This window comes from Cryptomeria japonica, chromosome 7 (genome assembly GCF_030272615.1).
Source record: "Cryptomeria japonica chromosome 7, Sugi_1.0, whole genome shotgun sequence".
Lineage (NCBI taxonomy): Eukaryota > Viridiplantae > Streptophyta > Pinopsida > Cupressales > Cupressaceae > Cryptomeria > Cryptomeria japonica.
The window spans coordinates 556,415,537-556,487,625 of NC_081411.1; the positions used below are offsets into that span (position 1 = coordinate 556,415,537).

Genomic DNA, 72,089 nt, shown 5'->3' on the forward strand with positions numbered 1-72,089 from the left:
ACTTCTACATGTTTAGGAGGGACGACTCTAACAATGTCATAATGGGCTCACTACATCAAATGTGGGCACATTATACTTGAATTGATTCATAGAAGCTATTTGTTGTTGTAAGGAAGACACTGTTTGGGCTAGACTATTGATTGTAGCTTCGGTAGAAGGATTGAAATTAGATATGTTGGATTGAGAGGGAGGAGTAACATTGTTGAATCAAGGAAGAGATTGAGAATAAGGAGGTGAGACACTATGATAAGTAGGTAATGGAGAAGGTTGTGTAATACATGGAAGACTCATAGAAGGAATGAAGGAATTGTGATTAAAGGAGTTGCCCCCTTGACTGACATTTATAGGTGGTGAATTTGATTAGGTAACAAAGGGAACACTCATGGTAGGAGGAATGAAAGAAGTATTGCCCCCATGACTAACATTTGTAGGTGACATTTTGTGTAGAGGTAGCCATGATGTTTGATGTGAAGGTAGGAACACTAGTCATGGAAGTTGTCAAAAGAATGAAATGATTAACTTGACTAGGAGGTTGTGTATAACCTAGGTTTTTAGCACAACTCTTCATAGACATGATTTTAGAATCAACAATATGAGCAATACCACACAAGATATCAACACCATGTTTATCACTTTGAATCATTCTTTTTAATCCTTCAATCAATGGGAGAGCTTCACTTTCCAGGTATTCTTGACCCATCCATTGTTGAAGATTGTCAAATTGATTGTCCATCTTTGCCAATTGATCAACGGATACCCTAGTTAATGACTCCTCATCATGAGAATTATCAAGAGGGTAAATGAGAATATCTGTAGGATTGGAAGAACCACTAGTATCCTCATTGAAAAAACTAGCCAAATTAGGCTCTATTTCCTCGGTATTTAAACCTTGGGCAACCTTAATTCTACAACTTCTTCTAACGAGGATACTATAGGTAGGACTAATAGTAGTAAAACTCATGCACTAAGGGAGGGAAATTTGGAATTGGAATTTTAGAATGCAAAATGATTGAAAGAATAATGCAATCTCCTAGGAATTTGAAATTTGAAATTAGGGCTTTGTTAAGATAACCTCTTAATTTAAATTTGAAATTATCCCTTAGAAAATAGAAATGTAAATTTAAAATTAGGGCTGAAATGACCTCTTAATTTTAAAAATTTGAAAGTTGAAAGGAGGGAAGATTAAATTTAAAATTACGGTTGTCCAAATCTAACCTCTTAATTTTAAAATTTGAAATTTTGGAATGTTGAAATATTGAAGAAGTCAATTTAATTTTAAAAATTAGGGTATATGTAATTAACCACTTAATTTTAAAATTCAAATTTTAAATTGAAATGTTGAAATTCAGATTTGATTTCGACCTTAGGGCGACGTAAAATCAATAAAATTCCACAAATATCTGGAATTGAGCAATAAAATATAGTCAAAACAAGCTCCCGAAATTTGAGGAGAAAAAGTCAGGACCAAGTAGGTACCTATTTGGTCCGACCAACTTTTTACCAAATTTTCAGGGAAGCAAGATATTGTGATTTTAATGCGAATTTCGGAAGGGTATGGGAATTGGAGATGTCTAGATATGTGAAAATAAGCCTTCAAGGTCAAAATAGGACACACTTAGGATGTTCGAGAAGATGATTAATTGAAAGAATGAAACAAAAAAAGGGCACACTTAAGGGCCGACTTTTATGATATTTAGAAGTACAACAAGAGGCTTTAGATTTAATTGAGTCAGTTAAATGCTTAAAAGAAATTTTGAAATTGCACAAGATTAATTTAATTTTAAAAATTAGGGTTTGTTGCATAAACCACTTATTTTAAAAATTTAAATTTGAAAATTTGAATGTTGTAAGGTGGGAATTTGAATTTTGAAATTGAAGCAAGTACCCAAATCTGAAAATTAATTCAAGATCTACATAATCCACAAGTTGAATTTTAAAATAAAAAATTAGGGTTTTTTTATTTAACCACTTAATTTTTAATTTAAAAAATAAAAATAAAAAAATTAAACATGTAAATGAAAACTTGAATTGTAAAATTGAAGAGTTCTTATATCGGAAACAATCAATCCAATTTAGACAAATCACAAGCTCAATTTTGAATCTAAAAATTAGGGTTTTTGTGAATTTAACCTCTAAATTTTCGAAAATTGCAAGGAAATTAAACTTGTAATTGAAAATTTGAATTTTAAATTGCATACAATCAAATCTGAAAATAAAAATCAGAATTAAGGGTGTTCACATCGGGTTCACCAAAATGTAAAGCGAAAAATTGGGAGCTTAGCAAATTCACCACGAGGGAAAGGAGAATTCACTAAGCTCAATTTTCACTTGGGGAGGACTTTACATTCAAAAGAGGGGGATGAATCCACTAGATCCGATCCTAAATGATGTAAGGACTGAATACTAAGTAGATCGGTTGTGTTTGGAATGTGTTTGACTCTCTTTTGTAAGTTTACTAGTTAATTTAAGACTAAGTGCTAGAAATGAAGACAAATATGAGAAAAAGCGAGCTACAGATTTGAGATTTCGTCATGCACTGGATCTGAGAAGTTTGAGATGATTCAGAGCTGCTCTGTGAAATCTACCAAAAGTTGCAGGGACTGTGTGTCCAGACCGGGTCGCTCTCCTATTGGTCCTCTGAACTTTTTGCGCGTCGAAAAGGGTTTTTTCTATCTCTGCAAATAAAACTTAATTCCAGAAGTATAGCTATGCACCTGCTTCCTACACACAGACGGAAAGGAAAAATGTGTTGGTAATAAGGGCTTGCCTTTAGGTCAAACCCCAGTTTTGGAATTAACCAAGTGGTTGAAATAATGTAATTGAAATGACTGAAAGTAGAAATCCTCCTCTTTGAGGGGATATTGAATTGATTGAAAATGAAATGATTATACCTCCTTGTGAAGTTTTGCTTGCCTCCATATGGAATTATGATTTCATGAATTAGAATGATGATCTCCTCTTCAATGCTTGAATTCTTGACTCTATTGTTGCTCTAAAACTTGAAGGAAGACTAAAAATGCTCAATTACTCTGCTTGGGTGCTTGATTGAATTTCATGTATTGTGGATCTCATGATATGATGTGTTATCAAATGTGTAGGATTAATTGATTAATTTTTTGACATGAGCTGACATAGAGGGGATTTTCCCGCTTCAAATTTGAGTTAGGCCAAGGGCAAGGGTTCAAGATAGGTCCCCATTAAGAGGGACTAGGGCGCCACGCCCTGGTCCTGCCTTTATTCGGGGCAGGATTAAGGTGTAGGCAGGGTGCATCATTGAGTTGCATGAAGTTTTTGATATGTGTGAGCATAATCAGGTCTCCGATTAGGCCGACGGGCGTAAACACTAAGGCGAAGACCCAAATCAGTTGAAAATTGCAAGGGGTGCAATTTTTAGGACGTTACAATGTGGTTAAAAGATTCCTTAAGCTCTATAAGAACATTGATCTTCTTAACTCCAAGAGATCAAGGCTGTGGATTTTTGGCTTGATATTAATATGAAGTGCATATGGAGGGAGGTTGTTTACTTTACCACCAATCACACTAAAGGAAAAGGGGGTGCTGCTATTCTCCTCAATCATAAATGGGAGAAGGAGGTCTTTAGATGGGGATGTTTCCCATGTAACAGACTGGTATGGGTCATCCTGAAGGTATATGGATTGGAATCTAGTATTTGATCAGTTTATGCTCCCAATGACTATAGATAGAGAGAACATAACTGTGGAAATGGATGACTGAGTTGGAAGACATTCATTGGGTTCTAGCTGGAGATTTCAACATGGTAGAGAGTCCACGAGACAAATCGGGAGGTAGTAAGGTGGAATGGAAAGGTGAAGAACGCTTCCTTTGGAATAGATTGAAATGGAAATTTGGGCTAATTGATCCTCTCTCTAGAAGCAACAGAGATGAGTATAAAGTTTGGTTCACTTGGTGTAACTTCCAGAGAGGTAGTAAAAAGATTTATTGTTGGCTTCATAGAATTTATTTCAATAAGGATTTCTTCAGATCTATCATGACCCCAGAGGGATCTCCTGTGAGAGTCACCTCCTATACTCTCTCGGATCATCATCCCATTCATGCTCAACTCTCCTTTAGTAAGTCTCTTCCTAGCAAGCCCTATCTTAAGGACAACTTTTCACTTAATACTAGCCTGCTGGAAGAGAGAGAATTGATTCAGGCAGTCTATATCATCAATCAGTTTAACAAGACTATTGTCAAGCATGACAATCCCATTCAGGAATGGACACAGAAGGTGAATAGTTGGAGGAATTTGTTTCAGACAATGGGTAAAAAGTTGGCAAAGGATAATAGGAGAGAGGAAACCCTTGCTCATTGGAATTTACAACAAGTGGAGGTAAGTATCAAGAGTAATCCTTTACATGAGAGGGCTCATGAGGTAATATGTCTGGCTAAGGACTCCCTGCGGAGAATCCAGAACAAGAAGATTCAAGGGATTGGGACCAGGGCAAGAATTAACTGGCTCGAGAATGGAGACAAAGGGTCTTAATATATCTTCCAATTGCTTAAAGCCAAGGAAGCCAGAGTTGGTATGGAGTGTATTAATGTTGATGACTCAAATGTCTCTGATCAAGCATCCATCCTGAGAGCATTTTCCCTGTATTATAAAAACCTCTTCTCAACTGAAGAGAATCAGTTGAAGAAAGCCAATGCTAGAAGCTATATCAAAGGAATTATCTCGTGATTATCCCAAGGAAAGTTAGTGGAAAGGATGCAAAGTTGTTGGATAGAGAACTTTCCTTAGATGAGATCAAGGAAGCTATTAGGACTCTGAGCAATGGAAAAGCTCTAGGGTCTGATGGGCTGCCAACTGAGTTTTTTAAGGAATGCATTGATTGGATTGGAAGTGAATTGCTATAGGTATATCAAGATGCCATTCGCAGAGGTTCCTTAGGAGATGAAATCAATAAAGGGCTCATTAAGATGATCCCAAAATATGGAGATAAGACCCAAATTAAGAATCGGAGGCCCATAACCTTGTTGAATGTCTCGTATAAGGTACTTGCCAAAGTTCTTGCACGAAGATTAGAGAACATTCTCCCTAAAGTTATCAACCCCACTCAAATAGGCTTTGTTAAGGGCAGGTACATACTTGAGAATCTACTCACATGCTGGGAGGCCATGCATTGGGCCAAGCAATAAAATCAGGACACAACTCTCTTGCTCTCAGACTTTGAAAAAGCATATGATAGGATTGAATGGAGCTTTGTGCGACGTATGATGATGGAAAGCTTGGGGTTTCCGAATCACTTTTGCAATATTCTGAATATCTTGATGAGGGATGCCAAAGCTTGTGTTGAGATTAATGGGAGCAAGTTTGAATATTTTGACCTATCTAGATCCATCAGACATGTGTGCCCATTAGCACCAACCATTTTTGTTGTTGTTGTTGACACCTTGTACTATTTGATGAGACTCCAAGACTTCTAAAAAATTCTAGGGTATCTCCCTCCCTAAGGGAGAGGATCTCTCAAACATTCAATTTTGTAATGACACGGTTATACTTACCAAGATGGAACTGAATAACATGGATACATTGATGAACAAACTGGATCTTTTCTGTGAAGCCTCAGGTAGCAAGATCTCATTGCTTAAATTAGTTTTACTAGGGTGGGAGGCTCACTCGCCACCATGGTGCAGCAAGTTCTCCATCTCATGGGGAGGCCTCAACCATCTGGTAAGATATTTAGGAATCCCCTTTTCCATTGTACCTAATCTGAAAGCAATGTGGGATTAGATTAGGGTGAGGATTGATAAGAAACTAAGCAAATGGAACAAACGTTTTCTCTCATTGGTTGGGAGATTGTAGATATGCCAGAAAGTCCTATCCTCATATAATATTTACTATGCATCTGCTTGGCTCTTTAATAATTACCAATTCAACCACATCCATAAGCAAATCAAAGACTTTCTATGGTCTGATGGTAGAAGGGGGTAAGAAAAAGCATGCTGTCAAATGGCAATGGTGTACTTTAAGCAAGAATTTGGGAGGTCTTGGACTCAAGGACTTGAGATGGCATGGCATATCACTAGCTGCAAAGTGGATCTTCAGGTCATTGAAAGGAATTGAACCGTGTAAGGTTCTTATCAGGCACAATATTTCTCAAGCTACTTCCAAGAAAAGTTCAGCAGGACTTCCACTTTGTGATATTCTTGTAGGAAGTTTTGATATAAAACCTCCAGGTTCCATTATGTTCAAGTCTATTTGGAAGGCTTGGGAGGTCATGAGGAGACACATCTCCAACAATGGCATTACAGGAATGGATGGGGAGATTTGTGGATAACGTTCAATTTGGTGGAATCTGAAACACAATGGTAAACCCCTTGCCCTATTGCAAGGTTGCTCAACTAAGACCTGGGCTTCTAGAAGCATTAATTATTTTGTTGATATTCTCCACAATGGACAACTCTTGAGCTGGTGTGATATCATGGATAAATTCCACATCCCCCCTTCTCACCGTAAGACCTACTTTGTCCTTAGAGATGTCTGCTCCCCTGTCGACCTTTCCAAGCCTTGCCAAAGTGATAACTCCAAATTCCTTTCTTTTCAATGGCTTGATGGTTCCTCCTTGCCTAATGTTAAAGCCAAATCGGTGTATGTTGTCCTAGCTGATGACTATTATGTTCTCTCTCATGCTGAGCCTTGCTAGAATCTTAATCAAGGTCTTAATTTTTGGCAAAAGGTTTTTGTCAACCTTTGGAGCAGGCCCATTGAGCATAAAAAAATCTCCTTCTGTTGGTTGTTGTTGATCAATAAACTTCCTATTTGGAAGCCTGGTGGGGATATTACCATTTGTTCTTGCTACAAGGTGTCAAAAACTGTTTTGCACATCTTTTTTTATTGTCTCTTTGCCCGAGAGGTTTGGAACATTTTTGGCTTCTGCATTGGTTCTAATATCTTAGTTTCCGAGGTGATTACAGGTAATGTCCAAAGCCTTAAAAAAACGACAAATTTGTTTTGGTCTATTTTCTCTTCAGAAGTTTTATGGCTTATTTGGAAATTCAGGAATGCTAATATGTTTAATGGCAGAGATAGGTCCCTTATCGGGTCTCTGAGGAGACTCATTGTGTATAATATTGGTGTGTAGGTAACAGTGGCCTTGAGACTTGCACAAAAGAAGTTTGAGAATTTCCTAAAAGATGGTCATGCTAGAGTTTTTACTTGGGAGATCTCACACGGCTTCTCCTGGACAAGAACTACAAAGGAGAGATCGTTGTTCAAGGAAGGATTGGATAACTTCATGAGAGAGCTCCAAGCACAAAAGGATAGAAACAACTAGGCACCTATTATTCTAGTGGCAAGCCCAGTGGTGCACCCGTACGTGGACCGTATCCTTTAGAGCAAAGAGCTGAAATGGTGTGATGGACGATTAGGATGGACAACTTGGATGGAGATAGTGGGAGATTCCACCTCCCCGGATGGGGAAATCACTTTCCAGTAACCTTTTGGTCTATGATCAATGCTATATTGTTTTGACATTGTATAGTTTGGACTTCGGTATATGTTGTAGTTGCATCTTTTTGGTTGTGGGGTTTTGGGGAGTTGGATATTATGTGGGATGCTAGTGGCTATTTTTTGTGCTACTCGTAAACATTGTGCTCCTATGTAATAGACTCTCTTATAATTGATAGAAAAAAAATGTGTTATATGTAAGAACTAAAGCGTAAATATTGAAATGTGTTATAATAGAGTATAATCAATTGATAAACCAACAAGATTTGGTATAAATTGCAAAGTAATGCTCAACAATTATAAAGAATTTATAACATATTTAATTTATGAATAATCTTACATAGTGCAGTCCAAGAATAAAAATTCCAACACATACTTTTGATGCTTTCCTAGAATATCATTGCAGGTTGTAGCAGGTTTGAAAGCTCCAATAGTAGTAGAAATGAAGGTGTTAAGGATGTCTAAATCAAGGATATTAAATGTTCATTAACCCCATTTGTCTTTGAATTTCTTTTGCCTTGAAATCTCCAATACTTGTGCTCAAATAATTAGTTATTTCTCATCAGAAATCGCTTAGAATTTCCTGTTAGTAATGAATTAAATCTTGGACGCTTGAATCAACACTTATCAACCTAAAGATCAACTCAAATGAATCCACCATCTGATTAGCGTCCCATGACAAGCCAACAATTAGAAAAAAAAAATGCAATTATAATAATCTCAAACTACATGCATTTTTCTTCTTGAATCACTCATCCACCACATGGAAATTCAATTTAATCTAATGTAATTCAATTCAAGGCAACCATTTACAGAAGCAATATAATAAAAACAATTGGAAATTGACCGACTTTCAAACTTATCATGAAAAACTTGTATTATAAAACAAACAAATTAAAAGCAAAAGTAATAGTAATTATAGACAATCGTCAATTTTAATCAAGAAAGTTTTTATTGATGGATATTCTTCAATCCATTATGTGAGTATAATACATCTCTTTACATCATCAATATGCTGATAAGCAAACTGCAATACCATGACAAGTCACATGCCTCAAGATATTGCACAAATTATATCGTCCTATGAGTGTAATATCAAGAATGTTTTAGCTGCATAAATGATAACAAAGATATAACAAATATGTCAAAGAAATAACATGCTACATGATAATTTCATGATAATTTAATAGACATATGTGCAAAATATGGATTCATGACTCACCAAGAAAGAGAAAAATATTCACCACACACCATGCATATGAAATGCAAAGAATAAACCATGAAAGTAATAATATGCTTACAACCAAAGTACAATTTTCAATATGTAGTTGACTAACTTGCAGAACTATTTACTCAACCTAAGTTCAATAATGTTCACATTGTAAGGAGTGTATGTATAAAAAAGAATACAAAATCTTCGTTGTTCTAAACAAAGCATAAACAAACTATTTTGAGTGTACAATGAATTCATGCATTCAAATGCATTGAGAAGTCTTATTATAACTACAAGCTAAGTAAACTATTTTTTAAAGATATTGGACTTTTGTGCCCATACGCTTCAATAATAATGACCTATACCAAGCAATTAGTTTGCATCGAATTCTCTTCTTCTTGGTGTTGCATTTCAATGCAATTGTCATCCTGTTCCATGCGTATGTTTGCATTTCTTTCCCATCAACCATATGGTGTAGGAAGCAATAGTTTTAATTTTTTTAAACTTTAGTCCAACTCATACAATCAGTCGATGAATAGCACCAGGAAAAATATATTTTTTACATTAAGGGTCTTACACAAGTAGTTTAAGTAGTAAATAAGTTGTAAACTACTAATGTATGGTGAGAAAACTGAGAAATAAAATGAAAAGTAGTTATATTAAAAATATTTTAGTTATTTAATTTAATTCATTTGAGTTATTTAATTTAATTTAGTTTAACTTACGTTATTTTATTATTATTATAATTCTTAAACAAAATGGAATTGTAAATGTTTAATGTCTTTTGTTTTTTGAAGTGTATAAATGTTAAAAAGTTCTAGTAGATGAAGTTTGGATGGTTACATGCCATTTTTGGTGGGAGTTGATCCTCATTTTGATATTCTCATTATGTATACTTTCACTTTAATTATTAATATAAATACAAACTATTACCGATAAAAAAGAAAACTTAAAGAATTCTTAAATTTTAATTTAATTTAATTTAATATAATTTTGTTTAAGTTATTTAATTTGATATAAGTTATTTAATTTAATTCTTGAAAACAATTTTTAAATTTTTAATTAGATTTAATTTTATTATGTCATTTAATTTAATTTAAATTTTTATTCTTAAACAATTCTTAAATTTTATTTAATTTACTATGGAAATCGAGTTTAAATGATTTGCACTTAATTTAAATTGTTTAATTTAATTTTGGTTATTTAAATTAATCTCATTAACACTCCCAATAACATAATATAATTAAAGCAAATTAATTTAATTTGTTTAATTTAATTTAAGTTAATTTATTCAATTTTTTAAATTCTTAAGCAATTCTTAAATTTAAATTAACTTGAATTTTATTTAATTTATTATGGAAATTGAGTTTAAATTAATTTCATTGACACTCACAAGAATGTCAAATTAATTGCTTTTTGTTTTTATTTACTAACGTTTGGACATCCATATGTGAGTGTAATACACCTCTTAGTGTAATAAACACTAGCATACCTATATTTTAAAAAAATCTAAGTAGGACACACCAAGAGGTATCAAATTATGAAAATATTTAATATTCATACATAATAATAAATATTTTTAAATAATAATAATAAAATTATTACTACTGAGTTTTAAGTGAAATGGTTGAATAAATCATTTAGAGTATTTGAAAGAAATTATAGAATGTAATACACAACATAGATGAACAAAATCAGTATATCAATGGTTGTACATTAAATGATAATAATAGTAATATATAATTTTGTTGTTTTAAAGCAATTATGACTTTAAAAATTTGAAGCATGCATAGATAAAGTATAAGGTGTTGTCGAGAAACTAATATTATATTTGTTATGTGTATGTATTAAACAATTTAGACATTACAAAAATAGAAGATTTTCAAACAAAATTTGAATTATGTATTAATAAATAGATACATAAAACTATAAATGGTATTCAATTGCATTTTGTTTTGATAAATTTGAATAAATTGTAAAAAAAAAAATAGAATGACTTTGATCAAATTATTTGTCACAATATAAGTCATTAATAAAAGTAATAATTAGAGAAAATAGAAGATATTAGAACATAATTTCAATTGTTTTTTATATTAATAAGCAACAAAATAAGGTTGTTGTTCTTATAAACAATAGCCCAAAGGATGTAAAGTTAACAACAAAAACAACAACAACAACAACAACAACAAGAAGAAGAAGAAGAAGAAGAAGAAGAAGAAGATAGATACCATCAATTATCTTCTAAAAACTTTAATCTATTTTCTTCGACCTTTCACTTTGCAAGTTGTTTACTGATTTTCATTTTTTTGTAACGCTCATATGTGAATGTTGACATTATTCTAAGGCCTTCTAGAGATTTTACTTGAGACACTACCACAAACTTCAGTCATGTTCTTTCTATTGGTCCTATATCAATTGTGGCTTTTGATAGAGTCAACCCTTGAGATTTATGTATAGTCAATGCTCATGCGAATCTCAATGATTGTAGTGTCCCTCCCCGATTCATCTTATCTTTTGTACATCAAAGGATTGTATTGATCTAGCTCAGTCTATTTTATGGTGATTTGATTGTATCGTTATGTGCACTAACCCTATTCCATGATTGTAATGGATGATGATGGATCTATATTTGATGGTTTATGTGTTCATTATTCATGATGGATCATATTGCTTATGGGATGTGGATGACATTTTGATTATGCTAACCCCTCTATGATTATGATGGCTGAGTTGATGCAATGATGTTTGTGATTGTCTTTCAGTGTCTTCGTGATTAGAGACAATGCCTTATCACTCGTTGCATGCATGATAAGGTGTTGCGATTCTCTTTTCACTTACCTATTTATCATGATGTATACATGTTGTATATGTATCGTATTGTGTTTCAGTGGCGATTGCAGGATTGTAGGCTCCAGACATTGACTCCACCTAGTCTCATAGGTCTAAGCGTATCTTTATCCCAATGACAAGTTGTTGGAGATGTCATGAATTTCTTTCACTCACTTTAGGCTTAGCTATTCGCTTGGTCAGTTGTGTTGTGGCATAATTTGGTGGCTATAGTCTTCTGTCGATGTTTCCCTTTCGTCGGATTGCTTGAGTTATGTGAGTGTATGATTATTATTTGATTAATAAATAGGATAAGATAATTTATTAATGTTTGAATTAATTTACCCTAGTATGACTATTGCTTATTTATTTGGTTATTTTATTATGGATAATTATTTATTGATGAGGGTTGTATTTATTTAATTGAGATTACTTTAATTGATTTATTTTGATTTATTGTTTAATAGTTTATTTATTATTTATTTATGATTTATTTTTATTGATTTATTTATTGTTTTGATTTATTTAATTATTAATTTATTGATGAGATTAATTTATTTGATTTGATATAGTTGTAATGTTTATTTATTATCTTATTATTGATTTATTATTTAATTTGACTATTTAATTATTTATCATTGTTTAATAATCTAATTGCAAATATATTGTTACATTAGTATTATTTGTATAAACATATATAATATACAACTTACCTACCCTTGCATTTGATTGGTTATTTTCGAATGGGTAAGTGAATAATATTATTAAATAATATGTTCCTCAAAACTATACAAGGTAGGTATAATATATTGGTTCTCTGAATTTTCTGATTGGTTGGAACTTTTCTATAGTTTTGGGTTTAATTTTTATTTATTTGTCTTTCTGAGAATGTTGTCGGGTTGATCATCCAGCAAAATTCTTGAGTTGGATTTCGATTTGGATTGAAGATTGCTTGAAGTTTTAGCTCTTCTTCGAATCATCATTTGTTGGATTGCGCTTACCAGGTTGGCTTCTACATCTTTTGTATTTGTTTTCCGGAAAGAGCATTGCTTGCACTGTGCTTGATCAAAGATTGTTTGCTGGAATTTGTTTAAAGATTGTTTGGGGAAATTAGATTCAATTTTAAAGAATAAATTTTGGGTTTGGGAAAAGATTGCGGAAATAGGATTTTGCATTTGGTTGATTTCAAATTCTGAAAATATTGACTGTCGGGAAGTATTTTATTCCACATTCCTTGCATCTTGATGGAGTTAGATTTCCCTTTTTGTTATGCTTTCTACATCTTCCTTATCACAATGTTGATGTAGCTTGTTCATTTTTACTTCTCTGTGACTTGCAACTTGGACAAAAGATCATTTGGGAAGGTCTGAGAATGTTTTTGGGCCTTGGAAATCTCTTGAGATGTTTCTTTGAGGTTATTGTATAGTTGTTAGGTGTCCCCTTGTTGTTATGCATTCAGGGTGTCATTCTAGGCACTGTGGGAGAATGCATTTGCAGTTGTTTTCTGTTTGTGAGTCTTCAGCTCCTTGATTTTTTGTTTCTTCTTTGATTTTTTGACTTTTCGAACCTTCTGTGTTGTGCTTTTGGGTCGTTTTGAACTCCTATGCAGACTTGGGCAAGTGCCCTTTCATGATTTGTAAGTTTCACCTGAGTTTCTGCATCTTAACCAAAAACGCTGCTAAATGCACCCAAAACGCTAATGAATGAACCCAAAACGCTGAGGAATGTACCAAGAATGCTAGGGTACATACCAAAAATGCCATTCTGAGTTCCAGGGGCACTAAACAACATACCAGGAGTGCTAAACTGCTCCAGAGGTGCTGGGGATGTCAGTTTGGTTTGTGTGAGGGTTTTTCTGGGATTTGTGCATTCTCCAGAGGCTGTGTTGGGCTGTATTGAGCTTCACTAAGTTATCTTTTGTGTATTTTGATCTTTCATGATGTTTTTTGTGCTCCGGTAAGAGGGTTTGTGCCTTACCATTGAGGTGATTTCATATGTGTTATATTGCTCCAACAGGAGGGTGAATTCCTTGTTGTTGAGGATTGATATCATGGCTCCAGTGGGATGTGCTTTGCCTCACTATTGAGGATTTGAAATAGATTTGGATTTACTTATGGATTATGATCATGCTTTGGCTCTTTGATTGTTATGCATTTGTGAAGGCTCTTGCCTTGTATGTGGCCTTATGTATCCTATTATGTCCAGTTTGTTCTCAGATTTGTTATGAGCATTTTTATGTCTCTTGTGAGCCTTCTTTATATGTTTATGATGTTATTGGATGTTGTTTTTCCCTAAGGTCTTGGCATATGGTAGAGAGAGTGGGCTTTCATGTGATGATCGGGGTCATGTAAGATAGGTTGTTTAGCACCTAGACTGCCAGGGCACATTGAAAGTTTTCTTGATCTTAACAAGTGATAACATTATTAATCAAATTGATTGGGTTGGGATTCACTTAACAAGATAATAACACTAATTGGATTGAGGCCATTGAGATGGCAATCTAATCTCCCTTGTTCTCACATAGGTTGAGATGACTCCACATGTCTATCAGGGATTGATTTTACCCTTCTGTGTGAGAGTAGCTTGCATGTATATCAAGAGTATGAATTACTCTTCTATGTGAGGATAGCATGCATGCCTACTATGGGTGTATATTTACCTTCTTTGTGAGGATAGCATGTGATGACACTCCACTTCTACATATGACCATGGTTCTTATGCCTTGATTGTTGTCATGCCTCTGAGAGAGTTCTTTGATGTTTTTTAGCCATGTGGTGTGATTTGGTTATGGAAATGTATATCTTTGTTATGTTATGTTGAGTCCCTTGGTTAGTAGGTGTCATTCTAGGACTTGAGTGTGAGTTGGAACCCCATGTCATCTCCTAGCACGGGGGGTGGTTCCTTTGGTTCCACATGGTCAGGTGGTTTGATGCCTTCTTCCATTGGGATGTTCTTCATTGGATGTTGCGTGCGTGGATATGAATTTATACTATCTCATCATGTGGATGGATCTTGGAGCATAATATATGTAATTAGGATTGTTAACATGTGGTATGTAACTCAAAAATGATGTAATTGTAAAAAATACTATGCAATCAGTATCTTGAGAACATGTGTAATAGGACTTGTAGTAGATTAAATTCAGAATGAGATATATCGGATAAGATTTTTGTAAATGGATATCCATTGTGTATGTAATTTCTAGATTAGAAAAGAGTTAAAGGTTTAAGTGATATGACTGCAATGTCCTGTGTATATCTTGTGGATGGTAATGAATATGATAACGATCATGTATGCCTTGATTTGAAATATGTTATTCCTTAGTGTTAGTTATTCTTGGGATATGGAAATGAATGAGTAGTTGCAGATTTGTATGGAATCAATGATTCTTCATTATACAATTAACCTATGGAGATGATTTCTATGTACTAGAGATATTGTATCGTGATGACTTGTTAAATGTGGAAATAGATTATGTACTCTTGTATCTTGTAATATCATGCAAAATGTTGTTGTAGAGACTATGATCTTGGAATGTAATAAGATGATATTATATCATGTGGTCTATATTGTGGAATGTTCATTATGTATGGGAATGAGATAGACTTGTTATCTAAATGAAATCGCGTGATTAGGAAAGGTTAATACTTGCTATTATGATTCATGAATATGCATGTGATTGGTAATCTTGATGATATGCAATTCTTAAGGAAATGATCTAGATCTATCCTTAGAGATGGAATATGGATTCTGTGTCGACTTGAATTTCATCCCCAGAATGCTACCTGCAACAAGTTAGTTTCACAAAATACAAATGAAAATGCTACAGGAAATCCAAACTCAACCAATGAAACTACATGAAATACATATCAAATAAAAATACTATTATTACCTTCATGATTTATGTTTCATTGTGTCCCAACTCCACTGGTCCTGGTTGCAGATGGTGTGCTATCAGACAATGCACTGATAGCTTCCAAGATGACATATGAAGAATGGACTGATAACTGGTAGTTAACAAATGCTATGATATGCAATACTACATGATTATGCTAAATGATTATGTTATTTTGCTTCAAGATTAAAACTCACGGATGCATAAGTTTTACAAATTATTTGCTTGAAAATGCACTTGAAGTCTCTTGAAGTCTAACTTGAAGATTAACTATCTCAACCGAAGCTCTTGATTTTATAGACCTTGAGAGGATGAGATGATGTGGCTTAGATCAACGGTCATGATTAGATTTGCAGATTTAGATGGCTGTGAGTAAAGGTGAAGGTTGAGAAAAAAGGGGAAGGAGAAGACAAGTGTCACTCATCTCACCTTGACTGGGTTGCTGACTGAGAGAATCTAGGGATGGTTGGAGAAGATTTAGGCATGATAGGACAAGTGGACTCAAGTCCTTTCTAAGATGTAGGGGTGTTGGAGAGAATATAGAAGATGGTTATGAAATATGTGTACGTACTCAATATTCATTAAATTTGGTGGTTGAAGATAAATGATGAATTAATATTTAAGAAATATTAATTTCCTTAGCCACATGTTTGATGAGTTGGCAAATGGAAGATGAAGTGGAGATGGAGGGTGAGTTGGAAAAGAAAGATTAAATAATTTAGGAAATTATTTAATATTTGAGACTATAGGATAGGAGAATAACTATTAAATATTGGATATTTAATTGATTGGATGAGATAATTAAATATTATATATTTAATTAAATTGGTTAAAAGAATAATTAAATATTAGATATTTAATTATTTTAGAGGATTAGGATAGATGAATTAATTAATAAAATATTAATTAATAGAAAGACACGAAATGAATTAAATAAATTAATCTTTTCAAACTAACTATTTAATAGAAGTATAATTATTAAGAATATTAAATATTTATTTAATTGCTCATAGCCATTTTTATGTGTATATATGATTCATAATGTGCTAGATGTTTAATGTAATAATGGTAATTAGGAACATTTGGTTTGGTCTTGTAAAATGAACTTAGAGAATTGAAGATAAATGAAAATATCATAGTATGTTATTGAGATGTTGCTAGTAAGTAGAGACACTTAGATACCCTAGGGGATGAATGTAGGAAAGAAAATGTGTAATGGGATATTAGTTGTATGTTATCTTTATTCTACTTGCATTACATGATGCTTTGGTTATGTTCATGATGTTCTATGCATTCTCATGGATAGCAAATGATGAATTGGAGATGTATATGGTAGTTGTTCATAGTTGTGTATGTTGATATATAAACATTCTAATTTTTTTTTATCTCTATTTGTAGTTAGATTATGTTTATTTTTCTAGGTTATTTTGGCGGACATTTCAATGGTAACTGAAATGTCCTACCCCTTTGTATTGGTGTTATTAGAATTATATTTGGAAGATGATCTTCAAATGGTATTCATGTATAATTGTCAAGTTCAACAATGACATATGATGGTGGTTCAGATGGAGAACTTCCTGGTTTATAGACAATCTTTCGAATATATCCTAGAGCTCCATTTACAAGTCTTGCTTGTATCTAAAGATTTGAAGTTGATCACCCTTGAATTTTTAGTGATCAATATCTGTAGATCAAGTTCATCATTTGAAAATTCTTCTGCTTAATGTACACTTCCTACTTTTGTTGCAAGAGTATGTGCAATAGGATGTTTCAATGTATATGAATTTTTTTTGTTATGATTATGAGCATTTTTCATTTGTGGGGAACAAAATGACAGTACTATCAAACTCAACATTAGTTGTAGCATCTATGTTAATAGGGGTTCTTGTCATAAGTAATCTCCAGTCATCAATTTGTGGGTTTGCATCTCTTAGATTTGTCAAAAGTTGACGAAACCTTTGTTGTTGATTGTTTTGTCCATCTTGTCTGAATATTTTATCTAATGTAACCACAATTTTGAATTCCTGCCTCAATAACTTTGCCCATTTGTTGCTGGCATATGCTGGTCTATCATTGACTGGGGGCAATTGGCCCAAATCCAACCAAAATCATAGATATACCTAATAGAAGACTGACAATTTTTTAAAAAAATTATGTAATAAAATTATAATGATTGTATAGATATGAAATATAATAGATATAATATAGAATAGTTGTCTTGATTAGTCATAATGAAAGATCTACCTGCAAAGCGTATGTGTGCATTTTGTGAGAATTATTTTCGAAGTCGAGAAGCTATCTTTTATAACATGTTTTAACCAATGAAGCTCATTTCATCAATCAAAAAGTATTTGATATGTGTTATATCTTCTTGAAAGCTTTTACGTCTTGTTTCTTCTAGCTGAGAAAAGTCTCATATTGGGATTCTTAATTTTGAATGAACTGTAGAGGCTCCTAAATTGAATGTTTCCACTCATCTTGGTGCAAGTAATAGAAGGGGAGAACAACTTGGCATTGCCTCGTTTTCAAGGGCTTGACTAATGGCACCAATCAAATATGACTTTCCTGTTCCTATTTTTCCTTGTATTATCATGAATAATGGCTCTCCATTTTGATTTCTATGGTAGTGGTCCATAATTATGTCGATTGCCTTTCTTTGTTTACTTTTGAGGGTTGTGTAGTTGATGTGTTGCAATATATCATCATGTATGAGACATCCATGATCTTTCTTATTGCTTATGAAATTGTCTGCTTGAGTTGTGTACTCTTCACCTTGATATTCATAAGACCAATCTGTATGTCTATCAATGTCTCTTCTTCCCAACATATCTATTTCAAAAAATTGTATATTTTAACCTTGATGCAACGTAGATAAAATTTCCCATTCATTCTCTATGGTATTTATTTGCACAGGTTTACCTTTTTTTGCATTGACTACCTCCAATCTTCAACGAGCAAGTTGTATAACAGAAATTGTCCACCTTTATGAAAGATAATGTAGCTTTTATCATTGTCCAATAAGGTTTATCAAATTTACCTTGCTCCTCATCCTCAATTTGTGCAATATTTTTAACATTCTAGCTTGCATTAGAGATGAGTTTTCTTTTGTAATGGACTGAGTAGTTAGATTCTTCCCTTCTATATCAAACCAAGATCTCAATTGCTGTGACTCTAGAAGATCTGGATTCATAAGAAGTTAGGTTGTGCTAATTGTTTTCAAAGATTTTTCACCAAAATCACTAATCTGTGCAACCTTTATAGCGAGAATGGGGCAAGTTCGTTAATTGCACATTTCTTGGAGTTTTTGGCCTTCTCGATTGTAGAAACCACCCCACATTGTTAACTCCACCATACAAGTTGACATGTCTTTCATTTGAAGATTTCTTGTCTCAATTTATGTGGCATTCTTTCTAAATATTATGTTTGGTGGAACGATTGATAAAACAACACCAATAATATCAACCATAGAATTGCTTTTTCATATTCTCAACTTCACTTATTGGTGTAAAATGGAAAAACTGATTTGGTATTAAGCTATCTTCCTCCAAACACAACTCGATGAATTAATTTTCAAAAAAAAATTCTTAGTCATCTTTTAAATGGTTGAATTTTTTTGTGTCGGTTTGAGTCCCCTTTATGAGATTGTAAACACTCTCCCTGTGTCTATGCAATCATAAAATTATTTTGCAATAGCATTAAAACATGTTACCCTTATTTCACCACCATCGAAATCAACCAAGTCAAAACTAAAAACTTTTCCATCTCCTCTTGCATTGTTAAAATGGCAAAGTTGGCTCTTTGTAGTGACTCTTCCCTTGATCGTCCATTTGTTTTGGTATGGATTCAATGTTGCAATAGGAATGATTCTTGTAGAAACTTCATTTCTTTCAATAACCAAGGAATCATATGGATTGTTGGTAGGATTCATCTTCGTGTCATCATAATAAGGAGAAAAAAATATTCAATAGAAAAATTTGGCTTTGAGAAGAGATATTTAATCTCTTATAATATCAAAAACAAAAAAATGAAATGGCCAAAGAAATTCCATTTTGTAATACTTAAAGAAGAAAAAACAATGCAAATTGACAAAACTGGATTGATGTAGAAGATTTTATAAGTTTGTTCGGTTGGTAAAATCATGCCTACGTTTTAAAAACAACTGAAAATTTGATTGACCCTGGAGTCTAAAATTGATAAACTCAATAACTATTGAAATTCAAAAAGGAAAGTATCCAATAACATGATTATATACATATGGATACAGTATTCATTCCATATTCGAGAGTATTGTACCCAGTATCTGATAGGTTGTTACATGTATCCAAACAGGTGAAGGGAAGGATTTGGTGACTTTTTTGGGATCTTTAGTTTGAGTGTTTAATTCCAGTGGTAGCTAGCTTAAATATCTACAAAAATATATGACTAAAAAAAGAAATTTCATTAAAATCAGTAAAACCCACAAATTTCAATGATCATAAAAATATTTCCCTAATTGATTTCATAAAAAGTTTCCCTCACTTTTTAGTATCCTTCACTTCAATGTCTCATTTGTTGATTAATTAATTGCCACCTTTATTGTTTTTTCATGATTACATGCTTGCTTTTATTAGAAAAATAAAATACCTTTTTTATTCCAAATGCCTATATCCTTTTTAATGATATAAATTACTTTACGTCATATAATATATTACTTTTACACTAATTTTTTTAATTAAAGTAAATTATTTATATTTATTAAATTTATGTTTTTAAAAAAAATTTAATATTATAATACTTATATTATTTAAATAAACTAAATTCATTATGAAATATTAAATTGCAAACTTATAATATTTAAAATTAGTGCCTTATTAAAAAGCACATGCTATACTTAGAAATCAATAAAGGTAAGTGCTTTATCAAGAAAGCACATCTTAAAAGTAAGAATTGAATGTTTTATTTATATTTGATAAACTCAAAAAGTGAATGCATATGAATTCGTTTTTGTTCTTAAAAAGTAGAAATTCTAACTCAAAAATCAAATCGATTTTCTTATTAGTATGTGAACAAAGGTAAACCTTAGAATAAGTTTAGAATTTGATCTTGAACGTTACCAAACAATAAATAATAATTTGATCTCTTCGAAAAATGTCTCCAATTTTTGTTTTTAAACTCTTTGTTGGATCATGTTTAATTTTCTAAATTTACCTTAAAAAAATTACAATCTAATTTATGTATATTATACCTATTCATGACAAATGCTTGAAATAAAGACACATTTCATGGATTTTTTTTTAACGACTTAAAAAAACAAGAGAGAGGTAGATCTACATACCAGTTCAGATACAGATCTGTTGGAAGCACCAAATCAAGTTGCTCTCTATATCCAAAGAAACCTTCCAAACTCTTTATCTATTCACTGTTTTGCAAAAACTTCCTATTGTTGTCTGTATACTCTTAGTACACAGTGATGTCAAAAGAAGTTCGATTCCATTTTATGGAGATAGGGCTACTATTTTTTGATGATAAGACTAAAGTTTTCAATTTTACTTTATTTGTTTGAATTTTTGTTTCATGCAATAAAATAAAAGTCAAACTTTATTATTTTAGTTCATTCAATATAAAATAGATTTTTCTATTTATTATTAGTTTTTTATTTAACAAATTTATTTTGTTTTCTTTTGAAAAGAGATGATACTTTTTTTAAAAGGGCAAAAAATAGATAGGTATCTATTATACGAAACCAAACATACCAAAAATAAAATAGGATTTTTAGACCCTATTTAGAACGATACTTCTTTCATTCAATTTTCATTAATTTAAGAATCTCTATTTGTACCCCCCAATTAGATCTTATCTATCTGTATTGTTCCTTTAATTAGCATTTTATCCTATAGAAATTGCTAACAATCCCAAATCTCTTTCTTATTGAAAATTAGAAACATAAATTAGAATTCAATTTAAAATCAACTTTTTTTTATTTCCGCTTTACCATGGCATCCATGGCTGAATGGTTAAAGCACCCAACTCATAATTGGGAAGTCGCGGGTTCAATTCCTGCTGGATGTACTACAATAAAAAGCTATTGTGCTCTGCTCACAATAACTTTTAGATGAAAGAGCAAGGTTATCTCGATTCAATTAAGTGTCAAGATTAGATTATCTACGTCCATGTTTTTGTAATTCTTTTCTATTTAAAATAGAACAGAATTACAAATATTTTATTTACGCATGTTTGAACGACTTTTTCTCATAATGAAAATGTATATTTATGGTACAAAATGAACTTCTAATTTAACGATCAAGTTGATTTTGTAATTAGAAGTTCATCTGATAATTTAAGCCTATTCCCTGCAATTTTAAGAATATGAGGGCAATTCTTACTTTTTTCAGTAAGCAGAAGATTTATAGAAATAAATTTCTAAAATAATGTATCCTAGGCAATTGCAACAATTGGATTCATTACTATTCCTAGTAAAGTAGATGCCATTACACATACAATCATACTAAATTCGATAGAATTTTTTGAGATTGAAGAAGATAATCTATAATTTTGCACGTAGGGAGTTATTTCTTTGTTTCTTTCAGTCATTAATAACTTAATTATTTTCAGATAATAATATATTGAAATAACACTCATAAAGAGCCCTATCGAAACTAATAAATAGGAACCTGCTTGCCATCCACATCAGAATATATAAAGTTTTCCAAAAAAACCTGCTAATGGAGGAATACCTCCTAGAGATAGTAGACATAAAGATAAAGACAAAGCTGAAAAAGGGTCTTTCATATATAATCCTACGTAATCCCAAATGTTATTTGTTCCTGACATAGACTGAATAATACAATACAAGCAAAAGTTCCTAATTCATAAAAATATAGAGGCGCATATAAGTTATCATACTTGCATATCCATTATTTGAGTCTTTATCAATTATTCCAATAAGGATATATCCAATTTGACCTATCGATGAATATGCAAGCATACGTTTTATGCTTGTTTGAGTAATAGCAATTAAATTTCCTAATATCATGCTAAGAATAGCTAATATTTCCAAAAGAAGATGCCATTCGTTCAATGAGAAATAAAAAATCATATCAAAAATTCTAGTGGCTAAAGCTGAAGTAGCTACTTTTGAAATAACAGAAATAAAAGCAACGACTGGAGTGGGGGAGTTAGAGTTGAAAAGAGGAATTCCCCCTCCTTTCTCTCATTCAGAACCGTGCATGAGACTTTCTTCTCGCACAGCTCCTAAGCGATAAAAAAGATTAGTGGATTCTCTCTTTTTTATTGTAATGCCCCGCCAGGAAACCCCGAAGGGACAAGCCAAAACACAAGAATAGAGTGCAATAATTTTTTTTTTTTTAAAGTTACACCACACTAAGATACAACAAGATATCAAAGATTTAGATTACATAGTAGAAGACATCAACTAACACCTAAGAAGTTTCCCAACGAGATTACTTAAATTTCACAATTCACTTAACTCACACAATAAATCCAATAAGCTGATTATCTTAAAAACGAGATAATTCTTAATCAGGATAATTTCTTTCAAAGATGGAAATATAAATCACAAGCAAAGATTCATCCATTAAGATCTATTCATAATCTTCATTCAAGCTTTTCATTTAAAATTACAAGCCATACATCTAATATTCTAACACACTAGAATTTCATCATATACATATGAGATCTTTTCAAGCATACTTAATTTCCTTAACAACAACTGAATATATTCCATTACTCTAAGTTACATTCTTTCATATTCCAATTTATTGCATTTAAAAGACGATTGCATACATGCATCTACAATAAATCTCATCTAAACCACTTATGCATTCGATCAAAAAGGCATTCAAGAAAGGACTGCATATAAGCATTTAAAGTTAATTCCATTTATTCACTTATCCATTCTAACATAAGCTAATCACACAAGATAAAGCTGAATAAAGGAAACATAAGAGAATAACATCACATAACACCATAATGATCTCGGAGTTCACCCCTAAAGGGCTACATCTCCGGGTCTGCTCAACTACAAGACCCCTCTGATAAATAATAAAGTTAAGAGTACAAGAGGTTACACCATTACAATCCGGCCATCAAGGCGAAAATAAACAATATACACACGACCACATCGGTCAATTAATACATAAACGATCCTTGAAAAGGAAAGGATCCAGCTGAACATAATCAAAGCTAATACAAAGGTCCAGAAGAGCATCCACAAGACTGAGCCATCACCACCCAAGGTCTAACATGAAACCGATACTCACAAGGGCAGAGACAAAAGGACGACCCACAAAGGTACTCCTAACAAGACAAACGACAACACACTAGCGAACGTAGGGACAAGTGTCATCACACAACCTGGTACGGTTACCATGGCAGGTCTTCATAGGTTCCGACCCCATACACTGGGTTACCCTGGCAACCTAATCCGAGCCTCTGGCCCATCCAAGCCTCATGTGGACCCACACATCCTCTCGTGAAGACAAGGATGGTGGTTTGCCATTTTAGGCCTTCCCACAACATGTCGAGTCTATGTTAGCACTCGTCCCATGTGTGAGGCACAATTATCTTACTTAGAGATTACATTCTAATCTACTGATAGGTTATCACTTATTAGACTCACTTTCAATGGGTTATCCAGCAGCCACTTTGGGCGCGACCCCCAATCGAAAGCCACTTTCCCATACGACACTAGACTACACTTAGACGAACTCAAAACCCAAGGAATACACATGGTCAGACGAACGGAGTTCAAGAAGGAGAGGACAACCATCTGGTCAAACACGAATCATCATTCGACACCTACACAAAGGATATGACCAAATATGACACAACCACAAAACAACAGTCAACTCAGAACCGAGGACAGAAATAGGTACCCCAAATCATTCCATACGACAGGGACCTATCAAACAAAGCACTCTTGCCATTTCATAATTTAAAAGCGAATACAGAAATTAAACTCGCAAAGGCAACATTCAACAGATACAATCTTTCTCCAAATTAATCTAGACATTAAATGTCGATCAAGATTTCCACAAAGTCTATATTAGATTGCAGTTATCTACCTCATCTAGGTATAGGTTGTTCTTGGTTTTCTAACTCTCTAAGGTTCATTGCATCGAACATACAAAAATACGCCATAACGAGTTCTTTAACCAATTTCACAAGAATATAATCTAAACAACCATTAACTAACTAATTAAGATATTTAATCTTCAATTAACATCATCATTGACGTACTGGTTCAAAATAAATTCCTACACATTTGCCTTCTCCAGAACCAATTTACACTATACAGATCAAGGAAATATACATATTTAGGGAAGCCAAATAAAGAAAATCCATTCCTAGATTAACAAATTGTTTCCATGAGCATTAAAGAAAATTACTAAAATTAACTATTAATTAATGAATATATTTAATAATCCACGATTAATTAAATATAACAAATTAATAATTAATAACGGAATTAACCAATTAAGTATTTAATTACAAAAAAATATGCATTAATAATAAGATAAGATTTGAATATTAATTATTGTATATTCAACCTTATACAATAAATTAATAACAAAATATCCTTGAATTATTAATTAGTGCCAATATTTAATCATAATAAAAAAAAACTTAATTAAAATATCAAACATAATTAAAAACTTAATTTAAAATTAAATTTAATAATACTAAACTATAATATATATATATTTTTTAAAAAAATATTAAAAAAGAACGTTTCTTCCTTTTTTTATACCAAAAAAAAAAACAAAAAAAAAACATAAGCATGGTGGAGGGTACCCACGTGGACCCCCACATGTGTGCCCCCCCTTGGAAGCACACACTGCATCCCATTGGGAGCACGCAGCCCCCATGGGAGAGCTGCTGTTCCCAAAGGGAGCACGCAGCTTCCCATGGGAAGCGCTGCTGCCCAATGGGCACGCAGCACCCCTCCACGTGGTGGGGTACTCTCCCACGTGGTTGGGGTTTCCCATTTTTTATATAATTTTTTTATTTTTATTTTATATTTATTTTCATTTTTAAAACAAAACTGTTTACTGTGTAAAACACAGTCTAAAAAAAATAGTCTCCCAGAGACTAACAGAATTTAAAAAAAAAACAAAAAAAACCAAAACCCCATTTGATAATTATATTTTTTTTAAAACACACAGCTTCAAATAAATTGAAAATGAGAATTTTCCCAGCAAGCATAAAGTTTCAAAACCCCAAACAATCTGAAGAATATCAAACCATAAAAATTTCTTCAACAAAAACCCATACTTGGCAAAATGGGTATTTAAACTCAATAACTCAACCATTCTTCCCAACAACATCTAATTTCTAAAAACGAATTTGAATTTGAAAATACCCAATGGAGATTTAAACAAGAGTTCCTCATGAATAGCCATTTCCAATTGATATCCAATATTTGGTTTTGAAAAAAAAAACAAGAACAATACAATCAGAAATCAAAGAGATGGTTCTAAATCCTACCTTATCTCGCATTCCTAGCAAGATCTGTTGAAGAGCCCCAACCTGCAACTCCAGGAATCCTTCCCCATCCAAAACCCCCAAATTTCATCCCAAAAACTTCCTCCAACAAAATATTTTCCAAAAATGTCCATCCTCCAAAATTTCCCAAAATTTTAGGTTATAAGGAAGAGTTGACCAAAATTCCATTTTTGAAATTAAAATTTTTATTTTAAAAAAATAATTCTTTTCTAACTATTACAACAATTAAATTGCTTTCCAATTAAAAATCGATTTTTCTCATTTAATTCAATTCACCCTTTCTAATTTCAAAAGCCAACAGAATACAATTAAATCTATTGCAATTAAATACAAAACTTTCTTTTTCGACAGCATCTACAAAATGCATTTAATATTCAAAATCAACTATTTAATTGAACTTACTCCCAATTAAAACGAGCAATCCAAATCAACGATAATCGCATAACGAAATCCCGATTAATCTAGTCCATTAATCTTTAATGTACGAACACATATTTAATCAAATTGAATACTAAGGACTAATTAAAGAATTTAACCATTCACACCAAGCACACAAATCGAGAAAGACAACCAAACTGACGACTCGCAAACCCAACCAAAAAGGGATTACCGACGGCGACTGACGGTGCTCACTTGAGCACGACTAAGGCCAACTAGGGTCTTACGACCACCTAATCCAACTCTAAGGATTAAAGAGTTACACTCAAACCTGCAAATCCAGGTGAAGACGAACCTCGCACTCATGCAGCATTGTACCTGAAATCTCCTGCAACCAAGAGTCATACATGCATACATATATAAAATTTAATGAAAACGTTAGCTCGATATTAATACCACGAAATAGGAACACTGAACAACTTGCATACAACTAGTGTGGGAACCACATCAACAGCTATGCATTAAATCAAACATCTGACTATAACATAATATTAAGATAAACTGAACAAGATTAAACTGAGATTAGAAATTGATTAGGGCAGGGGTACTACATTCTCCCCCCCTAGGTTCCGACTTACTCCTGGAAGTCGTAAGGCTAGATGGAGAACATGTCGTACGCATCAGCCTTGAAACTCATTCAACAAAGGTCAAATTGCACATAGAAATCTTTCCATAATCAAGTGAAATATTTATTGCAAAATCCTTTACAAACGCCATTATCCATTGGAAAGATACATCTAAAACCATACATTCCTTAAAAATATTCTAGGAATTATCCACAATCATAGCAAGGAAGCAAGAATTTTCTTCCTTTCATTACACCAAATTAAAGCATTACAAAGAGGTAAACAACAATTACCATAATCATCTATCAAACATGACAAGAAAACATGCCATCAAGATCAATTCTTTTACCAATACATCTTTATCATAAAATTTTATAACATAGAACTAGCTTAAAATATCAATTTCTACAACCAAATTAACTTTCATGAAATAAGAGCAACATAAATAACTCAATTGTTTACACTTGCCAGGCATATAAAAACCTTTCCAATGACTATGTCCCATAACATAGTGACAAGTTAACACAATTTACTCCATGATACAAATAACAACCATCCATATAACTGGAATGCATAACTCAAAAGGCCACATGTGAGCATGTCTAATGCTCGGTCAAAGATAACATGCACGATCAACATCTCTATGCCTGATCTCAGAACAACAATATGATCACAAATATCCAATATCTCACTCAAGGCTCGATGGTGCTAGGCACACCATAGCGGTGCTACCTTCCATACAAGACCTTTGTGAATATCCCTTGTTGAGCAAGGTGGTTAGCCTCCAAGAGATAGTCACCACACATAGGTAGGTAGTGGATCCTAGCTGCATCACAGCCTCACATACCCCCATCCTCAAGGTTCCCTACATCATCTTCCTCGCACACACTCTACCAAATCCGTATCATACGTCCTTGGAGAGGAATTTCACATTTCGACACAAGACCAGCATCCGAAAACAATAAGGATAAACCAGTTTAGCCACCAAAGTACAAATGAATAAAGATAATAAATCATCAATTCCAACAGTAAGGCAAGAAAATAATCCGGAATTGCAACACCAAATCAAAAGTGCAAAAGATCACAAGATCGTGGCTAAACCTTCAAAGTCAACGTAAAATAAATTGCTGGTCCCCAAAGAAATAATAAGAATATCACAATTGCACATAACATCACTATGTGACTAACATCTAGCCACCAACGAGGAAGGAAGGAACAACTGACTAGCTATTGCAGTAGCTCATCATGTGGTGCGACATAGTCACACTACCCACATGGCATGGCGGTGTGCACCTCGACATCACCTCGCATCACGTCGTCATGCGGCATGGCAATACCCCAAGCGGAGAACACACGCAATGGATGTATCCCGCATGGTAGTGTACCTCGCGAAAAAAGCACGCGCAGGTCACATCCCGCATAGCGACGTATCTAGAAGGATACTCACTGTAAGTCAGAGGTATACATGACTAGGGTCCACCCACATGCCCACCAACACATACTAACTGGCAGCACATGTGAATAAACCTACCTTTCATGAAGACAAGGCAAAGGATCCTCCAAATTACACCAACACCATACACAAGAATCACCATCCAAAAGCTCAAATAAAGGAGAGGAATAGGCTGTCACATATAAACCTATAAAATAGATTCATCAAAAGGGAAAGTATTGAGTACACCTTTGATACAGTTTCATAGTACAACTATATCATTCCTCGAAGTAGAGAAGCTAAAGTTGCTTCGCGCCGACATTACTCGTACGCCAATCCATACTATTCAAGGAACGGTCACTTTGAATACTACCCCTTAACATACTGAGTTACCCACAACCCGAGGTTTGGTACTCAGTAGGGAAACAAATAAGCAACATCACATAAACAGTATGGTTTCCCATACTCGTAGGCAACATATCCTCCATGGTTGATTACTTCACCAATCCATGGGCACATATAATAAGCATTGGTTTCTTACAATACACACGAAAACACCAGTACTGGTTTAGTCACATATACGGGGAGTACTTTTTTAGTACGCTAACATCTATTCAAGGAAGATTTTAATTATGCTTTCTATATAAATAACTGAATCAAGTTTACTCTAGATACAAGTACTGAAATTATTAACAATTCACAATTACATAAGGAAATAACATCATTCCTATATCTTTCTCAAATTTCACTAAGCATTCGTAACTAAATTACTAACTATGCAAATTCTTTTCCCAAAGAGGACTTTCATCTATCACTATGAAGCCAAAATGCAATAGTACAATTTCACCTATTTAATAAACATTCTATTTAAATCAATGCATTCTTTAATACCATTTCTAAAAATCTTATGATTAGGCAAAGAGAAGGGGAAGAGAGTTTGATAACCAAACTATTTCCTACAAAGACACAAGCTCAATCAAGATCACACTATAATATAAAATTTCTCACTATAAGCCTATCATTTAATTGCACGGTTTTCATTTCGCTACCTTCCTTGTGTATGTATAAGATTGAATCTATTCAATTGATAGAATAGAATCACTAATCCTTAACTTTCCGAGGAATCCTTACTCAGTGGTTATTATGGTAAATCCTTTTTTTTTTAAAGTTCAGCAGTTATGAAAGAATTAAAAATAAAAAATAAAACCATCTAATTTAAATCGTTTTGAATAGTCATGCGATGCTCATCTTAGGGTAATCTTTTTGTCGACGGATGCCTTCTTTTTTACACTCGTAGTTTTTGAAGAATGAAAACTTACTTTGTAGCATCTACGTAAAGAATAAAAATATTGTACACGCCATTAATTTGATCCTTTGTAAAAACTACCCGTAATAACTAACTTGTAAAAGCTATTTGTTGATTGAATCAAACAATTTAGTTTGTTTCTTAATTTGCTTTACCTTAATTGAATTCAATTTAATTTTTGGTAAAAGTGATGTCTTAGCCCAAGTGGGAATAACAGTCTTTTTTCCACATGTCTATAGAGTTTTTATAAATAGAAACATCTCTAAAAAAGAGATTTAGAAATGTCATAATTTGTAAAACGAATTGCACTCCTTCATATACATCGGGGGTCCATTGATGGAAAGGAACTAGGGAAAGCTTGAATGCAATTCCTACCGTTATAGATAGAAGTGCAATCCAAATTCCCGAAGAGTTATACATTTGTGTATTTATAAGACCATTGGCTATTTCTTGAAGTTCAATCTCTCCTCCAGATAGACCATATAGCCAAGAAAGACCATAAGCAAGAATGGAAGAACTTGTTCCACCCATAAGTAAATATTTCATAATAGCCTCATTAGACCGTACATCTCTTTTGGTATATCCAGATAATAGATAAGAACATAGACTTAAACATTCTAAAGATACGAAGATAGTTGTTAAATCATTAGCACCACATAAAAACATTCCTCCTAGAGTAGCTGTTAATATGAAAAGCAAAAACTCTGTTACAGCCATTTCTGTACATTGAATGTATTCCACGGATAGAGGAATACATAAAGTGGAACATAATAAAATTAGAAACCGAAATATTTTATTAAAATTGTTTGTTTGGAAATTACCAAAAAAACTGATTGTAGTTTTTTCTCTCCATTGAAATAGCAAAAAGGCTGTGCTTAGCACTAAACTGGTTAAAGAGATGAAATAAAACCAAGTTGTCTTTTTCTAATCAGAAATGAAGTCGATCACTAGAAGAAGGAATAGGCCGAAAATCAGGATACATTCTGGAAAAATGGAACTTCCATAGAAGAGAAGCAAATGAAATTCTTTCATAAAAATAATTTAAAAGTATTAATTGAAAATGAGTTTTTCATTTTGTCCGGATCATAATTTAGTAACTTCAATGAATCTTCGAGCAACATTTTCTTTCATTTACATTTCTATAAACTTGATGAATAAGATTGAATATTCATCCATAATCTCCTTATTATCATTTATCTACGATTTATTTTTCATTCTTCTTTTCCTTTCGTTTTCGTTCCAATAAAAGAAAATTTGGATAAATTTTGACAAAGTAAGTTTTCTTTTATTGGCCAAAATGCAACAAATCTATGGATCTATTTATATAGTTAGTGGGTTAATGGTAATGTGCAAAAGCTTTATTGGATTCTGCCATTTTATGAATCTCCTCCTTCTTGCGTATAGCATTGCCTTTCTCTCTGGCAGCATCCATTATTTCGTAACTCAATTTGAAATGCATATTTTGACCAGAACGTTTTCTGGATGATTCTAATAACCAATGAATAGCAAGTATTTTTCCTTCTTTCTTTTTTATTTCAATGGGAACTTGATAAGTGGATCCACTTACACGTCTTGATTTTACTATCAATTTGGGAGTTAATTTTTGTATTGCTTGACGTAGAACAATTAGTGGATTTTTCTCTATTTTTTGTTGAATCTTTTTTAGAGATTGATAAAAAATTCGACAAGCTAATGATTTTTTTCCATGTTTAAGAATACAGTTAACGACCATGATAACTAATCGATTATGATAAATTGGATCAAATTTCTCAATTTTCTTTTCTACAGTACTTTGGCGTGACATGAGTGTGAAAAAGGTTCATAAATTTATTTCATAAAGACTAATAATTACTTATTTTGGCTTTTTAACTCCATATTGTAGGGTGGATCTCTAAATGTATCAAAGATCTCCCTCCAAACCATACATACAACTTTCGTCGAATACGGCTTTCCACATGATTCCATCTGCATATATAAGATATTCATTCTTATGCATTCAAATTATGTTTACTCATTCTCATATTGAGTATCCGTTTCCTTTCTTTTGCTATGATTAGAAATCTTGTATTTTCTATATCTATACGATTAAGTCCTTAGGTTTAAAAAAAGAGTAAAAAAAAAAAAGAAGGTGTTTTAAATCGATGCTATTTGAATTGAACCTATTCCAAAAAGGTCAAGACATTTCCAATTTATATGTTAACACACACTACAATAAGGGAAAACTTATGAAATGAATTCAATACAATATTAAACCTTAGACATATAATATCCTTACAAATTAGTTTGTTTTAGCCTGCTCTAGTCCCCTTACAAAACGTTCGTTATTAGGTTAGCCATAAACTTTACATGTTTTTAGCAATTGACATGGCATCATCATAAAATGATACAAATCTTAGATAAGAATATACAACGCACTAGAACACCCTTGTTTACGATTTTTTACTGAGACAACATCTAAGATTCCTCGAATTATGTGATATTTAACACCGGGCAAATCTTTAACTCTTCCACCTCTTACTAATACTACAAAATGTTCTTGTAAATTATGGTCAATACCAGGTATATAAGCAGTGATTTCATATTTAGAGGTTAATTGTACTCTGGCGACTTTACGTAAGGCAGAGTTTGGTTTTTTAGGGGTGATAGTGGAAAAGTTGACAGTAAAGTTATCTTTACTGCCACTATACAAAACCGTACATGAGAATTTCTCCTCATACGACTTCTCGTTCAATTCTTTTGAGGACATTTTTGTTTTTCGAGTATTCCCTTTCTTCATTATGGAAACTTGATTGGGCAGTTTTCCTGTTTTAACACGAATGATTAGTATTATATATATATATATATATATATATATATATATATATATATATATATATATATATATATATATATATATATATATATATATATATATATATATATATATATATATATATATATATATATATATATATATATATTGTAACAAAAAAGCTCTCCGAATCCTTCGGGATTAATTCTTCATTCTCTACTAAAAAGAATGAGAGTGACAATCTTTTTTTTATCCATTTTTGTTATTAACATGCTAATTTTTTATTTATATCTCGAAATATCATTTTTTTTTTTAATCACAAATTCAATTCAAAATTGATGGGTTAATGTCAGCTTATCCATGTAGTAATGCATAATTTAACTAGGAATCGATTTGATGAAAGATCTTTACTTTTGTGCTTTAGTTTGGGTGGCATGGTTTGGCTGCTCAGGATTATTTCGATGGCCTATGATAAAATGGTATCAATAGATATATAGGTTCCGTGCGGCTATGCGCGCCAATCGACAATGTAAACCAAGAAAGTCTAGGGAAAAACAGTTCTTTTTTTTTTTAGTCTATTATGCGAATCTAAATAGAATAAGTCTATGCAAAATAGAAGAAGCAAAAAACTCTATGCCTACTAGGTTACATAGTTTAGTTACAAATTTTCTTTCAATAAAATGTCAATCTATAAATAGTTATAGAATGATTCCATTCTTTTTTAACAAGGTTTTGAAAGAGTATGAAAACAAGATATAACTTCCAGAGAATAATAATATAGTTTCATTTTCGATTCTTTGGGAATGAAAAGTTCTTACAATTTCCCTTCTAGATGAGGATAGGAAAGGGATATAACTCAGTGGTAGAGTGTCACCTTGACGTGGTGAAAGTCATCAGTTCAAAACTGATTATCCCTAAATCTAATGCGAGTTCTTCCATTTTTATTTCTGTTCGCTCTTTTTTATATTGTGAAAAAAGAGGCTAGGGGGTTTATATTTATAGTGTATTAAATGTAAATTTAATTTATTTAATACTCACCAGAAAAGATAAAGTAAAACGTATCATTAATACGTAGCAAAGTGTTAATGAACATTCTATCCTATATATGGAGTACAAAAACTCATAATTTCACAGTATTCAATATATATATATATTGAACCCTAATAATGGGTATATGGGTTGAAACAAATAATACAAATGACAAAAAGTTTTATCAATTAATGTCTTTGTTTGCTATTACTCTATCATCTTATAACGTTAGTAGTTAGGATGATATTAGCAAAATTGAGCAAACAAAGACATTGATTGATAAAAAACTGAAAGATACTCATTATTTAGTAAACAAAATGAAAGGATATTGATAAACATCTTTCTTATAAGAAAGATATTATATAGATGATAGATAATTCGTAAATCGACTTCGTCCACGAAGAAGGGAACTATAAGTAATAAGTAATGAAACTCTGAATTTCATTGAGAGTTTGATCCTGGTTCAGGATGAACGCTGGCGGCATGCTTAACACATGCAAGTCGAATGGGAAGTGGTGTTTCTAGTGGCGAACGGGTGAGTAATGCGTAAGAACCTGCCCTTGGGAGGGGAACAACAACTGGAAACGGTTGCTAATACCCCATAGAATTAGTACCTCTATGAGGTAGGCTGAGGAGCAAAAGGGAGGAATCCACCCAAGGAGGGGCTCACGTCTAATTAGCTAGTTGGTGAGGCAATGGCTTACTAAGGCTCCAATCAGTAGTTGGTCTGAGAGGATGATCAGCCACACTGGGAGTGAGACACGACCCAAACTCCTATGAGAGGCAGTAGTGAGGAATTTTCCGCAATGGGCGAAAGCCTGATGGAGCAATGCCGCGTGAAGGAACAAGGCTCACAGGTCGTAAACTTCTTTTCTTGGAGAAGAATAAATGACGGTATCTAAGGAATAAGCATTGGCTAACTCTGTGCCAACAGCCACGGTAAAACAGAGGATGCAAGCGTTATCCAGAATTATTGGGCGTAAAGTGTCTATAGGTGGCTTTTCAAGTCCGTCGTCAAATCCCAGGGCTCAACCCTGGACAAGCGGTGGAAACTACCAAGCTAGAGTATGGTAGAGGCAGAGGGAATTTCTGGTGGAGCGGTGAAATGCGTTGAGATCAGGAAGAACACCAACAGGCGAAAGCACTCTGTTGGGCCATCACTGACACTCAGAGATGAAAGCTAGGGGAGCGAATGGGATTAGATACCCCAATAGTCCTAGCCGTAAACGATGGATACTAAGTGCTGTGCGTATCGACCCGTATAGTGTTGTAGCTAACGCGTTAAGTATCCCGCTTGGGAAGTACGTTCGCAAGAATGAAACTCAAAGGAATTGACGGGGGCCCGCACAAGCGGTGGAGCATGTGGTTTAATTCGATGCAAAGCGAAGAACCTTACCAGGGATTGAGATGCCGCGAATCCTTTTGAAAAAAAGGAGTGCCTTCGAGAACGCGGACATAGGTGGTGCATGGCTATCATCAGTTCATGCCGCAAGGTGTTGGGTTAAGTCCCGCAATGAGCGCAACCCTCGTGTTTAGTTGCCATAAGAGTTTGGAACCCTGAACAAACTATCTGTGTTAAGCCGGACGAAGGTGAGGATGATGTCAAGTCATCATGCCCCTTACACCCTGGGTGACACACGTGCTACAATGGCCGGGACAAAGAGTTGCACCCTTGCAAGGGCAAGCTAACCTCAAAAACCTAGCCTCAATTCGGATTGCAGGTTGCAACTTGCCTGTATGAAGTAGGAATCGCTAGTAATCATCGGTCAGCCATACGGCGGTGAATTCATTCTCGGGCCTTGTACACACCGCCCGTCACACTAGGGAAGTGTGCCATGCTCGAAGTAATTATCTTAACCACAAGGAGGGAGATGCCCAAGGCACGACTAGTGACTGGAGTGAAGTTGTAACAAGGTAGCCATACTGGAAGGTGCGGCTGGATTACCTCCTTTTCAGGGAGAGCTAATGCTTGTTGAGCTCATACACTGTTACGCTTGCGAAAGAGAGCAAGTGACACGAGGATCCATCTGCAAGAGATGGAGTCTTTTGTTGTTTATCGGCAGTGAAGTTCGCTACTTGATAGTCACGTAAGTAAGAATGAAGTTCATAAGTAAGCTCATTTTCCCAGGTCGAGACAAGTTGATAGGCTCCTATTTTTTGTGTTTGTTTTAGTTTAATATTGAATTTGAAATAGAGAAATTATTTCAATAATTTCTCTATTTCTCTTTTTTTAAGAGGTAAAAATCATACTTAATCATACTTATAAAAACATTGTTAAGTTAAGTTTCACTATTTATTATTCTTTTTTTTAGTTTTTATTAATGAATGAAAACTTCACATAATAAACAAGTTTTCATTCATTAATAAAGAAGGAAGAAAAAAAAACACACACACAAATAAGGTCTCAAAAAAGGCAAGCGAGCAAGAGGATTTCTTTTGCTTTTGGCAGGCATCCCCTACTACTGGGGAGGCCTACTGGGCTATTAGCTCAGTGGTAGAGCGCGCCCCTGATAATTGCGTTGTTGTGTCTGGGCTGTGAAGGCTATCAGCCACATGGATAGTTCAATGTGCTCATCAACGCCTAACCCAGAGATGTGGATCATCCAAGGCACATTAGCATGGCGTACTCCTTCTGTTCGAAGCAGGGTTTGAAACTGACTTTCTTATCAGAAGGATAGATGGGGTGATTAAGGTGAGATCGAATGTAGATCAAATTTTCTATTCATTCGTGGGATCTGGGCAGTCCTGGGTGGTCAAAAATTCCCGAAAAACTTGCTTGTTATGATTACATTGGGAATAATCCAGCTAAAGGGGGGTTATTCAGGGCGGGTGCAATGGACAATGGAGATGGAATTGCTGTTGGTTGGTTAGGACACCCTATTTTCAAAGATAAAAATGGACATGAGCTTTTTGTACGTCGTATGCCTACCTTTTTCGAAACATTTCTAGTCGTTCTAGTAGATGAAGAAGGAATTGTGAAAGCCGATGTTCCTTTTACGAGAGCAGAATCAAAATATAGTGTTGAACAAGTAGGTGTAACTATTGAGTTCTATGGTGGTGAACTTGATGGAGTTAGTTTTGGTGATCCTGCTATAGTCAAAAAATATGCTAGACGCGCACAATTAGGTGAAATTTTTGAGTTAGATCGTGCTACTTTGAAATCAGATGGTGTTTTTTGGAGTAGCCCAAGGGGGTTGGTTTACTTTTGGGCATGCTACATTTGCTCTTCTTTTCTTTTTTGGACATATTTGGCATGGTGCTAGAACTCTATTTAGAGATGTTTTTGCCGGTATTGATCCGGATTTGGATGCTCAAGTAGAATTTGGGGCATTCCAAAAACTGGGAGATCCAACTACTAAAAGACAAGTGGTATAATATGGTATTGCTCCGTTCGTTAATGCAATAGTGAGAAATGGCATCTCAAGAATCAAAATCTTTTGATTCCACTTTTTTTATGGAAAATGTTGTAATTAGTACGAAAGCTATCTCTATTAATTATAAACTACGATCAAATCTATGGAAGCATTGGTTTATACATTCCTTTTGGTTTCGACCTTAGGGATAATTTTTTTCGCTCTTTTCTTCCGAGAACCCCCCAAAGTTCCGGATAGAGGGGGGAAATAATTTTCTATTTTTCTAATCCTCTATTTGTCCTTATGGCTGAAGTGAATGAAGGTCCTATTTTCAAAAGATTTCGACCTAGAGCTTGGGGACGCGGTTATCCAATACAGAAACCCACTTGTCATATAAGTATTACATTGGAGGATGTAACTGACTCTAACTCAATTATGGTAAAAAAATAGAAACAAAATATCCAAATAGATGGAAGCATAATCCATTTATGTCGCAAATATACTACTACTACTTGCAAAAAAGTACTTAAAAAAATATGTATGGGAAACAAAATAAATCCACTTGGTTTTAGACTTGGTTTTACGCAAAACCATTGTTCCCTTTGGTTTGAAGAAAGGGATTATTCCGAAGATCTTCGAGAAGATGAGAGAATATATAATTGTATTGAAAATTATGTACAACATATAAAAAGTTCCATAAATTCTAGTTATGGAGGAATTACACGTATAGAGATTCTGAAACAGACTGAATTGATTTCGGTAAATATATATATTGCATTTGTCGACTTGTTTATTGAAAAAAAGGGCCAAGAAAAAAAGAAAAAAAAAGATGACGAACAAGAAATTAAGCAATTAAGAAAGGAAGTACAAAATATGCTTGATTCTGTAAACAGAAAACTTGTCATTTCTATAGAAAAAGTGGAGAAACCTTATAGAGAACCCAAAATTCTTGCGGAATATATTGCTCTACAACTAAAGGAGAGAGTTGAAATAAGAAAAATAATGAAAAAAGCTATTGAACTGGCTGAAAAGGCAGATGTAGAAGGTATTAAAATACAAATTAAAGGGCGTCTTAATGGAATTGAGAGAGCCCAAAAAGAATCGGCTATGCAAGGTAGAGTGCCCCTACAGACCCTTCGAGCTAAAATTGATTATTGTTATTATGCGGTTCAAACCGTCTATGGAGTATTGGGGATCAAAATTTGGATCTTTGTTTAAGATGAGCAATATCTTTCTCTAATCTAACCAACTAGAAATCTTAAATTCTATAACCAAATAAAAAAAATGAAACATCTTGGAGCAGTGCTATGCTTAGTGTGCGACTTGTTGAGATCAAGCTTTTGCTTCTTTTCTAAAATGATAGAAAACCCCAAATAAAAACAAATTGGTCTCTGGTATATTTGTTTTATATTAATTACTAAGATCCAATAAGCTAGTTATTTCAATATAAATAGTTCTACCAAATAAACGAAAGACTATATATATATATATATATGTATATATATAGTATTTAAAGTTAGTTTTTAGTTTTATTATTAAATATAAAAACTTAACTTTAGCTTTTTTTTCCTTAAAAAGGATTTAATTTAAGTTAAGTTGTTTTATTTGATTTTTTAATTCTTGTACAATTTTTAAATTTTAATTAGCTTAAATTTTATTATATTTAAATTACTTAATTTAATTTATTAATTCAAGTGATGCATGTAAAGAAATTTAACTTTAGTTTCTTCTTTTTCTAAAGAAAGAAAACTATTTAATTTAATTTTGTTTTAGTTATTTAATTTAAGTTAAGCTGTCTTATTTTTTTTATTTTTTTTATACAATTCTTAAAGTTTAATTAATAAACATTACAACAAAATGACCAAATGATGCAAGTTTCAACTATAAAATGACAAAAAACATAAAAAAATTGTCATTGCCCTTAATAAACATTTGTTAATACTATATCAAAGCCAAAGTCTCAATCTAAGTCACTGTGACTACAATGGGTTGCTTCATTATGTGGAACCCCAACTAATCTCTCATGTGCCTTGTGCTCATCAACTTGTGCAATATCTTTGGGATCAACATCCCAACATATGGCTAGAGTTTGATGATAAGATTTATTGAAGGGTACAAGGCACTATGCATGACCACTAGCTTATTTGCTTGTTGAGAGGTAAGTCTATTCTTTTGGATTGATTGTATAAAGCTATATGTGGACCGATTCATCTCTATAAGAGAGGAAGTGATAACCTATGAAATGGAGGTGAGTGGCAAGTATCCTCAACTTTGATGCATCATTGCATGTCACAACCACTATCCAATAGGGTTATTTGAGTTAATGTAGTTCTATCTATTCTTGCCTCTATTTTGTTGAATGTTTTGTTGCATAGATTAACAAAGGATAGCCACTATGTTCAAAGTAAAGTAGACCTTAATAATACATCTTTTGAAGGGCCTTCATAAGCCCTTCTTTCACCTCTTTATCATGAGATGAAGTCATTCTCCCAAACCTTGTTACGTACCATTTCATATTTAGAGCATAGTTTACTATTTGAGCAGTGGTGTTCATAGTGCTCGATTATTGCATCACAATAGGATTAATATGCTCCTCATAAAATCTTAAATTAGGGTCCCTAGTGTTAGGGTTTAAGGTAGACTAGAGCAATAAACAATATCAAATATAATGCAAAATAAGAGAGACAAAAATAAAAAAATCACAATAAGACAAATTTAACATGATTCACCCAATGTGGGCTACCTCCACCAAAGAAATAATCGTTCACTTCTTTTTTGTTATCCATCAAAGATCAAATTACAATATGATGAAAATACACATTACACAACCATTGGTTCATCAAGCCTTTTGGTGGTTTACAAAGATTGATTTAAATACCAAAATAATAGCTAACTCTTTTACTAAATAAAGGGCAATTTTTGCTTTGGGGGTGCTGCCCTTAGACCCTTACCGTGGGATCCAACCTTGGGCCCCATAGGAGGGGCTATGCCCCCCTGCACTCCTCTGTTAATAGATTTGGGGGAAAATCGTTGTTGACAAAGTCACAAAAATTTAAGCCTAGTAGCATGATTTTTCACCACATACCAACACCTAGTCCTACTATGAATGGTTTGCTTCATCTGCCCAAGTGTGCTATGAAATATCCCATAAATCTTTCCAAGGCTAGGCTACTATATTAGCATATCTTATTGCTTACACAACCTGTTAGATGAAGGACCAAATATATTAATAGACAATTTACAAAAATAAGTTTTTAAACATTGTTATACAGTTTAAAAGACAAAGATTAAATGCTTCTACAAAGAATGAAAATAATTTATAAGAACTCAGAAACATTAATAGATCAACAATTTAATAATTTAATGATACTAATAATTTCTTACCTCATATTGGATAAACAATCATCATCAAGGATAGTTTGTTTTACAATTTTTCTTTTAGCTTTGCTTGCATTTGACAATCTACCCCACCTTGGATTAATCATCTCACCTCAATTATTCTCTTTAACAAAATAAAGGAGTTGGCTTATCTAGTATCCATACACTTGAGGAATTCCTTCCTTCGAAAAAGTTTTGAAGAACACAAGCAAAGTGTAATGGTTACAAATGAACATTTGTATAGTTCTAGATTCTACCATCACTACATTCACCCACTTTATCTTATCAATGTATTGTTCAATGTATGATCATAATATGAGGTCTAGTAATTATATTACTTATAAATTTTACAAAATTTTAATTTTGTATTGACTTTGTCATGATTCTCAATAGGTTACAAGTTCTTCTTCAATGAGTAGAACAAGAGTACATATTCCTGCATCCACTCAAATTAATGATGATAGACTTGTAGCAGAAGAAAAAAGGAGTTGATGTATGTACATTCCAACATGTGCCTTAACTCACTCATGCAAATTGAGTACAAGAAGTGGGCATCAAGGCATTGGGATGTCACACCAAAGCATCCCAACTTGAAATTCTTATCTTGACCAACTTCTATTGCTCTTGGTGTATGATGGGGGCATGGGTTATTGTTATATAGGACATGCAAAAAATGGATAGTAAGAGTGGCATATGCACTACTTCAAGTGTTCTAAGGAACTGATTGATGATACTAATTCTCTCGACGAAGAGTAATATGATCATTTGTGTTCATTCCCATGGGAAATTGCACACCATGTTGATGTTTGACCACTAACTATTGCTATGTAATGCCCCCAAATCGAGATCTTGCAAAATATCTAAGTTCTATGATATTATTTTTTTGTGATTTTTTTGGTTTTGTGACTAATTTAATACATATGCCAAACTATGAAATAGAAAAATCTACACTATATTGGACAATTAACATGAAATGTAAAGTACTAGGAAAATAAACTTATTTAACTTAGAATGTCGAATGTAAAGTTTTTTATTTTTTTGAATTGTATATTTTTGTTTTTTGACTACAAGCCACAATAGAAAAAATTAAAAATTGGATTTAGGAGTTCAATATCGTAATTAAATAATGGTAACCTACTTGATAAAGTTTTAATGTGTTTGAATTATTCTTTACCATCAAGCCTACTAACTTACATAAACTAAATTGGTCACCACTTATACAACATGAGAGTCCAAAGATGCAAGTTCATCCTTTGATGAAGCCATGTGGTGCGAGGCACCCGAATCAAGAACCCAAGTGGATGGTAATGAACCTATGGCCTTGCCCTTTCCTTTCCCCTTGTTGTTTTCCTTAGCCTTGTTAGACCCCTCACTTGAACTTTGTTTTACTGATTTAGGTACACTGATATTATTCGTTTCAAGAATGTGTCCAGTGATCAATTTGTTTCTTCAAACATTAATGCTCATCATGACTAGGTCTTTTAGAATAGGCACATTTGACCTTCTCTTTCTTAGGCTTTTCACCATTAGAAGATTGGGTCTCATTAGCTACTTTTGAGATGACTCGTTTATGATTCTTCTTCTCACTACTATTCTTTTGTTTCTTCTCCTTATTGTTGCTACTTTGTCCTTTCTATTCTTTTGTGCCTTGGTTGATAGCCAAGGCATGTGACATAGGATTTTAGAGTGCCCAGTGAAATTTGGTTATCTTTCTCTTGTGTGAGTGAAAGAGAAAAATCATCTAATGATGGCATGGTAGATTGAGTCCCAAGTGTACCCTTAGTAGCATAGAAAGTAGAAACAAATACTGAATATCAAAACTTAGGGTAGAGAGAATACTAAGAATCAATTGTTCATCTTTATTTTCAATTCCACATTGTTTTAACTGCAGCCTTATTGATTTCAATTTTGTGAAGAAATCTTGGATTGTGTTAAAATTGGTTAGACTTAGACTTATAAGTTCATTTTCCAACATATGATCCCTCGTTGAATCCTAAGTTCCAATTAAAGTTTCTAACTTTGTGCAAATTTGATTAGGAGTACTCAAAGATTCAACATGAAAGAGTAGGTCAGGAGAAATAGACAAACACAAAGTTTCATATGCTTCATCACATCTATTGAACCACTTAGGCTTTTCTGCAATAGTAGGTTCAGTTTCCAATCCCATTGTTATCCTATGCAAACCAAATTTTCTTATGCAAACCAAATTTTCTTAAGTAGGTTGTCATGTGTGATTTCAACTCAAAATAATTGTAAGGAGTTAAAATGCGAACTATTGTTTGATCCATGATTCACAAATGTTTAAAGAAAGAGAACACAAGAACATCAATACACCCCCACCCTTTCTAGTAGCTGTGTTTAGGACCAACTTTGCCATGAAATATTTGATAAAGGAAGTAATAAATATTTTTCAAGACCAACATGGAAGTAAAATGTTTATCTTTATCTTTCCAACAATATCTTGTTTGCTAAAATCTGACGCCCAAGCAAAAAGATATGAATTTTTTTAAAAAATGATTTTGTCTTCCAGGAATAATTTTCCCTAGTGATAATTTTTTTACTTCTAATTTAATTTCTGAAAAATCTATCCACTATATGTAGATAATATCAAAAGCCCAGAAATATTTTTGAGCTACAAACCAAACCTAGAAAATGTTTTATAATCCAACAAGTAGAAGTTGAAAAAATAAAAAGTTCAACTTTCTACAATCGAAAAAATGGTCGTGGGACACTTTTGGACATCAATTTTTGCAAGATCTGATCAATATATGAAAAATCTAAAAGATACCCAGATGGTATTTTTGGGATGAGAAGCAAGCCTAGAAACTATTTTTCAATTTGACTCGCAGAAGACATAAATTTGGTGCAAAAAAAACCTCCAATCTTTCTTTGAATTTATGTGCTATGATTTGGTGAAATGAAAGCCAAGTCTAACTTTCTTGGGCCTTCTGGATGGAATAGCTAAGAATGTCATTAGAATTACCAGATTGCTGCAAACACCTAGATTTCACAAAATATTTGCACCAAAAAAGGCCCAAAGATTAGAGTTTTCCCTCAAACATTTTTTATTCTCAAGTTCGTATGGAAATGCAAGAGAATACCGTACTCAATTTTTAGGAAACCCGCAAAAAACTTATTAGCCTTCCCTGGATCTCTCAAATAAGGAAACTAAAATCCATTCTTGCACTAGAATGACTCTGACACCATGTTAGAATTTGAAAAGATGAATAGCCTAGAATAACTAGTGCAAACGAATAGAAATAAAATTGTGAATGTAAATGATACAATATCAAAATAATAACACAGAGTTAGTCTCCAAGAGAGAAATGCAAATACTATAAAAGCAATAACATTAGGACAATGCAAGAGCAAAAAGCTACAGAATGCAATTATAATGCACTAGAATGGAAAACAAAGACTAGCTAGTGTTAGAGTTATCTTTTATTAGCTAATAATTATTTATTTAATTATTAGTCTATTATACTCTATGCTTAAGATAAACTTAGGAATCTTATAATTCTTTAGGGTTTTGAGTATCCTTTTATAAGGATTCTCTCTTTGTTTTTTCATAACAACTGTAATTATTGAATTGCATTCTTATTACACAATCAATATGAATCCTCTTTTCTGGATCTCTGAATTTTGGCCTCCATAGCTATTTTTCTTTTCTCTTTCTGTGACAGGTTTGCGTGCAGGTGATCTTTGGGAGCTGTAGAGTTGATTTTTCCTCAACTCCAATATGGTATCAAAGCTCTAGATCTGCATGCCCTTGTTCTCTTCATGAGATTTTTTGGGCCTTGTTCTTTAGATCTATGTATTTGGGGGTTTGTGCAGTTGCTTTTTTCCATTTCTGGGGGTAGCTGATTTTTTGGTACATTTTGGTGCCAAAAAGACCTCATAGTTGGATTCAAAAGGTTGATTCCATGAGTTTTGATATATAATTTGCCTATTTTCGGTGACAGGGACATCTGGGACATCTGGGGCATGATTTTTTATTGGCACATTTTTCGAGGCATGAAAATCCATACAGCTGTACCTGCAAATGCGTCAGAAAATTTTCGTCAAAAAATAAAATAAATAAAGAAATAAATAAATAAATAAATAAATAAATATATATATATATATATATATATATATATATATATATATATATATATATATATATATATATATATATATAAACCCTTTTTATGCCCTAAAAGAGGGGTTTTATTTTCCGATTCTGAATATAGTTGTCGGGACCCATTGTTGCTTTCCTACATTTTTTACATGCTTTTTTAGTCCTTAGTTGTTTTTTAGCTACTCCCTAAGTTCATCTTAAGGGGGGGTGTTAGAGTTATCTTTTATTAGCTAATAATTATTTATTTAATTATTAGTCTATCATACTCTATGCTTAAGTTAAACTTAGGAATCTTATAATTCTTTAGGATTTTCTCCTTTAGAGTTTCGAGTATCCTTTTATAAGGATTCTCTCTTTGTTTTTTCATAAGAACTGTAATTATTGAATTGCATTATTATTGCACAATCAATACGACTCCTCTTTTCTGGATCTCTAAATTTTGGCCTCCATAGCTATTTTGCCTTTCTCTTTATGTGACAGGTTTGCATGCAGGCGATCTTTGGGAGTTGTAGAGTTGATTTTTCCTCAACTCCAATAGCTAGGAGTGAGTATATATAGGAAATGAGAGAGGGGAGAGGTGGCAAATACAACCAATGGGAAGAGACCACCACAATAGCCTAAAAAAGGCAAGTGTAACTCCCATGGAAGATTTCAACACCTTGCACCCACTCACACTAATACTCACTTAATTAATCCTAGCCAAACTTAATTAAAGTGTAAAAAAAAACTAGGAATAGGAAAATAAATAACCAACTAGGAAATAAAAACCTACACTAACATGTATGATTTGATGTATTGGAGAGTGATGATTGATGAGTGATGATGCAATGATGGTTTGTTTGAAATATTGGTGAATGATGGTTACATGATTGTTGATTTGATAGAATGATTTGTTGAATGATTGTTTGCTTGATTTGGTAATTGATGATTTCTTTTGTGGATTCATGAGTGATTATTGATAAGTGATCCTTGAATGCTTGAAATGATTTCTCCTTTATACTTTATTAGTAAAAGGGTCACCACCTTTCATAAGAATTGAGTCACCACCCTGTATTGTTGCCTTTTGAGAATAATAAATTACTTTTTGAATGGATCTTGTTTGGATGTCCTTCTCAAATGAATCCTTCTCCCCTTTATATCTTCCAATGTGAGGGAGAGTCACACCTCTTCATTATGTCTGCCCTTTGCAAGGGTCACAATCTTTTATAGTTTTTCACCCTTTGGAAGAGTCATAACCTTTCATAATGACCACCCTTTCAAAAAGCACAACCCTTCATAGTTTTTGCCTTTTGAAGGAGTCTCTTCCTTATTTTCTTTCCATTCCTTTTTTTCGTCTATAAAATCTTTATTGAGTCACAATTTTCATTCTTCCTTTCTTCCTCCATATCCCCTTTCAAATGAACTCTTCTCCCTTTTATATCTCATGTTTGAGAGAGTCACAACTCTTCATTTCATGCCTTTTGGCCCTTCAATAAAATTAATTAAATTTTAATTATATTATTAATATTATTATTAAATCCTATTTCATAAGGGGGACATTAAAAAATCACAAAGCTTATAATACCACTATCCACTCAACAAATATAAAGGTAAAACAACATACCCTATTTGGTAACACCTACCACTAGTTGTCCAAATTTGGCAAAGATAATCAAAAGGAATTCCATACTAAATCAACATTGATCTAGGCACATAGTTAGAGCAAGTAGATCCTCCATACCATTAGATCATATTAGATATCATTAGATACATGCTAATAAGTTTCCTTAACTCATTCAAATCCATGTCATGGCCAACTTTATTATGCCCTTGTTTTCTAGAAGAATAGACCTTGCTAGTGTCTATAAGCTAACCTTTTTATACTTATCACCGAGTCAAGACACAATATTGTAGTGTCCAACACACAAAACTAATAATTTTAGTTTAGGTAATTCTAAATACCTTCTTGCACATTTGCATCAAGACAAACCAAAATGTCAATGACTCTTAAAGTTCATTCAATTTTGAAGTATATTCTAGAAATCCAAACATCACAAACCTTAAAAAAAATAAAAATGATGATGATATATTGCCTTTTATTGGTTAGTTCAATATAGTGGGGACAAATTAATTGGAAGGATGAGTGCACATCCATTTGATACAAATTTCAACTTCTCAATGGATCACACTAAAAATTCAGGATGATCATATTTAGGAGCAAACCCAAACCTTGGATTTATTCCCTAAACCCCGCCCTACGAAATTGGGTTATAGAGGTTTGGGTTTGCTCCTAAATATGATCATCCCTTGGGTGAATGATTTCTCTATAACCCAATTTCGTAGGGCAGGGTTTAGGGAATAAATCCAAGGTTTGGGTTTTCTCCTAAATATGATTGTTCATATGTTGTTCCCTAACAGTTGCAGCGGGTTCAAAATCCCTTAACCGGGTAGGTCCTAACAGGCCTTGTTCATGTAAATCCCTTAACCGGGTAGCTCAACAACTTGAGTTTAATCCTCCTATGAGGTTGCTTCTAACAAGGCAAAGCTCCTAATAGAGCTCATATTGTAAATTCCTTAACTGACTGACTCCTAATAGGGTCATAACCAGGCATCATTGTAAGCTCCTAACCGGGCTAGGCTCCTAACAGGGCACATTCTGAAAGAGTGCATTATCTTGTGGGTACCAATCCCCACCGTGGTTTTTCCCATTTGGGTTTCCACAGGAAAATCCTGGTGTTCATATGGTGATTAATTTGTGTTTGTGTTAAGTTGATATCTTTCTATTGCATGCATGATATGGAACATTTAAATGAGCAGTTTGGTAAATCTGATTAGTAGAATGATTTCAGTGGCTACCAGTACTGGTTATGATTTGTTTCGGTGAAGTATTCATCAATTTGGTTTAAGATTTCAGTTTGTTGTTAATACTGATTCACCTCCCCCTCTTAGTATTAACCTAATCCTCTAAATAAAAATTGGTATCAGAGCATTAGGTCCTCTATGTGCAGGAAGCTTAACAACTTGAGGAAAAGATCTAGAAGAAAATGATGAAGAAGGAGGGTCTAAAATTTACTAAGGACAACTACACAATATGGAAAGATAGAATGAAGATTTATATCAAAGGTATGGGTTCTCAGTTTTAGCAAAAGGTTACTATTAAATATGTACCCCCTATCGGTCCTCTAACTCTAGATCACCTTAAGGAGCAGTAGGAAAACAATCAAGCACTCGAAGCCATTGTAAGTGCACTGTTTGATACTGAATACACTGATGTACATGGATTAGAAACCGCATTTGAAGCTTGGGAAAAATTAGAACTAATCTATGGTGGTGATAAACATGTTTAAAAAGACAAGGAAGAGAGTCTTAGAGGTAAATTTGATGATATGAGATTGGTAGAAGGTGAAAATATAGCTCAGTATGGACAAAGGATCAAAGAGCTTGCCAGTGGTATTAAAAGTGTTGTAGGAAAGATTGAAGATGACACTGTTGTAAGTAAGATGCTTAGAACTCTTTTACTTGCCTATGCAATCATAGTTTTTTCTATTCAAGAGTTAAGGTTAGTGAGTAGTGATAAGGTCATTGTTGATTCACTTATTGGTAAACTGACTACATTTGAATTGAATAGTTTTGATAATAGTGTTTCTAAGTCATCTGAATCGACTTTTAAGGCATCTGTAACTGGTACACCTGTGAGAGAATGAAAAGATGTATGTCACAGTTATGATTGTAGATCAAGTCATGGTGGTAGTAGGGCAGATGTGGATGATGTAGACAACTTGATGGAGTTTGAAGCTCTTCTGGCTAAGAGACTCCTGAAAGGCACTGCTAAATATAAAGGTAAACTACCTCTTAAGTGTTTCTCTTGCAATAAGATTGGACATATAGTTGCAAACTGTCCTAACAGTGATAGAAAGGAGAAGTTTAGGAAATATAAATGAAAAGGGAAGAAACAATGCTATATTGTAGTTGATGAAGGAGTGACTGATGAGAAATTTGAAGATGATGACAATGAGGAGATTGCCTTTGTTGATGTAAAAGAAGATTCATTTGATGAAAAGGCTTTGGTATCTCAGTTTGACTCTAGTGATGAATGGATAATTGATAGTGGTTGTTCACACGACATGACTGGTGATAAAAGCAAATTTATATCTCTTGAAGTGATGGTGGTGTGGTAAGATTTGGTAACAACTCACCTTGTATGGTTAAAGGTAAAGGATCTATCTCTCTGAACAATAAATGTAATGCAAATGATTTTTAATTGGGTAGAAGGCTTAAAACATAACTTATTGAGTGTTGGACAATTGAATGACAAAGGATATCACCTTGAATTTAAGAGTGGAGTGTGCAGGATCATGGGATGCAAAGGAGATTTGATTGCTACTGGAAAACAAACCAGAGGTAATCTATTTCATCTAAATGCTAATGTAAATAGTTGTTTGGTAGCTAGAATTGAGGATAGCTGGTTATGGCACAAAATGTTTTGTCGTGTGAACTTTGATAGCTTGATAAGGGTGAAAAAATCTATTATGGTGAGAGGTATGTCACAACTTGTGAAACCAGACAATGTGTTATGTAAAGAATGTCAGATGGGTAAGATGACGCCTACATCTTTTAAGAGTAAATCCTTTTCTTCTGAGAATATTCTTGATTTAGTGCATACTAACTTGTGTGGTCCTATGAGGACTAGGAGCTTTTATCGTGATAAGTATTTTATGATTTTTCAAGGATGATGTGGGTCACTTTTCTAAAAGAAAATTCTGAAGCTTTCAGTAAATTTAAGGCCTTTAAAGCCTTAGTAGAAAAGGAAACCGGGAAGAGTCTGAAATGTTTGAGATCTAACAAGGGTGGTGATATCACCTCTCATGAGTTTGTGAAGTATTGTGATGAGTAGGGAATAAAGAGGCAAAGTTCTGCACCTAGGACTCCACAACAAAATGGAATTGCTAAGAAGAAATAGGACAATTGTGCTAGCAGCTAGGACTATGCTGATACAAGGAGATGTACCGAAGATATTTTGGAGAGAAGCAGTTAGCACTACTATTTACACTTTGAACTGGGTTCTTGTGAATAAAGGTAATGATAAAACACCTTATGAGCTTTGGTATTGCAAAAAACCTAATGTCAGTTACTTTAAAGTTTTTGGGAGCATATGTTTTATTAAAAGAGATGATTTTACTGGTAAATTTGATGAAAAGAGTGATGAAGGAACATTTCTTGGTTATTCCACCAGGAGCAAAGCTTTGAAGTGTTATAATAGAAGGACAAAGAAGATAGTTGAGAGTGTGAATGTTAAGGTTGATGAATTATCTGACACACCTGATGAGATCAACATATCTGAGCCTGTAGATGATGAAGAAAAACTATTATTTATTGAATCAGAAGTGTTGAACAATGATGAATAGAACAATTCAGAAATAGGTGCTCAATCGATATATGATGAGGAAGATGATGAACATGAAGAAGAAGCCACTACACCAAAACCGGTAATCCCAAGATATGTAAGGTTAAATCATTCAGAAGATCAGATTATAGGTGACAAGAATGTTGGCATGCTAACTGGAAGAATAATCAGAGAAAATGTGTGTCTAATTTCAACTGTTGAACCAAAGACAGTTAGAGAATCATTGAAAGATGATGATTGGATTAATGCAATTAATGAAGAACTGGATTAGATTGAGAAAAACAACACATGGTCTCTTGTTCCTGGACCGGAAGACAAAAATGTGACTGGTACAAAGTGGGTCTTTAGAAACAAGTTAAATGAAGATGGTGAGGTTGTGAGAAATAAGGCAAGAGTTGTATGCAAAGGGTATGCACAAGAAGAAGGTGAAGACTATGGTGAAATATTTGCACTGGTGGCAAGACTTGAAGGTGTTAGAATGTTACTTGCCTTTGTAGCTTTTAAAGGTTTTAAGGTCTATCAAATGGACGTTAAATTAGCTTTCCTGAATGGTATTCTTGAAGAAGAAGTGTATATAGAACAACTAGATGGGTTTGCTTTGACATAGGATAAAGATATGGTATGCAGGTTACACAAGGCATTATATGGATTGAAACAAGCACCAAGAGCATGGTATGAGAGACCACATGCACATCTGATTAAGATAAAATTCCAGTGAACTAGTGAGGATAGTAATATCTATTTAAAGACTGAAGGAGACAAAATATTAATTGCAGAAGTTTTGGTTGATGACATAATATTTCATGGAGATGATGATTTGTGTATGGCTTTTGCTGATGAAATGAAAAAGAGTTTGAGATGTCTATGATCGATGAGATAATTTTTTTCATTGGGTTACAGTTCTAGTAGTTAGAAGGCGGAATTTTTATCTGTCAGACTAAGTATGTGAAAGAAGTTTTGAAGACTTTTGGGATGGAAGACTACAAATCGGTTGTTACTCCGATGGTGACAGTTGGTTGCAAATTATCAAAAGAGGATGATTCACCCTCTGTAGATGAGAAAGAATACAAGTCTATGATTGGAAAATTGCAATATGTTGTTCATAGTAGTCTGAATATTGCACATGTTGTTGGTTTAGCTACTAGATTTCCAAAGAGTCCCAAGGAGACACACATGTTAGCAGTAAAAAGGATATCCAGGTATCTAAAAGGAACAATTGATTATGGTTTATGGTATCCTTATAGAGGTAACTTTTCTTTGATAGTTTTCATAGATGCAGACTAGGCTAGAAATGTTGATGACCAGAAGAGCACAACCGGTGGAGATTTTCTTCTTGGAGGTAGACTAGTATCTTGGACCAGTAAAAAGAAAACTTGTGTATAACAGTCAACTGCAGAAGAAGAATATGTGGCTACATCTATGAACTGTACATAGGCTATTTGGATGAGACATGTTTTGGAAGGTTTTAAGAAGAATATGACTGAACCGGTGATTATTTATTGTGACAATACTAGTGCTATAAATCTTTCTAAAAATACAATGTTACATGCAAGGACTAAACATATTGAGTTGAAATATCACTTTCTGAGGGAGAGAGTACAGGAGAAGCAAGTGAGAATGGAACATGTGTCTAGCAAAGAGCAGTTAGCATATATATTCACTAAACCTTTGCCTAAGGTGACCTTTGAATATCTCAGAGGTAAATTAGGGGTTAGACCCCTACACAAGATCAACTAAGATGTAGGTGATGCATCAATACAATAGACTTATTGAATTTTTTTTTACTATGGATTGCTGAGATGTGTGCTACTCCTCAGAGGGAGCAACTAAGATGAGGTTAGCAGAGATGATGGAGACAACAACAACAACAATGATGTTATAAGATGCATTTGCACCTTTGGCATTGTTGTCAAAGGGGGAGAAGTAATATGACCGGGAGAAGAAATGTAGTAGACATGGGAGAAGTAATATAACTGACAAAAGATCATACAAAGGAGGAGAAGAGAAAGTGAAGCATGATGAGTTTTCTTTTAGTGTTGCCATCAATGCCAAAGGGGGAGAATGTTGGCATGATTGACATAACTGATGATGATGTTGACATATCGATATAAAGATTGTTGGTGATGATATATTGAAGGACTGTTGGTGATGATATGTTGAACGACTGTTGGTGATGATATAGTTTATATGATAAGGAGAATGATGGCATGGTGATGTATGACTAGTATAGATTGAGATATTAGTTGGTGACTTGGTGATCACTTATTTGTGTTGTCATTGATGGAAACTATGGCAATTGTTTATTCTTGATTACTTTTTCATTTAGGTTTACTGGTGTAACCTAACTGGTAATGGATTAAGTTGGTAAGATGAACTATGCAATTGACAGAAAACTTGGCAAATAGGACTTTAATCGATAAACATGAAATAGTGTTATACTTAAGCAATTGGTTCTGAATATTGACGAGGAATTAGGTGTTGCGGTTTGAAACATGTGTTTATATCTTTGTAATGAGTCTATGAATAGAACCGCAACATGTTTTGATAACCGGAAGTCATATTTGTGATTTACTGTTGTATTTTCAGTAGGGTTTTAGCAAGGTTTTAGAACCGATAACAAGATCTCTTAACCAGTGGTGCTTTATGGTTTGGCGATGAATTCCATTATGTTCATAACTTGATGGTGACGTGTCACAAACTGTGTGAGAAATTAAAATACACTTTTGGCATGATTAAGGATGGAATTCCTTGGGAAACAACGGAGACCATAGAAGAATGTTTTAAGGGTTTGACTGCTTATCAGATCAATGTGCGGTGTCATGTTATGATTATTCAACGGTTGAAATTGTCTTGATATTTATTGTAATAATTTTTATGATGATTTGTAATGATCTATGATGATTTATGATGTAAATTCATTTGAATCTTGATGTATCTAGGGTTTTGTAGCCGACAAAGATGTAAAGTGTATTTAGGTCAGTTTTGATGAAGTTTATTGTGTCGGTAATCTGAGAAAAGAGTGTGTAGCCGAACCAGAGGTGTGTGTTTGTAGGAGTGAAGTAGATTGGAGCTAAAGTGGATCTGAACAAACAAGCAGGAAGTGCTATTTCTAGATTGTTCATCTATTGCTCCCTAACAGTTGCAGCAGGTTCAAAATACCTTAACCGGGTAGGTCCTAACAGGCCTTGTTCATATAAATCCCTTAACCAGGTAGCTCAACAATTTGACTTTAAATCCTCCCGCGAGGTTGCTTCTAACAGGGCAAAGCTCCTAACAGATCTCATATTGTAAATCCCTTGACCGGGTGACTCCTAATAGGGCCTGCTCCTAATCGGGCATCATTGTAAGCTCCTAACAGGGTACATTTTGAAAGAGTGCATTATCTTGTGGGTACCAATTCCCACCGTGGTTTTTCCCATTTGGGTTTCCACATAAAAATCCTGGTGTTCATATGGTGATTGATTTGTGTTTGTGTTAAGTTGATATCTTTCTATTGCATGCATGATATGGAACACTTAAATGAGCAGTTTGGTAAATCTGATTAGTAGATTGATTTCAGTGGCTACCTGTACTGGTTATGATCTATTTTGGTGAATTATCGATCAGTTTGGTTTAAGATTTCAGTTTGTTGTTAATATTGGTTCACCCCCCCCCCCTCTCAGTATTAACCAAATCCTCTAAATAACACAATAAGACATGGCCTTCTAGGATTTGTAGCATTGATAGATAGTTTCCCTATTGAAGCCAAGGACTAGATCAACCAAAAATATCATGAAGATGATACAAAACATAGCTATATGTCAATTTGACTCAATTGAATCATATCAATGATCCAAGATGGTCATTACTAGGAACAAGGTTTCTAGCTACCTCAACATACCATGGTTCTAGTTATTAACCATTTGTATGCATAACTAAGCATCAAAATACCCCCATGTTGACAACACTCCATAGAATGTAGTGAATTATAATGTTATATGGTTAGATTGCAATTCAAATATAGAAATTATACATAAGAATATCATCAATATAAAACAAATCTTTTCACATCAAATTACATGATGTTGAATGCCAATTATCTCCGCAATGTAAAAATTACGTGAGCCTCGATATAGTTATGTGTGATATGTCTTGATAATATGATTTAGTGAAATCAAGCACCATAACCATACTATAGTATGAAATCCCACTTAATCAAAACACATCATTCATCAACAACATCATATGATAATTATGTAAGACCTTGAAGGATTACAACAATACTTATAAACTTGCTTTAAGCATGCTCAATATTGGATCACCTTGAGATAATTAGAAACACTATTTTCATTAGATCGTCATCATACATATATGTACACTCAATATAATTTTCTTAACCTTTGATTTCAATTACTAGTGGTGCAATCCAATATTCTTTTGATAATGCTCATATATATTAAATATGACCTTAATGGCAAATGGAAAAGATATTAGGAGGTGCTAGATAGTATGGTTAGAGATGGTTTGCCTCTTTACTCAATGTGGAAAACATCATCAAATTAAGTGTTGATTGCCTCTCAATCCTAGTACATAGTCATAATACAATCTAATACATTTTTGACACTCTTCTTTCAATTTCACATAATAGATCTAATATAAAGGTTATTGTACTAAAGAGGTCAATAAACATCTTATAGTCATATAAAGCCTTTATCCCCCACATCCCCAATCCAAATCGGATTAGCGAAAGTACTAAGTCGCACTAGGGTCAATGCAAGAAGTTGAACACTTTTTGGCCAAAAAGTGGAAGTGTTTTCCCTGATTTTCAGATTTTGCCACATTTGAGCTGAAAATTTGAAGCACTTAGAGATTGAACCTTGAAAAAAGTCAATAATACAAAATATAGCCCTTTAAAATATGTAGTTTATTTTGATACCCACATAATAGAAATTGACTTTCAAAATGGATTTCTAAAAACCACTTTTTAAAAATGTTTGTTTCAGGACCATACCATGCACATGTACGACCCACACTTTTAGACACAAATAAAAGTTTTTTTTCAAACCGTCTTCGGAAATTATTTGTAACACACTCAATATTAATGACCATATTTTCTGGTTTTTTTTTTTGAATATTTTTTTTAATTGGTTTTTTATTGGCCCTAATTATCGTTTTGAAAACTTGACATGTACAACCCACATAATTTGACCTAAACTTATCAATTTTTTGATTTTTTTTAATAGAAAAGAATTTTGTGTAGATTGATGACATAATTTTTTTTTCAGAAAATATTAAAACAAAAAAGTTAGCAAATAAACAAAATTAGTTGATATTTCAAGTTTATGGACTAGATTCAATATAAATTAAATGAAAAAAAACAGAAAATAATAAAAAATTAAAAAAAATTACATATTCAAAATCTAAATAGTATAATGTGAAATGGGTTTTAGTTTCATGAATTTTTTTTGTAATAACAGACATGTAAAATATTGCAGAAGTTCGTATTTGTGCTTTCATTGATCCACATTTGAATTTGCAGGTCCAAGTCTAAGGTTTGGGCATTCCATGCCTATCCCGGACCTAAACCCGAGGCAGAAGGCGAATTGTGGGGCCAACTTTCACAAAACGGGGGCCAATTTTGTAAACAGGGTCCCATTCAGAAAACGGGGGCCTGTTTTATTTTTTTTACCATTATTTTTAATAACAGGCCCGATGTAAAAGTACTCGTTATTGTAAAAAAAAGGACAGAATTCAATAATTACTGACATTCTCATTGGGATCCGTACTGACACAAAAAATTTACACAATTTGACTCATTTTTTTACCACCGTTTACTCAAAATTCACAAGAAGTCACCAAATTTAATCTTTTGTTGAAAAGAAATCAATTTTTTATTCAAGAGGACTTTGTAAAGATGGGTTCAAAGCAACGTCGAAAGAAACAAAGGAAGACAATGACATTACAGGAAATCTAGGCACAAAGAGAGGAGGAGGCAAAATGCCAAAGAGATAGAAGATCACAACTACGATAATTGAAGAACACTGAAGCATCGAGTTCCGTGCATGTTGTAGATGAAAGCATTGAAGAGACCATGATGGATGCAAGCAATGTAGAAACAAATATGGGTGCATCTTTAGATGAAACTTTGATTGGTGATTAAAATCTTCATGAGCATGCGAATCCCGGTATGTTTTTAAATCCCCAAGAGTATGAGGCAAATCAAATTGATGATTTAAAGGAAGTTGGATATGAATTTAATACACCTAAATGAAAAGAATTAAAAATTGAAAATAATTCACTGCCCTCTTTGAATGAAAATGAATGTAATTTGTTTACTATTGATGAAAATGTGTTAGATAATCTTAATGGGTTAGTTTCTTGGAGATAAATCAGAACACATGCCAATAGATTATATAAACAATTTGTCTATAATAAAAAGCTAGGATTTCAATGTCAATTAATGCTACAATTAATAAAAATGTGAAAAATGCGTAAAGTCATGAAAAAATTAGGAATTTATACAAAACCAAAAAGGAAAGATGAATCATATAAGAAAGTTGTATCTACTATTGCTAGTGCCATCGTTTCTATCGGAAAAAGAAGTCGATCTAAAGATAAGAATGCGGCACGACGAGTTATAACAAATGCTATGGTTAACAAAATAGTTGTCAATAAAAGAATGTTAAGTGATATAAGTGGCTATTTAAACATACATCATAGAACCTTGTCAAGAGCGGCCAAAAGAAGAGACACAATTGAAAGTGACCCACTAAACCATTGTTGGAGTTTTAGTGGTAGACTTCGAAGGTCGGACATGAAATTAAATGATGAAACTAAATCATTAATTGAAATTTTTTGGCATGATAAGACAAGATTTTCATCTAATGCTAGAGATGTTTTAAAGTTAAGGATGGGATCAAAAATTCGTGGTCCTCATCCAAAACATCTTCTTGACATGACTCAAACTGATTTTTTAAAATGTTTTTTAGATGAATCTGTGTTAATGAAATTACGTATTAGTCAAAGATCATTTGAAAAATGCAAACCCTGGTATGTTAAAATCAATAAACAAATAATATCTTGTTGTTCTAAAACTCATGTTCAATTTCATTACTATTATGATGTTTTACGATATATACGTTCACTAGTACAAAAACAACAATATATGACTAAAAAAACTACCAAAAATTATAGATAAATGACTAAATTTGATCACGTGACCACTGGTAGTTTATTGCCAGTCATAAATCAATTTGATCACGTGACCATTGGTTGTTTTGATTGATCAATTTGGCCATTGATTTGGTCACCGATTTGGTCATTGATTTGGTCATCGATTTGGTCATCGATTTGGTCATTGATTTAGTCACTAATTTAGTCACTAATTTAGACATTAATTTAGTCATTGATTGTTGTTATCTGGTCATTTATTTAATCATGATAGACACTAATTTAGTCATATATTTAGTCACTAATTTAGTCATATATTTAATCATTAATTTAGTCATTGATTGTTGTTATCTGGTCATTTATTTAGTCATGATAGTCACTAATTTAGTCACTATTTCAGTCATATATTGAATCATTAATTTAGTCATTGATTCTTGTTATCTGGTCATTTATTTAGTCATTCTAATAATTAATGGTCATCAAGTGGCAGTATATTTAGTCATTTTTATTCACCCATTTCCATCCATTGGTAGTATATTGTCATTTTATTTACTGGTTTCCATTAATTGGTAGTATAGTCATGACATGAATAATTTATTAAATACCATAAATTTTATAATGCAAAAATGACACAATATTAAACTTGAACTAAAACATAAAAGAAAATAAAAATATTACATATGCGAACAAGCTACAACATGCTAGAATTAAAACATTGATTCGACATCATGAGAAATAAAGATAATTTGCAATAAAAATATAATGCAAAAGAAATAATTCTACTCTTTTCTCTTTAAATCCAATACTAGGCCATCGCCAAATTATAGAATGTAAATATGTTATCTTAGCTTCTCTATGCTATCTAACTCGTTGGCAAATAATACAAGTGGAATTACACTCAAGATGTCACAATTCAACATTTGATTGGCATATTATGGCAATGCATTCATATGAAGTATATCCTAGAATTGGAGAAGCAACCATGAAGTTTACTACAGTGGTGTCAGAAATGCACAAGTACAAAAAGAAATAATATCATTCTAAAAAGAAACAATTTATTGATTTTCAAACACATTTGTCTCACACATGAGCCGTGAGACTGGCAATACATTGCTAATGTATGAAAAGACAACATATGCATAGATACATGAATGTATAAAGGGAAACATGGTAGGGATGAAACCAGTCATTGCCTGAATGACTGATGAACTTATTGTGTTGTCTTCTATTAATGTTATTGTCCTAAAGCCTAGCTGTTGTCCTCTCCAAGCCTGCCTTTGACTTGGGTACCTGCATAATAAAGACATAATGAATTAGAACTTCTAGTTCTAAGCAATGACTGATTGCATTCATATCATGTACATTGATGTATGTATGTAGATACTAAGTTACCACACATCATAAGTGTACAGTTAGTCACATATACAAGATGCAGGAGATGTCAAGCCAACATGCCTTAGAAGGAGATACAAGTACTATGCATGAAAATAATCATATATTTTTAATTAACTTGTTTGCTTCATGTGCAAGAACAGGAAAAGTATTATTTGCAAATTATAATATTCCATGTATGAGTGGGAGTAAATGGGGCTCCCACAAGGATTGAGCCTAGCTCATCATGGTGTGCATTATCAAAATGCAACGAGATCATTCAAAATGCAGAGAAAAATGAAAGAAATGAGAGGCATATACCTTCATGAAACCTCTTGTTTCATTCAGTGTATTTGATCAGCTTGAGTTGGCATATCATATGACTGAACTGTTCTTCAATATCTTCATACTAAATAAGAAGAAAGTTCAGGAAACCTATTATTTCAAAGGTTTCCTAAACCTCCTTTAGATCTGGTATGAAGCACTATTGGGATTATGTCCTTAGTTGATGAAGAACTAAAACTGAACAATGAAGTACTATTTTGACTCTCAGTCCTATTACAACATAAATGTAGAAAAAAATCACTATGTGCATCCTATCAGACAAATTTATCTATGGCTAAGTGCAAAATTCATCGAGCAATGAAGGAGAAAGAGTAAAAACAACATGATTCATGTTATAAAAGCATGACACATAACAGTGTATTTATACATCCTTCCTCGTTTCTCATTGAAAGATTAAGAAAGAAGAAGATTCAAGAGTGAGCATGTTGTTGTTAAAAGGAGCATAAAAAGAACTCAATTTGTTGTTATGTATCCACAGAAAAGGAACAAGACAATGATCAAGTATAACAATAATCAATAAGTGATCTGAAGAGACAATGCTATCATCTTTCAACTAAAAGAGGTAAGACTACATGCTCAAATTGTGTTCTAATTCTACATATGCTTCATAAGTATCAAACAACAAAGCTTTATCACATTTCAAGATGCAAATTAAATGAACTGCTCATTTTCACATGTGAATATAAGCATTTGTTCATAGCTAGCAGGTGTTGCTACAATGAAGGAGTCCAATAGAATGCATCTCCAACAATGATCTGCAACTCATTATCATAACATTGAATGCATAGGTTGAAAAGGAAAAAGTGCAGTTGTACTTTAAAAAGGAAATCATTTGATAAGCACTCATAAGTTTGTTCAGGCTTCAATAACAGTCAAAGTAATAGTGTTCACAGAGGTGCATAAAGATGTAACAAAGATATCTACAACCAGCAAGTTAAATACAAATGACCTGTATACTTTCCCAAGTATAGAACATGCATCTGCAGATATCAAAAGTTGCATCTTGCTCTCAACAAACATGTGTTGTGTTTTGTTTTTAGTAAGTCATGTATCAAATGCATCTCCTAAATGCAACAATGTTCACAAATGCCTCTTATCTCCTCAAAATGTTGTAGTAAATAGAAGTGTTCTAGTAAGATGCATACGAAGTATAATAACAAAATGTTCTTGTTCAAAGGAAAGTCTTCATAATAGAGGTATGCATCGCATGCGGATTGAAGACTTAAAAGATGCATTTAAAAAGAATCATTTTTCATGATTTTCAAAAAAATCAAAGGAAGAAGACATTTTCAAGTAGTAGAAAAGGACATTATTCTTCATCTCAGAATCATATCAATTTGTGTAATGAGATGCTAACAAAGATGTGCATAAAGGACAACCAATAATCATCTTCAACCAAATTGTAAAAGACAGATGTCTAGTATCAGAAAGAGATGAGTAAATCACCTTCAGCTATCAAGCACTGAAAATACAGCCACATGTTTTTGTTATGAGAATTTTTCCCGTGAAAGAATTTGTAATAAAATAATTTAAATCAAAGTAATTAAGAAATATTATTATAATGAAAGGGTGTGAAATTTGCAATCACCCTTGGGGTATTATTAAAACCCATAAATTAATAGAGAATGGGGCAGGTATGGAGATTATACCCGGAGAAGGATAAGAATACAAGAGAAAGAAAAATTGAAAGGAGCACAAGAGAGGGGATAGTTAAGGTCTAGTGGTTGGGAATTAAACATTGGAGAAGGGGCATGCAGTGTGTGTCCAACTCGGGGTACAACGTACACTTGGGAGTGTCTTGGCCAGTGTTGTGTTTATTTCATGTCGTGAAGGCATGTGTGGTTCTGTGTAGGAATCGTGCCCTCCTAGAGTGCTTCCTTGCCTAGAAACCCTAGGCCTATAACTAATCCTCTGCTTGTGGGAAAACAACCTCTCCATGATTTACAAATATGTATTAATCAATTTCATATAGTCATTGCCCTAATGTTTTACTAGTGCAAATTATTATCTCAATGTTTTATTATTGACATATATATATTAATGTTTGTAATAAATTAAATTGCCTTACTGTCAAGATTATTTATATTAGGTGAAAAGGATAATTACATTAGGTTTAACTTAATGTTTGATTTATTTAATCCACTGCTAATATTTAATTAACCATAGAGGAAAAGTACCATTAGATTTGGTAGCAGAGCCAAATCAATCTGAGCCAGAAACTAGAAATAAATGTTAGGGTAGCACATTACGAAATAAATTTTCTCACAATTTTATTAACATAGAAAAGTATTTCGCGCACCTACAATTAAAATTTACCTCAGATATTCAAACTGCAAACTACCAACTCGAGATAAATTTACATTCAAATTCACCTTATAAAGAAGTTTTATTTTACCCATATCCATGAATTATTTAAAATGAAATTTGAAAACTATTTTTTTATTGGAATGGTAAAATTTTCATTATAAATTAATAGTTATTATAAAGCCGTCCCTTTTACCTTATACCAAAATCACTAGTTTTAAGCAGTTACCAGAAAATCATCAAGAATATATTTTTACCCTCTAACTCATAAATAATTTTTCAAAATAATCTTTAATGAAAAAAAAAGACTTCTTCATTACCCTCATCATTCACCGTGAAAATATGCATTCCAATATAGATATTTTTACTGGATGAATGAGACAAAATTTTAAATGGTGGGATAAATTTTTGCTTAGCTTCCTTAATTCTGGATGTGAAATATATAATGGCGTTTTGAACTATGGAGGTCGTGGTTTGAAAATTCAAATTGACAAGTGGGTAAAATAAAATAGTTTTTACTTTTGATTGAAAAAAAAGAAAAAAAAAAGAGATTCCTATCAAACATTTGTCATTAATTATGGCATAGTCTTAACCCTTTCAAAGTGAGGATGGGCATAACCTTTCTCAACTTCCCAAGCTATTGAATTGTCAAGGTTATACAAAAATATACATCCATTTATGATATCATCAATCAACAGTAGGGGTGATACTCAACACACACATATTGCAGTATTTTATAATCAAAGTTATCTGATATTTTTGATATTATAAAATAATTATGAACTTCTTAGGTTTCAACTAATGATATTTCAACATTTACTTCTTCAAATTGTATCACTTGGTATCTTCCCTATCATATATTACTCTATAGAATATTTTAGGTTCCTGAGGCTTACTCTCTTAATTTTATCTAGTAAACAAGCCTGTAATAAAATTGTAAAAACACAAATTCTGGTAATTGAGTCCCAAATTGAAAACTTTGTTGTAGAATATAGGTTGATCATGCTCTTTAATTGAATAAAATATTAGCAATATAATATGAGATTGATAATATTGCAATGTTCAGAACTCTTAGTTGTAACTTGTGACTTATACCTAGAATTATTAGTTATGAACACATATTGTCGTCTTCCAAATAATCATAGCATGAGTTAAAGTTGATTGGCTTACCAGACTATGAAGGCTTCGAATCACACAAACAATCATCACTCAATAATGTTTTAGATAATGTAAAATACTAATATGTCCAGGAATATATCATTCTAGAAATAAATAGATTCTAATACCTTGTAAAATACTAAAATGTCTAGGACTCAAGACACCAATGAAATAGAATATAGTTCTTCCCAACGGATGACCAAATGATAATAGATAAACTCTCAAATTTTGATATAAATCTCAATACTCCAAGTAAATATCTTAGTTCCCACTATAGTATAAATGCATAGTGATGGTATTTTGCAATGTGAGCATAAAAAGCGAGAACATGATCTCTTAACCTTGCGAAGTCAACTGAACTGACTGAGGTTAGTCCATGGTAGTTGTATTTTTACATCCTTCCAAAAGACTAAGCAACAAATGTACTCTCTGAATATTATTGATGAGTGGAATGACATACGATGTTGGCCCCTAAACAACTATTGTTCTTGTAATAATGTACAACCTCATGGAAGAATGCCCATATAAAGCGAACAAAGAACAAATTTTTAATTTTGGGCCTCAAGACCCTATTTGTAAAGCCATACATCTTACTTTAAATCATGTCTTCTTATAAAAAGTTGTTTGTGTAAAACTAAATTGTTTGATTCTACAATCTGATAGCCCATATCTGGATGCATCACATAAATCAGGAAAAAATAATAATAATAATAAATAAATAGAACAATATATATATATATATATATATATATTATATATATATATTATATATATATATATATATATATATATATATACTGATATATAATATATATATATATATATATGCATTTTATATAATGTTCTTATAGCCACTTTAGTGAGTGCTATTGCGATTTTGAGGGAATGTTTTAAAAACCGGTAGGCCTATATTTTGCAACAGTTTTCAAATAGCTAAAATTGCCCTCCTGCCTCATGCCTACAAACAAATTCAACTCGCAATAAAAAAATTTGCATTTAAGATGCTGCAAAATTCTTGTCTCCAAGTTCAAGAATCTAGTAGCTCTAAAACCACCATACCCTTTAAATATACATTTCATTGATTGTGAATAGATTGAATGAGAAGTTGTGGTTGTTGTTATATTTGAGATTAGTATACCAAGGGATGTCCACAATTATTCATCCTTTGAAATTAAAAATACCCCTAGAATCTCCACATCTGACTAACCTATCTCTGATAATAGAAGTGACTGAAATTTTGAAGGAAAATAATAATAATAATAATAATAATAATAATAATAATAATAATAATAATAATAGCTTAAACTTTTCTTGTGCAAATAACTTGATATTTTGTTTAAAGTTACATAGTGGAACCAATAACCCATAGATCATAAGATCATTTTTGTCTTAAAAATAGTAAAATATTAACTTATTAAAATACATCGGTTAAAATAATATAGGGTTTTACAAGTTTTTGACATAAGAGAAAACATAGGGACATGACAAAATTTACAAGGGGAGAGACAATCATTGAATTTCTATTTATGCTTGAATTGATTAGTATCCTCAACCCTCAATTTAAAATTCAAATTCAAGTACATTAGCTACTTAAACAAAAGAAATGTTACAACGATTTTCTATAAAAATGCCTTGTGGGTGTTCATAATGTATTGTGGGTTTTCTTTTAAGATGCTAGTAATGAATTTGTAGTACTATCTTTACCTAATGTACCATGTTATTAGACTTGATCAACCCAATAACATTGTACATGTCCTTTATTTTATAAGACAACGATACTTGAAAAGTTTACATTTATACTCTATTTATAGCAAAGGGGGATACTCATGTAGTCCGGAATGCATGATTATCAACTCTGACTACATTTTGAATATATATATTATATGATTTTTAATTGAGAAGCCACTACATTGTATAGGATGTGCATGTCATTCCCTAGTAAAATGCTATGTTAAGACATAAAAATTTTATAAATTTTCAGTTACAAATTTATTTAAATGTATATGTTAAAGAGAATACGTCATATGAGAGAAAAATTGATGAAGTTGAAATATATGACCTTAAACATATGAAATAAAATTAATTTATTCAATTATAATTTTTTTGATAGAAGAGATATATGTGTTCTTGTCATAATTTTGTTTGGCAAAGTGACTCCCTTGGAAATACTTGTTATTCTAAGCTATACTGGAAGGATATCTATGAACGAAGGAAAAAAATTAAACAAATAGAAATATTATGAAGAATAAATATGTTCAAAAGCTATTTCTTTAGTTATTAATTATGTGTTTTTATTTGAGTTGTGATGCAGATGCATCTCTTGCTATTGAGGACAATAACTAAATTACAGGGGGAGAAATGTTATGAGACTTTTTCATGTGAAAGAATTTGTAATAAAATAATATAAATCAAAATAATTAAGAAATATTATTATAATGAAAGGGTGTGACTTTTTGTCATAAACCCTCTTTTTGGACCTTGATATGACTTGTTAGTATTATTATTATTATTATTATTATTATTATTATTACTATTACTATTACTATTATAATATTTAGTTTTATGAGTAATGTTAGAAAGAAAATATAAATTGAAATGAGGTTGAAGTTTTTAAATAAAAGAAAGAATTTAAGTGGTGACACACACATGAGGTCATAATTTATTTGAAAATTGCTTATTTTCTCAATATCCTAATTAAGCACATGGTGTAGGAGAAATTAGAAGATTCTAGAAAAGAAAGTTAAAATTTAAAATATTAAAAGAATAAATATTATATTTAGCAAATATATGACATGGGGAGTTACAAAATTATTCTATGACAAGAATAATTCTATTCATGGCATTTTTTATGACAAAGGAGTTATTAAAATGCATTTTTTGGAGGAGAATTCAAATTTAAATTTTGAATGCATGGTCAAATGTAACCCCCACTATGACAACAATCATTTTTGCATGAAATTAATTTAGAAATTGTTTATTTTTCTCAATATACTATTTAGCACATGTTGTAGGAGGAAATGAGAAGGTTCTAGAAGAGAATTTCAATTCAATTTTTGCATGTAACCCCCCACTATGTCAATTAATCATTTTGCATTAAATTATTTTGGGAAAAGAATATGGAAATCAATTAATTTCTTTTGTAGTGGGAAATAGACTCTATTTTCTATATATTGAGTTCTAAATTTTTGAAAAAGGGAGTTCATTGTTTTTTGGATGATAAAGTAGTCTTGAAATTCTTATTTTCAATACCATGTTAGTTGTAGGAGAAATTTTGTAGATGTGTTGCAAGATTTTGGAGAAGATCATTACCAAGCTTCAAGGAGGAATTGAAGGAGGTCAACAAGGTTCTTCATTCAAATCCAGGTTCCCCTCTTGCACATGTGTTGCTTGCTTTTTCTTTTCAAAGAAAATCTTCTTCTCGTCTCTTTCAGAATTTTGCACATAAGAAAGTTTATATTTTAATTTTATTTTTTTAAAAGAAATCTCTTTTTATCCATTTCAGATTTTTTTTGCAAGGAAAACTTTCTCAATTTTTGTTAATTGATTTAATCAAATACATGTAATAAATTACTTTTTATATCCAAAAAAAAAAAAAAAAAAATCAGTTGAGTTTTTGGATTAAGTAAGTGGGTTATTACATGTGGTATCAGAGCGAAGGTTCAAATCTAGGCCTTGAGCTCACTTCAACTTATACAATCTAGAAGAGTAGCTTGGAAGTAGTAAAGATGAATCATTATATATTAAATCAAGAACTAAATAAGAAATTCAAATTTCAAGAAAACCTAGAGGTAAAGAAAGTGGAAGAGGAAAGCATACCACCACTACAAGGAGTCAAAAGGGAAGGTAGCAATAATGAAAATCAACAAGACCAAGGGAATAATGGAATATGAGTCGAAGCTATAACCAATTATTAACTAAGCAAAGAGAGGAGATCAACTCCATCAAACAATCAATGCGAGACCATAGAGCAAGGCAAAATGACATCAAATAAATAGAAGTGGGATTGAAAGTGAGAACTTGGCAACGATTGAATAAATGAGGGAAAACAATATGTTGGAGCCATCTAAGGATTTCAAGGAAATTAACCAACCTAAGTTCGAAGGGAACAAATAGGTGAAGGCACTGAGGATTGGTTGAATGGAAAGGGAAAATACATTGAACTAAAGGACTTTAGTGAAACAATTAAGACATTATGGGGTTTCCTATCAACTCACTAGAGATGAAGCTTGTTAGTGGACTAATACTAAGGAACAAATGGGTATAACAAGGATATAATCACATGAGATCAATTTATTCACTATTTTCATAAGAGGAGGCTATTACAATTATTCTTCAATGAGAAGGTAACATAATTCCATAATCTTCGACAAGGGGCTTTGACAGTTCAACAATATCGAAATAAGTTTGCCAAATTGTTAAAGTGTGTACCTATGTGTCAAAAGATGAGAAGGGTCAAATCAAAAAGTTCATTTTTGGGGCTCAATACCAACTTGGGGAAGAAGTTGATGTGCATAGACTCCTAGGCATGAAGTAAGTACCTAAAAGAACAAGAAATGAAGATTCAAGCCCTAGCCATAATGAGATAGAATTTTAACATGAATCATTCATTCAAGGCGAAGCATGAATTCAAGGGAAATGCAAACTTAAACAAGGATCAATAGAATAATTTATCTAAAAGAAGCCACATCATAATCAAAATCAAAGGGATGGATACAATACTAATAGGGGCAATTAAAATAGGATAACTTAGCTGCTAAGGTTTTATGAAGTAAGGAATGATCCACTTAGGAATCAGGGGGAATAATGATAGAGCCATTCAGAGTCTTGGAGAAGTGCCAATACCAATTGTGCAACAAAGAGATTGTTCTATTCAAGTATAATGGAATCAATATGATAAAAGGAATACTACATGGGAAGACTCAATTATGATGCAGTAGATGTTTTAACTTTCGTTCTAAACATAATGAATTAGCAAACTCTTTTTAAGGTTATAATTTGTTTATCAGGATGATACACAATTTAAGGGGGGAAGGATGTCATAACCCTCTTTTTGGACATTGATATGACTTATTATTATTATTATTATTATTATTATTATTATTATTATTATTATTATTATTATTACTATTATAATATTAATTTTATGAGTAATGTTAGAAAGAAAATATTAATTGAAATGAGGTTGAAGTTTTTAAATAAAAGAAAGAATTTAAGTGGTGACACACACATGAGGTCATAATTTATTTGAAAATTGCTTATTTTCTCAACATCCTAATTGAGCACATGGTGTAGAAGAAATAAGAAGATTCTAGAAAAGAAAGTTAAAATTTAAAATATTAAAGAATAAATATTATATTTAGCAAATATATGACATGGGAGTTACAAAATTATTCTATGACAAGAATAATTCTATTCATGGCATTTTTATGACAAAGGAGTTATAAAATGCATTTTTGGAGGAGAATTCAAATTTAAATTTTGAATGCATGGTCAAATGTAACCCCCACTATGACAACAATCATTTTTGCATGAAATTAATTTAGAAATTGTTTATTTTCTCAATATACTATTTAGCACATGTTGTAGGAGGAAATGAGAAGGTTCTAGAAGAGAATCTCAATTCAATTTTTGCATGTAACCCCCACTATGTCAATTAATCATTTTGCATGAAATTATTTTGGGAAAAGAATATGGAAATCAATTAATTTCTTTTGTAGTGGGAAATAGAATCTATTTTCTATATATTGAGTTCTAAATTTTTGAAAAAGGGAGTTCATTATTTTTGGATGATAAAGTAGTCTTGAAATTCTTATTTTCAATACCATGTTAGTTGTAGGAGAAATTTTGTAGATGTGTTGCAGGATTTTGGAGAAGATCATTACCAAGCTTCAAGGAGGAATTGAAGGAGGTCAACAAGGTTCTTTATTCAAATCCAAGTTCCCCTCTTGCACATGCGTTGCTTGCTTTTTCTTTTCAAAGAAAATCCTCTTCTCGTCTCTTTCAGAATTTTGCACATAAGAAAGTTTATATTTTAATTTTATTTTTTTAAAAGAAATCTCTTTTATCCATTTCAGATTTTTTTTGCAAGGAAATCTTTCTCAGTTTTTGTTAATTGATTTAATCAAATACATGTAATAAATTACTTTTATATCCAAAACAATAAAAGAAAAAAAAAAAAAAAATCAATTGAGTTTTTGGATTAAGTAAGTGGGTTATTACACTTTTGCAGTCACCCTTGGGGTATTATTAAAACCCATAAATTAATAGAGAATGGGGCAGGTATGGAGATTATACTCAGAGAAGGAGAAGAATACAAGAGAAAGAAAAATTGAAAGGAGCACAAGAGAGGGGATAGTTAAGGTCTAGTGGTTGGGCATTAAGCATTGGAGAAGGGGCATGTAGTGTGTGTCCAACTCGGGGTACAACGTACACCCGGGAGTGTCCTGGCTAGGGTTGTGTTTATTTCATGTCGTGAAGGCATGTGGGGTTTGTGTAGGAATCGTGTCCTCCTAGAGTGCTTCCTTGCCTGGAAACCCTAGGCCTATAACTAATCCTCTGCCCATAGGAAAGCAACCTCTCCATGATTTACAGATATGTATTAATCAATTTCATATAGTCATTGCCCTAATGTTTTACTAGTGCAAAATATTATCTCAATGTTTTATATATATATATATATATATATATATAAATGTTTGTAATAAATTAAATTGCCTTACTATCAAGATTATTTATATTAGGTGAAAAGGTTAATTATTTAATCCGTTGCTAATATTTAATTAACCATAGAGGAAAATTACCATTATAGTTTTGGTCATTTCTCAAAAAACCAGATGCCAAATTTCCTGATTTTTTCATAGAATTTTGAGGACATAAATTAGAAAGAACCCATTAAATTTCACAAAAACCCAGTTCGTATATTTTTTGGAAAGTTCACCAGTCCTAGAGATATATAATCTTCAAAAATTATATGCAAAAATGAGTATAAAGAAGGCTACAACAAATTCTCTTATTCCATTTTGCCCATTTTGCCCAGATCTGTATATAAGGCCGAATATACTCACCAAAATATGGAGTGTTTTTCCCCAGCCATAAGTTCCCATTTAGGGCTTTTGATTCTAGAGCCTGTGCAATACTTTTTTGCATTCGAGCAATAAGAAGTAATATATATCCATAGCCTGATGCTTTTTGGAAACCAAAATCAAAATGGAGAAAGCCTTGAAAGAACTTGCCTTCCCCTATTATGTTTGTTGCAGCAAAACAACTTACAAAAGTTGTTGAATATGAGTGAAGTTGTGGCCACCAAAAGACCAGAAGAAGGCAAGAAAGACAAACACATCTCTATTATAACCCTTCTCAACTCACAGAGGAAAAAGGATATCACACAAGTGAAATAACCCAATAAAGAATGAATGCAGACATAAATACTTAAGCATTTACCTATTTTTTCATGCACAGTGTTTTCAATGTCGGCTGTTCCCCTATTATTTTTGAAAAAAGGATGTATTTTCAAAGACTTTTAGTCTTCTATGTTTTATGCCCTTTTCACATCTTTAGGGTTAGCTTTGCCCTAATTTTTATTTCCCTCCAAGAAGCCCAAAATACATATGCATTATCTATGTAAAGATTAAGTGTTTGTTAAAAGGCCTGGAATTTGATGGCTAACCTTACCTGTCATATGAATTTTTTATGACGGTTTAGTCATTTTAATGCCTTTTATTTTACGTTTTAAGAAAAATATGAATTGTCATTTATTTATTTATTTGTGAATAGTTTAATATAAATTCTTTTATATTTAAACTTTTTTTTATCAATTTGATCAATAATACATATCGAATATGAAAATAATTTTTAATTTTTAATAAGTTAATTTGGGAATAGTTTTGTTATGAATTTAAAGGATATTATTATATATTATTGAAATTAGCTAATTATTTTTTAATAGAGATTATAATAATAAAAAACATATAATAACATATAATAATCAAAAACAAAAACCTAAACACATATTAAGTAAAATATATTAATTACGTATAATTTTATTTTTTTTGGATTGGTAATGGGCCGAAGCCAATAAGGTGTACATACCCTACCCCCTTGTGAGATTTGAACTTGTGACCTCTTTTTCAAGAGCACAAATTCTCCACCACTAAACCAATTGAGCTATACTAATTATGTATAAAATATTATTTTGCAATGACATATTGAATTAAAACAAGAAGGGAGACATAGAAGAGTAAAAGTTGTGTATAAAAAAGAAAAATAGACTGCCGAGAGAGAAAAAGGGTTGAAGTAAAATAATTCAAGGAAATCTGCTCACCTGCATAAAACAATACTTTAAGCTTCACAAATTGAAGTTGAATTGAAGCTAAGTAAAACAATTACTTTAAACTTCCTAAAATTGAAGCTATAGTAAAATTGAATTGCCCTAAAAGAAATAAAAATCCATGCATATAAAAAGAATGTAAAAATTTAAAAAACAATGATAAATTAGTAATGCACTCAAAAATCTTAAATTTAATTGTAAGTTTCTAAATTCACACAAAAAAAAATCTTGTTTATAAGAAAAATAGAAACTATTCTAATTTATTTTATTAAATTATTTAAAAAAATTAGAAATGATTATATCTTATCATTTCAATTATGAGAAGTTTCTAAATTGATATTTAAAACAAGCTTATAAAATATATTTAAAAAATAAATTTTAAAAGTTTCTAAATTTATATAAGAAAAACATACTAAAAATTCATATAAAAATAATATAAAATTAGAAACAATATATATCATAATCCTTGTCATTTAAAATATTCTAAATAAATTTATATATTTATAATAAACTTTGTAAAATAATATATATCAATATTATAAATTATAATAATATATAATATATATTATTTATTATGATTTTTGATGGTTTATTAATAATTTTAAATGTCATATATACGGTTTTTGAAAAAAGTAGCATGTCAATACATACGGTCTACAAATTTTATTAGTTGTCATATACAATCTAAAAGTGCAAAAACGGTCATATAGACCATCAAATTCTAGGCCTATTTGTTAACACTTCATTTATTTTTTTGCATATTTCCTTAGTGAAGATATCTTTCACTTAACGTTATTTGTGCATACATGCTATTGTATTTGCATAAGTGTTTTTAACACTTATTTTGTCTATCATTTAGACTCATAAGGCTGAGTAAGATTTTACACATGCATATTCAACTTGTCACTTTGCATTTATTTTTTGTAAGCACTTGTAAAAGTTGGTTGAGTTTTACTCCCACTTTTCAAGTTGTATTTCAAATGCTAAGTTGAGTTATAGTTGAGTCTACAAGGAGGTGGAGGGTGATTTGTCTTTGTTTGAGTCAAATCAGGAGTTGTAGAACACCTAACTCATCTTTGACTTCAGTTATGAAGTATTTTCCATTATGACTTCAGCTGGGGAGATTTTGGAGAGATGAGAGTTCAGTTTTGATGAGTTATGATCCTGATTTTTTGGGATTTTCAGTTGCATAAAGGAATCAACTTTTGACTGTTACTCTTGTTGATTTTGTGGAGTGGGTTCTTAAGTTGGTTTCACTTTTGGTGGAGATGTTTTGGGAGAGAGCCAAAATTCAAAATTTTGAATTTTGAATTTGGAGATTAATTTTGTATAAGTGTCGATTTCTTAAATCTATATTTGAGATAAATAATAAAATTACTCTTAGACAAAATATTAATTATTATTATTATTATTATTATTATTATTATAAATTAACATTTTTTAAATTAAATTTATGTCAAATTATTTATAACTTTAGTTATTTAAAGTAACTTATGCAAAATAAATTATAATCATAGATTCTTTTTTTTTGATGCACATTGTGGGATTAGCCCCACTCATAAATTTAAAATAATTTTTTGAATTAATATAAATAAATATTTTAATATTTTATTAAATATATTTATTTAATTAAAATCATCATAAAAATTTAGGTATACATATACATATAAATATACATACACATATACATATAAATATAACTATTGTTCAAGCATAAATATGATGTTTAGTTGTG

General features: G+C 32.4%; 1 protein-coding gene, 1 non-coding gene and 1 pseudogene across 2 annotated transcripts; 1 reads left to right on the top strand and 2 right to left on the bottom strand.

Moving 5' to 3' along the window:
- Positions 1-21,377: 21,377 nt before the first annotated feature.
- On the top strand, positions 21,378-21,450 carry TRNAM-CAU (transfer RNA methionine (anticodon CAU)). The gene has a single exon. It is a non-coding gene; the product is annotated as a tRNA-Met (tRNA).
- Positions 21,451-21,816: 366 nt separating this feature from the next.
- On the bottom strand, positions 21,817-30,679 carry LOC131856846 (NAD(P)H-quinone oxidoreductase subunit 2 A, chloroplastic-like; annotated as a pseudogene).
- A 304-nt stretch (positions 30,680-30,983) lies between these two features.
- LOC131856270 (small ribosomal subunit protein uS7c-like) lies at positions 30,984-31,451 on the bottom strand. The gene has a single exon (XM_059207804.1). It carries the CDS (start codon positions 31,449-31,451, stop codon positions 30,984-30,986), a length of 468 nt encoding a protein of 155 aa, XP_059063787.1.
- Between the last annotated feature and the right edge of the window lie 40,638 nt (positions 31,452-72,089).

Excerpts from the sequence above, each read along its gene's own strand:
- LOC131856270 (XM_059207804.1), bottom strand. The coding sequence starts at position 31,451 with ATGTCACGCCAAAGTACTGTAGAAAAGAAAATTGAGAAATTTGATCCA.